The sequence below is a fragment of the Coptis chinensis genome, chromosome 8 (assembly GCF_015680905.1).
Source record: "Coptis chinensis isolate HL-2020 chromosome 8, ASM1568090v1, whole genome shotgun sequence".
NCBI lineage: Eukaryota > Viridiplantae > Streptophyta > Magnoliopsida > Ranunculales > Ranunculaceae > Coptis > Coptis chinensis.
The window spans coordinates 84543112-84615200 of record NC_141463.1 but is presented as its reverse complement, the minus strand read 5'-3'; the positions used below and the strand labels follow the sequence as shown (position 1 = coordinate 84615200).

General features: G+C 36.2%; 3 protein-coding genes, 4 long non-coding RNA genes and 2 pseudogenes across 8 annotated transcripts; 8 read left to right on the top strand and 1 right to left on the bottom strand.

Moving 5' to 3' along the window:
- Nucleotides 1-15213: 15213 nt before the first annotated feature.
- Nucleotides 15214-15796, top strand: LOC147483705 (uncharacterized). Its single transcript, XR_015205288.1, has 2 exons — nucleotides 15214-15262; nucleotides 15484-15796. It is a non-coding gene; the product is annotated as an uncharacterized LOC147483705 (long non-coding RNA).
- Nucleotides 15797-16658: 862 nt separating this feature from the next.
- On the top strand, nucleotides 16659-18927 carry LOC147483704 (labd-13Z-ene-9,15,16-triol synthase, chloroplastic-like). Its single transcript, XM_086579627.1, has 4 exons — nucleotides 16659-16909; nucleotides 17141-17213; nucleotides 18335-18506; nucleotides 18608-18927. Exons 1-4 carry the CDS (start codon nucleotides 16659-16661, stop codon nucleotides 18925-18927), a joined length of 816 nt encoding a protein of 271 aa, XP_086435753.1.
- A 2832-nt stretch (nucleotides 18928-21759) lies between these two features.
- LOC147483703 (uncharacterized) lies at nucleotides 21760-24868 on the top strand. Its single transcript, XR_015206707.1, has 4 exons — nucleotides 21760-22570; nucleotides 22675-22849; nucleotides 22954-23020; nucleotides 24599-24868. It is a non-coding gene; the product is annotated as an uncharacterized LOC147483703 (long non-coding RNA).
- Nucleotides 24869-32097: 7229 nt separating this feature from the next.
- LOC147483702 (F-box/kelch-repeat protein At1g30090 pseudogene) lies at nucleotides 32098-35930 on the top strand (annotated as a pseudogene). The gene is made up of 4 exons (XR_015205091.1): nucleotides 32098-32120; nucleotides 32261-32654; nucleotides 33075-33407; nucleotides 34153-35930. The product of XR_015205091.1 is annotated as an F-box/kelch-repeat protein At1g30090 pseudogene (transcript).
- Nucleotides 35931-44266: 8336 nt separating this feature from the next.
- LOC147483701 (uncharacterized) lies at nucleotides 44267-46410 on the top strand. The gene is made up of 4 exons (XR_015204237.1): nucleotides 44267-44433; nucleotides 45860-45940; nucleotides 46029-46099; nucleotides 46314-46410. It is a non-coding gene; the product is annotated as an uncharacterized LOC147483701 (long non-coding RNA).
- Nucleotides 46411-54531: 8121 nt separating this feature from the next.
- LOC147483700 (uncharacterized) lies at nucleotides 54532-56076 on the top strand. Its single transcript, XM_086579626.1, has one exon. It carries the CDS (start codon nucleotides 54532-54534, stop codon nucleotides 56074-56076), a length of 1545 nt encoding a protein of 514 aa, XP_086435752.1.
- A 7125-nt stretch (nucleotides 56077-63201) lies between these two features.
- LOC147483699 (uncharacterized) lies at nucleotides 63202-64891 on the top strand. The gene is made up of 2 exons (XR_015205092.1): nucleotides 63202-63424; nucleotides 64140-64891. It is a non-coding gene; the product is annotated as an uncharacterized LOC147483699 (long non-coding RNA).
- A 478-nt stretch (nucleotides 64892-65369) lies between these two features.
- On the top strand, nucleotides 65370-65853 carry LOC147483698 (putative alpha,alpha-trehalose-phosphate synthase [UDP-forming] 10 pseudogene; annotated as a pseudogene).
- A 4440-nt stretch (nucleotides 65854-70293) lies between these two features.
- LOC147483697 (F-box protein At2g26160-like) lies at nucleotides 70294-71748 on the bottom strand. Its single transcript, XM_086579625.1, has one exon. It carries the CDS (start codon nucleotides 71746-71748, stop codon nucleotides 70294-70296), a length of 1455 nt encoding a protein of 484 aa, XP_086435751.1.
- Between the last annotated feature and the right edge of the window lie 341 nt (nucleotides 71749-72089).

Here is a 72089-nt window from a genome sequence, read left to right as displayed (position 1 = left end):
TGTAGTTTTTCAGGTCACCCTTTTTCAGTTCATCTTTTTCTCAAATATTCCTAGTTAATATAAGTAACCAAACCTTAACAAAATTTAAGAGGAGAAATCCAGCACGCACAAGATAAGTGTATTAATATATACGAAATTATCCAACAGGAAACCAACGTGGAAATTACCTATTATATTTTAATTGTTAACCTTGACACCATATCAAACAACACTTGCATCATCCGTTCTAACCGATCTTTTGTCAAACCACAAGACATTAATAATTACGATAATATATCGTAGAAGCGAATATATATCAAAGAGAAATAAAAAGAAAATTCCACTCACTTGCGAATTGATTGGAAAAGCGGAAACCAACAAAAAGAAATGAAACCGAAAGTCACACCGTTGCGCGTATATGAAGGTTGTCTTCTTCCTTCGGCTTTTATATCTCTCACAACCGTAAGCTCTCTCTCTCTCTCTCTCTCTCTCTCTCTCAGAGGACATCTCTTCTCTTTTTGTTTTTTTTTTTTTTTTCCTTTAAAAAAACTCTCCCCCCAAAAACAAGAATGAGGGTTTGGTAAAAACCAAAACCCCCAAAACCCCACCCCTTATTTTTTGTAACTATGCTTATCCAACTTCCTAGTTTTTCTCTTTCTATATTTATCATTATCATTATCATTGCTTTATTTTTATTATTTTTTATTTTTTATTTTTTCTAAACACTAATAAATAGGAAGGAAAAATACAGGTGTTATAGAACTCCTAACATGTACTTGTTTCATTTGTTTGCCTCTTCGATCCTCATCACATAACATTTCCATCCAAGATAATCTTCTACCTACTTAGAGCATTTGCAATGCAAGTCATAACTTTCACCCCCTCTATCACCGCCACCTCCTCACTTTTCACCCCCTCTATCACCAACCCGGTGATAAACAAGGTGAAGCTGTGCAATGCAAAGGTGATAAAAACATCTCGGACGGGATGTTAGATTCCGTCTGGAGTTTTTTTATACGAGACGGAATGTAACATCCCGTCTGATATTTTATAACGAGACGGGATGTAACATCCCGTCTGATGGCTCAATACCAACAGATGCGAGCGGGCTCCATTTTCACTTCATTTCCAGCCAAAATTCGATTTTGTAGCCTCCATTCACAACCTTTGAACACAAATTTCCATTCATAATGACTTCTCCACCCCCAACCCATCCCCACCAACCTCACCACATCAAGAGCATTCCGATGGTTTGGAAATGTCAAAATTTCCAAAAAAAAAGGCAAAAGGATCGTCGTCGAGAAACGTAATGTGGGAGGGAGGACGAAAATGAACTTGGGTTTAATTTTCCACCGCGTTAATGAAATCGAGGACCACCCACCATTAAGCGTCAACATCGGTCCGACCGCGTAGCAAATCGAGTGGCGGAATCTCAAAAGTAAGTTTTGATTTTTTTAAGTTAATTATTATTATTTATGTTAGTTTATATCAAGTTTGTTGTTGTTTGAATTTGTTTGATTATTATTTTAGTTTGAATTTGTATTAGTTTATATTAGTTTATTTTAGTTTGAATTTGTCGTTATTATTTTAGTTTGAATTTGTATTAGTTTATATTAGTTTATTTTAGTTTGAATTTGTTTTATTATTTTAGTTTGAATTTGTATTAGTTTATATTAGTTTATTTTAGTTTGAATTTGTCATTATTATTTTAGTTTGAATTTGTATTAGTTTATATTAGTTTATTTTAGTTTGAATTTGTCGTATTATTTTTTAGTTTGAATTTGTATTAGTTTATATTAGTTTATTTTAGTTTGAATTTGTCGTTATTATTTTAGTTTGAATTTGTATTAGTTTATATTAGTTTATTTTAGTTTGAATTTGTCGTTATTATTTTTAGTTTGAATTTGTATTAGTTTATATTAGTTTATTTTAGTTTGAATTTGTCGATTATTTTAGTTTGAATTTGTATTAGTTTATATTAGTTTATTTTAGTTTGAATTATATCGTATTAGCGTGTTTGTTGAATGTAGGAAGTACACTTATGGAAAAAGTCGTTGTGCACTTTCAAATGTTAATGTCGTGGTGGCGTTGTATGAAATCAAAAAGCGGATCCTAATTTTGTCCGCGGTTACCGATATTATATCCGCCACACCATTTGGGAGTTTTTTAATTCTAATTTGGGACAAAATGATCGGTTGTTGTTGTTTGGGATAGTTGGCGGTGGTGGCCAACTACCCACACATTTCATTTCCCATGGGGTGAGCTTGGGATTACCCCTCTTGATTTCACAAATGCTCACGGGTATCCCAATTGGTTATGGAGATGCCGTTCCTTTTGATGAAACTTTAGAGGTTTTACTACTGTGATGAGTTTCTTTGAAGGTTTTGATTTGGTTGAAGATGATGAGCAAGGCGAGTTTTTGAGATTATCGGTGAAAGCAGTTTAAAGGGAGGAGCTATAAATATGAGTTGGTTTACTGGCGAGATATTTGAATAGACTCAAGGAGAAGCCGAAGACTATCATATTGGTGAGGAGTCGATCCACGAGTATGTATCGTGCCTTCCTCTTCTACTTTGTTGGTCGCGGTATTATTTGGATATCTTGATAGTTATTTACGTTATCGGGTGGATGGCCATTGTCTCGGGGCATTAGAGAGGATGTGGGATTATGGTGGGTCAATCCATCTTAGCATACCTACCTTTACCGCTAGACCTCATGATTGAGGCGAAAGCAGCTAAAAGGCAATTTGTGCGGCTTTGTTTGGATTATACCGGTAAGTCTTATTTATTAAGTTATTGTTTCATTTCATTTATTTATCTAATTATTAATGTTGACATGTTTATATATATATTGATATTGTATTTTATCTATTGATGACAGTATTGGTGGTACGAGCATTTTAGGTGTGATGCATCCCCGTGTTGAAGAGGTTGGAAGAGGATGAGACTCATGACCTGATTCCACGTATTCAAGCATGGGGGCTTCATCGTAGGCAGAGGGGGTATGGGGACCTATCACATAATATTCATAACACTCGTCAGCAGATTGAGCTTTTAGGAGCTAGTCGAATTGAGTGGCAACCCCTGGGCGAAGTCCTTCATCTTCGGACCCTTTATGCGGATATTCCGGATGTTCCGAGAACGTGAGTACCGTAGACTATCATATATGTGTCATAGAGCAAGGTTTCTTTCTCAAATGAATGATACTTATAGGGTCGATCATTGCATGGTACCTTGGGACCGGATGTTGGCGGCAAGTATCTGGAGAGATTGTTATACCTTACCCACCACCTATGGATATGACAGCCTCTGATATTCTTCCTGCTGTTCTTTCACACTATAGAGCAAACCCAAATGAGTGGCCAGACGCATCAGCTTTCAGTTTTACGGGCGACTATGACTTATATTGGAAGAGGGTTGGTCGAGGTCTCTTGCTAGGTCGTTATACCGGGCACCAATTTTGAAGGGGTTACTTCGGAGCATTGAGGCCCGACATTCATTTCCCAGGGAGGAGTGGAGTTACCCGATCCACAGACCCGTGGTGTTTCATGATATTCAGATGCCGCAAAGAACTCCACGGATATTTGATGATGATGACCTTTGGCATTGGAGCATGATTACTTCTCAGGGGCAAGATATGAGAATACCTATTCTACCAGTAGATGCCGCAGTGGTAGCAGATTTGTCGATGCATTTCGATTCGGCGATTAGCCGGTTTAGTATGATTTGAATTTATTTATGATTTGTTATTATTAGTATTCACTATAACCCCTAACTTGCATTTGTTTTGTTAAACAGGATGAAGTAAGGTCAGAGCTCCTTAACTACAGCTCTCTAAGTTATGCCATGCGTGAGTCCTTCATGGAGTCCTCTCGTCGCAGTTTTGAGTACTTACAAGAAGAACGTGATCGAACTTTGCAGCTTCAGAGACGTGTGCAAGAGTTGGAGAATGCTGGAAGTGGAGTACCTCAAGCTCAAGCTCAACCAGAGAGGCGACAACGACGTAGGGGGGAGAGCTCTTCGACCGGGCCTTCTCGTAGGGGGAGGAGGTCTCGATGGATATTTTTTGTAGTTTGTAATAACCGCGTGCGCCATTACTTGTCTTATGGCGTTTGGGATTGTTGTTTGTAATGAATTTTTGATTAGCGTGTTTTCTTTGATGAGTTTTGGATATGAATATGTCATTAAACAAAGGAGGTTATGTCCAATTTTTTAAGAAATTATAAGTTAGTTTTTTTTACCGAGTTTACGTGTTAGACTTGGGTGTTGTTCATGATTGTTGTTTGTCTTCTTTATTATTTTCAAAGTATATTAGCGTGGTTTTATATGAATATGTCAATAAAACAAATGAGGTTATGGCCAAAAAAAATTAAAAACTTATAAGTTCGTATGTTTCCAAAAATGGAACATTCGTTTCGCTCGTTTCACATTTGTTTCACTCATTTCCTGTCATTGTTGAAACAGCAAATTTTTAGTTTGGAATATCACTCATTTTGCAGGTGGTTTGGTTCTGACAGGTTCTGACAGGAATAGTGTATGGGGATACCGAGACGGAATGTAACATCCCGTCTGGTTTTTTAGACCGAGACGGAATGTAACATCCCGTCTGGTTTTTTAGACCGAGACGGAATGTAACATCCCGTCTGGTTTTTAAGCCCTCCTCACTGCACATTTTACTATTCCAAACAATGCAATTATGGATGGGGATGGTGGCCCATTTGGAATTATTGAGGGTACATGGATAGACATTTGGATACAATGTGTTGTCACTTGGAGAGTGAACAAAAATCTAATAAAATGTGTTGTCAATTGGTAAGTGGACCAAAATCAAAGTATCACATGTGACCTTATCATATGTGACCTTACCTTTCATATTTCGTTTTACTCTTCTATCTTTTATATCAAACAAACAACATAGCCATCTTCTTCCCCACAACCAAGCTAAAAATAGGAAAAATGTCTAGAGAAGAAAGAATTACATATAACCAAAGGTTATGGGGAGGATCTAGTAGTAATAGTTCGCCTTCCTCGGTTTCACCGGTCGCCTTTCCTCGGTACTTCAAAGATGACTACATGGAAAGAGTAAAGAGATGAGCATAATGATATGATGAGGCTAGGAGGAGGAGGAGGAGGTTGCGCTTATTATCCACCGGCGGGGCATTAATGACTCAAGCAGCCATTGAAATTGAAGATGTGGATACGCATAAACGCGGTGGATCTCGCGGCGGGCGCAGAGTACACGCTTAGAGATGGTGGTGATTTCAAGAAACAAAAGATAATGAGGGATTACTTCACAACACCTTGTAGGTGGCCTCCTCATAAGTTTAGACGAAGGTACAGGATGACAAGAGAGCTTTTATGTATATGTTGCATACCGTTGCATCATTCGACGATTACTTTAAAGACAAGGTGGATGGATTGGGTCGGCAAGCAATTTCTGGGTTACAAAAGGGACTAGCTGCGCAGTTGCACAATTAGCAACCGGTTGTTCTTCCGATTCAACGGATGAGTATTTACAAATTGGAGATTCCACAAAGAAATGTATCTATGAAGCGTTGGTGCAAGGCAATTATCACGGCGCTTTGAGGAAGAGTACTTGAGACGACCAAGTGAGGCGGAGCATTAATCGCTAGGATATTAGCTGAAAATGCAACAAGGGGTTTTCCAGGAATGCTTGGATCAATCGACTGTATGCACTGGGTGTGGAAGAATTGCCCAAGTGGATGGGCTGGAACACATGTAGGGTACAAGAAGGAACCAACTTTGATACTTGAAGCCGTTCTTGGACAAACATTGTTGGATCTCGGCATTGCTTCTTCGCCTACCAGTTCGCGATAATGACATTAACGTGCTTCATCGTTCTCATGTTTTTGATCATTAGAGCAAGGTGAGGCTCCCGCTGTTGCATTTAATGTGAATGGTAATGACTATGATATGGGATATTATCTTGCTTGATGGTATTTACCCAAAATGGGGCACATTTGTTCAAGCCATTCGTTATCCAAGAAATAAGCATGAAAAGATCTTTACTCAACGCCAAGAAGCCGCAAGAAAGGATGTTGAAAGGACGTTTGGAGTTTTGCAGGCACGATGGCATATTGTTAAGGCTTCTGCGCGTTGTCATAGTGTTGTTGTTCTTGGAGATATAATGAAGGCATGCATTATAATGCATAATATGATTGTTGAGAATGAACGTGAAAGTGGAGTTTGGAATTGGAAAGGTCGAGGAAAGAAACAATACCGCTCTTTCGGAAGATGATGGTTTTCATTTTGTCTATCAGATGATTGAAGCAAGAAATAAGATCAAAAATGAAGTTACACATACTAATCTTCAAAAGGACTTAGTTGAACATGTTTTTAATTGGACTGGCATTGAAGAAAACAAGGATCCGGTACCAATTTATGATCCAAATTGGTCGGATCCGGATGAGGGAGAAGGAGGCTTAAAATTAAAATGGAAATGAAAATGTATTTCCTATGTATTTCCTAACGTGAACTATTAAGTTCCAACGTATTTCCTATGTATTTCCTATGTATTTCCTAACGTGAACTATTAAGTTCCAACGTATTTCCTATGTATTTCCTATGTATTTCCTAACGTGAACTATTAAGTTCCAACGTATTTCCTATGTATTTCCTAATGTATTTCCTAATGTATTTCCTATGTAGTTCCAACGTATTTAATCAGTTGTATTTTAATGAACTATATTACAATGTATTTTAATTTGATTGGTAATTGCATTTCTATGAAAATAATTATATTGGACAGAACATACATAGTGCATTAATTAAAAAAAAACAGTTAGATAAAAATACATAGTTCATTAATTAAAAATACAATGAAATTAAAATACATAGTGCATTAATTAAAAAGACAAAGGAAATTAAAATACATAGTGCATTAATTAAAATACATAGTGCTTTAATTAAAATAAAATACTAGATAATTAAAATACATAAGCTTAGTTAGAGCTAGAACCACCTCTAGCCCTTCCCCATTCAGCACGTATTTCAGCTTGTTGTTGCTCGATTATAAAAGCGCATCGGGATGGAGGACACTTGTATCGGTCGCTAAAATCTTAGCTTCATATTGCATCTTTTGAAGCCGATTTTTTTCCAATTGAACCTGATTTTTTCTCGCTTGAATCGATTTTTTCTTCTCTTGCCATCACAGTTCTTTGACCATATGCAAGTTCCCTTTCCCTAAGTTCTAAGCATTTTTTGTGTTTCATTTGCATCCTGTGCAAATGTATCCTCTAAACGTAAAGTAACCCTCCAACATACCAAATGATTTTTCTTGGTTCCTTTTGGACTTGGCTTTCTTCGATCCAAGAGGACGCTCCATTTCTTTTGGGCGCTTCTATTTCTTGAGAACCCTCCAATTCAACTCCACCAACACTTGGTGAATTAGAAGTTGAATCTTCACCATCATTTTTTACGACCTTTTCCCTTTGTGGGCGGCTTGACCTTGCCTCAAAAACGCGTTACTCCACTTTGGATTATCCTTGAGTATAACGTAACAATGATCAAGTGAAAAAGCCGATTTTTCTTGTAGTTGGTACGTCATCCTTGCCTCGGACAACTAAAAAAAAATGGTGGTAATTAGACTAAAATAATCACTAGGACTAAGATAATTAAACTGCAATAATAATTAGACTAAGATAATAATTAGACTAAGACTAAAATGGAAATAATAAATACACTAAGATAATTAGACGAAGACGGAAATAATTAGACTAAGACTAAGATAATCAATAAATTCCAAATTGACAACGTTGTAATTACCCGGCTTTGTATTGTTGTACCACTTGCATGTCGAGCCTCCACCGCATTCACAATTGCAACAAATTTGTTCATCATTTTTAAATATATTTCCACCTTCCGCTAATTGAATCGAGACCTATCCGACCCACGTGCTTGATTGAACTTCGTTTGTTACACGATTCCAAAATCCTTTTGCATTTTGGAAAGCACCAACAATAGAGTCTTCACTAATTTTTATCCAAGCAAGACATAGAGCTTGATCATCGGACATGCTAAAGTGAGCTCTCGCTTTTGCTTGAGTGCTACCACTTGCTTGAGATGCTTGAGTTGATGCCATTTGATATTTGGTTTTTAAGAACTGATTTTAAAGAAGAAGAAATATGATATATGATTGTTGGAAGTGTGAGTTGAAATGAAACAAATGTTGTATATATACCAAAGTTTTTATTTTGACCGCTTTTTGACCGTTCGACTTTTTGACCGTTGGTAGCCAGTTAGGACTCGGACGGGATGTTGGATTCCGTCTGGTGAGTTTTATAATCCGACGAATCCAACATCCCGGCCCGAAGTTAACAAGTCGATGATAAACTCGGTGGTTGGTTTCACCTTGTTTTGAACTCGGAAAACTATCACCGAAGTTTATCACCCAAAGATTGCCAAAGACTTTTGGAGGAAACAAGGTGATAGTTATCACTTCCCCCCCTCTATCACCTGCATTGCAAATGCTCTTACTATTGTAGTATTGTCATTGACACGTACCGTTTTCACATTTTTGGACTAATATCGACTGCAGAATGACCACCAAATTTGCTTTCTAGAGGTGAGCCATTCTCGAGCGAAATTGCGCCCAAGGCAGTGGGAGTTGTTAGCCTCATTTAATTGGTTTAAACTTTAAAGAAGATAAAAAATGTCAAAACTAATATCGCCAATTATTTCCGTCAATAACTTCCGCTAATTATTTCAACCCATAATTTTTATTAATTATTTACGCCTCCTTTCACAAATAACTTCCGCCAATAATTTTCGCTAATTATTTCCGCTAATAATTTCTGCCAATAATTTCCGCTAATTGTTTTTCGTCTTTTGTCGCCAATAATTTTCGTCTCCTATCATCGCCTACTGTTGTCTTTGACAATGAGATTACGCACGCCAATACTTGGTAACATTTCTTTTCTTTTCTTTTCTTTTCTTTTAAATCGAAGTTATTCTATTTTTTTTTTCTATATTAACTTTTTTGCTACATGGGCTTTGCCCATCCACCAAAGAGAGTGCGATGTATAGACCCCCACTTTGTGGCTCATTAAGCCCACGGATCTAGCCCAAGGACTTAATCCTAGCTACACCCAATAATTGGTCTACTTTAAAATATGTTCAGGTTCATTATTGTAGAAATATAAGGATAAAAGTTCAAAGAGAACAATTCTTGTGACACAAACAAACACAGTCCTCTTAGGACTCAACCTCTTCAGTCATATAAAAACCATTTTTTCTCATAATGTGAACTACGTTGAAACTTGATCCCTAGATAATAGATCTTGGGTACGTAGGCAGTCATTATCTTGGCTCAGTTTCATCTCCCCCAACATCAATTTCCTCTGTTTCTTAGTGCATTCTTTATAATTTGCTCTCATTGTGTTGAATCAGGTCACTGCCGAAACAACTCCTTTTTAAAGTAATGAATTATCGTCCTCACCGGCATTGAAGGTGTATCACTTATAGAATCCATGATCAAACTCTTCACAAGATTACTAGTCATTGGAGGATTATTATAGTCTTTACTAGCAAACCCGCAAGTATGAATAGGGTTTATTCTCCTAATTGCAAATGCACCAAAATTATTCGAGGCATGAATTAACCATAAGCAATTTGTCTCCAATCGCTTCCCACAAATAGCTGTAACTCTACACTTGCCATTCTTAGTGAACTTATACTTATACCCAGTGGCAATAGAAAACTCGAGAACTTTCAAATGAAATTCAGCCGCACCTAATTCAAACCTCTGCCCAACACCACCATTGAAATTATACACCCAAGCAATTGTCTTATACTCACCATTCCCACAAGCACCAACCACCAATGAGTTTGAGCTACTAGATTCACCTGAAGCATAGCTACTATAAGCAAGAGTAAGAACACTACAACTAAGAGTAAGCACGTTACAAGCAACTTTAACCTCCACAGTTAACTCTTTCTTTGCAAAGCAATAACATGCCAAAGAATTAATGTATCTCTGCATCGGTCTTAATCATGTTGTCCTTGCCATTGCGAAAAAAAGACAAATTAAAGGTATTCGAACCCAAATCATACCACTTGTCACTCAATTCACGTTTAAGATCATCCAAACAAATTTCCAACCCATTACAAATGTGCAACGAACTGCCTTTATAACAAAAAACACCCACCACACTAAAGTCCATAGCACTGCAAAATCAAACAACCACACATGTGAAGTTGTGGTAAGTGTTGAGTGTTCAAAAGTTAATAAAGTGAGGTTCACCATAAATTATTTAGAGTTTGAATGGTTGGGAGTTGAAGAAAGGAAGGTAAAATCTTAGTTTAGGACTTGTATTGGTTAACTAGTTTAGGAAGAACATTGAAAAACTTAAGTTGTAAATGATTGCAAAAAAAAACACAAACTTGAAGAAATGAAATGAAAATATTGAACAAGAACAACAAAGAATGAAGATTGATTGATTGAATAACAATAACAAATAACAAGATTGAAAATGAAGAACAATAAAGTAAATAACTTTAATGAAAAAAAATATTAGAAATTAAATCCTACATGACACTAGAATAAGTCTAAGTGTGTTCTCTTTCCCTAACTTTTAGTTCTTATACCCCTATTTTATGCAAATGACTTATTTTCCCTTCTCCATTACATATGAGACACCTCACTATTTATTTTATGTTTTTGCTTTTTGCTTTTGCTTTTTGATTTCTTCTTGATCAAGATAGGTTTTAGAAAAAAACATCTTTTGTGTTAAGGACATCTATCTCTAGTCTTATGAGTTGAGGACTTTGACCTTTGACTTTGACTTTGATTTCTTCATAGCAGCTTCGGGTCTTCATAATAAGCGTAATTAAGACTCTTTTTGGTGCTAAGACGCAGCTTTTATGATAAGTAGTCTGAATTTCTCTGTAACATAAAAAAGACAATAAAAACTATGAGTTGTCTTTTCATTAAGTGTAAGAAGGACTATAATATAGTAATGTAAGAATAATAAAACGCACATTTGGGAACTGATCAACATGTATCATTAAAAAAAATATGGTATGCACAGTTGTCAGTGCATACTCAAAAAGGTAGATCCATGAAGAGATTTAAATACAGGAAGCAAACTTGGCGCAAATAAGCCACGTATATTAATAAGATAGTTTTAAAAAAAATAGTAAAAAAACCTTCCAATTCAACAAACAAATAAAATAAATCAAAACAAAAATCGAATCGAATCAATTTCGATTTGAATAATAAAGTTGAGACAAACTTTCAAATCGAATCGAATGAAATGTAGAATCTCTAGATTTAGCTTTAATCTTCAATTGAAAACGATCGATCTTGTGTTTCCTTTTTGCTTCGCTTCTCTCGATAGTTTCTCCAATTTTTATGTTTATAGTTCAAATGAATGACTTATATACGAAGCATATAAGAGTATAATTGGAACAAAAATAAAATAATAAGTCAAGTCAATATAGGCTTGTCATTTTGAATGATTAAAAACAAAAAACCAATTTTATTAGTGATTAACATGTCTAACTTGTCCTAACAAATTATTTGTAAATCCAGCTGGTTTTATTAGTGATAAAAACTCGAATTAGGGCCTTTTGGTTTATTTCTTGTAAATCTATCTATGTTGAAAATTAACTGAGTTGAATAGTTTCCAATTTAGCTTAAAGACCAATCCAAGGCTACCTTAATTAAGTTCACCAACCGTTTTGATTGGGCGGTTGTTTCAATGGAGGGTAGACACAGCCGCAAAAGAAAAGTTAAACAAGGCCCAAAATTTCGATATCGGTTAATATATCGGTGTACCCAAAAACCGAGATATATCGGATATCTCGGATATCTCGATTTTTTTGGTGACCAGTCCAAAATTTCTAAAATATCGGATATCTCACCGATATATCTCGAATATCTCGGATATCTCGCCGATATATCTCGGATATATCGGAAATTTCGAAAATTTCAATATTAAGTTATTAACAATTGGTCAAAAAGTCAACTGATATATATCGATTATCTCGGAAATATCGATTATATCGGCGATATAAACTTTCATATCGGAAATTCCGATATATCTCGGAAAAAAAGAGGTTTAATATTCGGTGGATATATGTCGGAAATATCGATATCGGTGTACCAATTTACCGAGATATATCGGCGAGATATCGGATATCTCGGCGATATTTTGGGCCATGAAGTTAAAAGTTGCAAAATGTCTTCGTATAGAGAGTGATGAGTTGACGGAATGCTTAGACAGTACTGAGTATAGAGTTTAGTTATCACTTATTAGCGTTGTTTGTGTGTTACGAAAAGAAAACATTGTAACCATAGGATACTCGAAGAAAAAAAAAACATTGTAATTTCGCCAAAGTTATAAAAGAGAAATGACTACTTTCTAAATCCGGTTAGTATAAACTTGGTTTCGACTGTTTCAACAAATTTGTTTATGATATGATAAACATTATTTTTTCAAACTTATTAGATACTATCTAATTTCCAATTTCAAACCAAAGTGTAGTCTAGTTTTGATTCAATTATATATCTCTGAGTCCAAAATTAAAACTCAATTCAATTAAATTATCTAACCAACACCCCAACTCAAATCAACCCAATCAACAACCTCGCACACCAGTTGAAAAAATGAAAACAAGCAGAGAGAATAAAAAAAGATTCATTATTGTTTTGATACTTTAATTGATTTGATGAATATTATTTACTGGGTTTTGTTGGATTTAATGTTAGATTGATGAACAATACGTTGATTTATTATAAGATAACCTTTGGATAGCGTTCAAAATTTTCGTGTTACTCTTTTAGCTTGATTATGGATTATAAAGTCTGAGGCTTTTTATCTGATTTTTCCATTTTCTGCTGTTGCCCATATAATTAACGTCTTGTTAATGCACGGTAAACAATAAGATTGACTGGATCCTATTGTTTGGTGAATGAAAATGGGAGATCTCATATTTAGATGGGATGCTTTGGTTGAGGCGTAGCCTATATATGTATGTTTGTACTTCTGGGCTACATCATCAAAATTAATGCACTGTATTGTTTTGCTGATCAAGAAAAAAATAATGATCCCAGGTTTTAGGTCTCGTTCTGTTTCAAAGAGGCCAACGAATGGGAGAAAACACAAAGAAAAGCTTTTGTTGGTTATTTGAATAACAAAATATTGCAGATTTCTTCCTATCATGTACTTCTTGTCCTTGTTAATACAATCCTGTGACCTGTGTTGTGTCGCATACTTGACCATAGGCGATAGTTTACTTATAACCTGGGGTTGTATGTTGCATTTATGTGTTTGCTTTGGAGGAACTCCTAATTTTGTGCAACCGTGATTTACTCCGACACATTAGTTCTGAGGACATGAACATCCTCATTATCCCACTTCAAGAGAATCTGACGGTTTACCTTTTGTTTTCTTCTCAAGTTACTGTAAGGAGGGACATAGCTATTAAGTGTCATCTTTCATTAGCCTTTTGCAGTCTATGCTAACAGTTACTCCTATCGGATGCAGGTACGTACAGAGCTACCAAGAGAAGGAGAAGTTGGAACACCGGTACTGAAGTAATGCATCATCTGCTTCACTTGAAATGGAAGAGGGATATTTTATTTTGTTTGGTTTCAAGGTTTTGGGCTTTAAGCGCAGCAGAACTGCAGTTTACATTTCTAGCCATGTTAATGCATTGAAAGTTTAAACATATTTTGTGTGTGTTATCCATTAGAATAAGCAGATATACTGTGTTACAAATTTGGGCCATCAATTTCCAGTTTAAATGATTTGTTCTGCACCTTCATTAGATTAGTGGTTTTTGCATGTGAGTGGTGGTGCTCATCTGCTCTAGATGGCTACAAGTGCTTGACATTAGAATAAACAGATGTACTATATTGTAGGATACATGACTAAGTTATTAGTTGGTTAGAATGGTATTTCAAGATACTGAATACACTGGAGTGCTGTAATAATATATGTACAATTATAGGTTTTTGCTCACGGGCCGTCCTGGTGAAGGGCTGTGTTGCTATCTAACGAACCGAGAGCTGTAGGCTGCAACTGTTATTTACACACTTACAGGTTTAGGTTAGTCGTGCTGACAGACCTGACAGACCTTCCTGATGAACTGCTGTGTTTGTCGTCTTGACTGGGAAGAACTGCCCAGTGCAATTGTTATATGATTATATTATCTTGGGATTGGTATGTTCAAGAAGTTTGTTGTCTGCAAATGGTTATTTTCTTGTGTTAGATAGGTGCTTGCTTGCTGATACCTTGATTTTTTTTCACTAGCCCAAGTTTAGAAATTGGAGCTCTCGATATGGATTAAACCCACACAAGTTCATTCGTTGAAGATGTAACCAGAATGCGTCAACTATTTTATACTAGCACTTCCTAATCTTTTTTAGTATTAACATAAACACTTGAGCAATACAACATTTACTCATTGACTGCAACTGGTTCTTTGCCTGTAAATACGTGTATATATTGGCCAATGGCCATGAAGTGATCACTTCCTTAAAGGTGCAAAGTTCCATATCCAACTGGCCGGGTACACGTTAAAGTTTTGTTGTTGTATTGGTTCTCAAGATTCTCCTCAAGAAAGAATTATTTGTTTGAAATGATGATATTTTATTGGAATACTAAGTAGTAATGTGATTTAATTAGGATACTAGGGACAGTATGAGGATATGTTATACCTTGCTTCATACATCAATAAAAGTTATGCTTATGTATCCTTCGTATGAGAATCTCCCTCATATGTGCACCATGTTATACCTTACTTCATACATCAATAAAAGTAATGTTTATCTAAAGAAAAAGAAAAAGAAATTGTTCCGATTGCCATTATTAAAGAAGATCTAGGTCCATTATTAAAGAAGAGCTAGGTCCATCCTAATAAAAGTAATGTTTATCTAAAAAAAGGAAAAAGAAAAAGAAATTGTTTCGATTGCCATTATTAAAGAAGAGCTAAGTCCATCCTTCACTCTTTCAGACTGTGAGACAACTGGTAAACAATGGAAAACCATGGTTGCATCAATGGAATTGTAGATGCTTCTAAATTCCCTTCACCTGTGCCTGTTATTGGTTTATACATAGCTGCAGCTTCTTTAGTGTGCATGCTATTGATGCTTTGTGATATCGTAGCTGGAATTCGTGCTAAAAAGCGATGGCTACCCTGCAAGCTATTCACACTCAATTCTGTTTCTCTAACTCTTCTTTCCATAGCAACTAAACTCCCCTCGCCGATCGACAACCTCAATGCCGAAAGTGCCCGGGATCAGTTTTCTAAACTCTGTGGTACTACCTTTATATGTGTCTGTATGGGTTTTCTCATGCCTTCTTTTGGAAATAATAGGGATGCTGATATTTTTTCAAATTTGATGTCCTTGAGCATTTTTGTCATATCCATAGTCGTAAACATCTGTATACAAATACATACTGGAATTATTGTTCTGTTCATCATAGAACATATCATAGTCTTGTGCTTTATGGTGATATTGCTCTCAATGTTTTGGCAGATTTATCCGATTATTAAAGAGGAAAATAGCTTCACCACTAGTAGCTATAATGAGCTTGTTAGAGAAGGGAGCAGCAGCATGTTTGGTCGATTGAAGGGATGTTACCTGTGCGCTTATTGCTATGATCCACAATTTACAATAAGCAGAAACCTAGCGTTTGCCGGTGTTGGCACAATCTGTCTATTGTGTTTAGTCATCTTAATACAAGCTTTAATAAGATCTCTCATTTTGAAGCAGGTGAAGTTTTGTTCTGGGATGTCTGATTATCACTGGTCGATGCCAATAATAGTTGTCACCCAGATTCTGACAGTCATAGTTGGAACTTTCCCAATTGTCTTTAGATGGCTAGCTAGCATTGTTTAGTCACATGGAATTCGTTCAAATTTATTGGAATTCACCTTATTATCAAGTCTTGAAAAAGAGGGTGACTGTCTATAGATTATACAAGTTCTGTGCATCTTTATTCAATAGAATAGTCTGGATAATGTCGGGGTTGATAGTGTTCCCAATAGCGCTAGTGCGTTACTTATTTGGTTCGTACATAAACGATGTACACTTCTATTTTCTCCATCGGCATGAAGTTGGAATTTTGGCTAGTGGGTATATTGTGCGAAAAAGTGTGGATGATATAATCAGATTTAGGGAGGTTTGCTGTAGTGAGCCACTTACTAATCTACTGCAACTCTTTCCAAAATACCCATACTACCGCTCTGATTTTGATATTGGAAGGGAATTTGGAAGGGGATTTCGAAGGGAATTTGGAATGGAATATACTCCTATGACTCTTCCAATGGTAGCCCTCGTGAAAATTGCACAAGTTTCCTTACCAGGTAATCTTGTTGGATCTCTAGTACTCGCATTCAAACAAGGCCAAGAAATCATTCTCTTCATTGAGCAAACACTAATGCCACCAACGGATCCGTTCGCAAAAGAATTCTTTTCATATGCAAAAGATTTGTGGAGAGATGGCGACTTTAGTGGTCTACTCCCTGAGGAGTATCGTCAACGTCAATCCGGTTTGCATCTGGATCTGAATCGCGGCTTTGTCGATCCTTTCAAAATTGAAGGAATCACCTCATGGGTTTTATCTTCGTCCCATTATTGATCGCATCCTTGCTGAAACCCCCTCAACGCTTGAAGATCTATATACGTCTATAGAGAAATTGTTTGTCGAGATGTTGCATTGGGTTTTAAGACGACTACCGATTGCTATATTCAAAAGTTTGAGTGAGAGCCCAACTGGGGAGTTCGAAGAAAGAGTACGACTTGCCATGAAATTCCTCTTTCAAATCGAAATTTTGGACGATCATATTCAATGGTCACTTCCTGAAGGTATCTCAGAGTTTCTAACAGAAACAGATGAAGCTTCTACAGAGTTTGAAGGTCCACTGGCACGAATGAATGAGATTGTTCGGAGGCCTGCAGGGTAAGGGGTGGAAACGAGACATAAGCTGTAAGGGTTTTTGAAGTGTAAAATCTAAAGTTTAATTAACTATCGATTTCATTTGTTTGGAATTGTCACTTGGCATGTATATTCACGTGTTGTATGCTGCATTTCTAAGCTGGAAATGGTTCCTCGATATTTTGATTGAAAATATTATCTGATTCTTCTAAGTTTATTATTTTTTCCTTTGGTCTTCGCATTTTTCTTTTGTAGCCAAGAGATGTATTTCGGGTGGCATTTTGGCGACCATTGTTTGTACAAAACTACCCAGCATTCTTCCCTCAAAGTAATTGTGTTCTCGGGTTTTCTACAATTGTATATCCTCACTTTTTTATGTAGTTTTGGTTTATCTTGAACAAGATGAAATCAGTGATGTAACATAAATCTAATGCATGTAATAACATAGTTGGGGTCCTATACAACTCAATTTTTTTTTCCTTTTCCTTTTTTTTTTTTTTGAAAATAAAACAAATTATAAGATTTACATAATAAATTAGTATATAAGACCTTCATTTTGAAAAAGGTCCTCATTCATTAGATCTTAAACAGGTTTTGTGACTAATAACTATAAAAAAAGTGACAATCTAGTTTCTAAGTAATTTAGATATTAGCTAGTTGGCTTAGAGCATCTCTAGGTGGTGGTAGCATACTCTTCATATTTAAAGAATGCGAATGAAGAAACTGGTCGCAAATTTCGACCAACTCTAGGTGGTCGCAAATTTCATTCTCAAATTTGGAATAGGGCTACGCGACATTCATACTGTCGCACGACATTACCAATGTCGCCCCCAAGTTGAAAAAAAAACTCACGCGACATTCCCACTGTCGCACCAAATTGAAAATGTAAAAAAAAATAACTCGCGTGACATTAGTAGTGGCTCGCGACAGTACTATTGGCGCGTGATGCTGGTCAAAGTCAAAAAAAATTGGGGCGACATTTGCAATGGCGCGCGACATTACCAATGTCGCTCCGCATCCGCATCCGCATCCGCATCCAAATTGCCAAATTTGCGAACAAGAATGCGAACAAGCAGGTGATGCAACCACGAATGCTACCACCTAGAGATGGAATTTCGGCAAATTTTGACGCATTCTTTCAAATTTGAAGGATGCGACTGAATTTACTACCACCTAGAGATGCTCTTAGTAAGAACCTTGTGTGTAACAAAACTCGCTTTCACCTACTTACGATTTATATACAACTATACATAATGAATCCTAGGAAAGAAAATAGAAACTAGAAAATGTTTGATCTTACTACATCTTCTCATTTTCTCTCTCATTTTTTTTGTTTTTGATTTTCAGACCATTAGATCACACATCCAACGGTTTGCGTACCCTCATCCCTATGAGGATAATCTCAGGGTAGCTGGAGCCTAATTTTTGTATCTTGAAAATGTGTCACAGGACATTGTTGTGGGTGCTACAGACTCGACAGCTACCACATTAAAGTGGGCAATAACAGAGATGATGCAAAATGCAGATATAATTAGGAAAGCCCAAGCAGAACTAGAAGCAGTTGTAGGACTGAACAATGTGGTAAAAGACTCATTTGTCCAAGTTGCACTACTTGGATGCTGTATTGAAGGAGACTTTCAGGTTGCATCATGCAGTGCCTCTTTTGGTTCCTCACAGCCCAAGTAAACAGTGTGCAGTTGGCGGTTATACTTGTCCCTAAAGGTGCAAGAGTATTTTTCAACGTATGGGCGATGCACAGAGACCCCGAAGCTTGGGAGAACCCCTTGGTGTTTGATCCTGAGAGATTCCTAGATGTTAGTAAAGGATGTAAATACAAGGGAAATGATTTTCATTATCTCCCATTTGGTTATGGGAGAAGGATATGTGCAGGGATTCCCTTAGCTGAAAGAATGTTAATATATGTATTGGCTTCACTCTTGCACTCATTTAATTGGAAGTTGCCAGAAGGGACTAAGCTGGATTTATCGAGAGAAGTTTGGGATTGTTTTAAAGAAAAGAATACCATTGGTTGCCATTCCTAGCTCAAGATTGTTAAATCATAAACTTTACAAGTAACTGTTAGCTGGTCAAGTGCGTTTGCAAGTGCGTGGTGCTGCTCTGTTTTTATTTTTTATGGTTGGGATCTTGGCTTAAGGGTCCCTCTCTATGGAGACATTATCTGTATTTTCTAAGATGAAAAAAACTAAAAATACAAGGTAACACCGTAATTGAAAACTATCTGATTTAATGGTTTAATTGAACATTACAATATTAAACCTCTAATGGGTAAATTGAACGTAACCATACTTGACTATAGGACACAACATTTAAGTTTTTACTGATTTTAGAGAAATGCATTTAAGGATACAAATGCTCAATTTCTTTTGAATATTGACTTTTGACTCAAGAATGTACATATATTCAAGTAGACTTTCGGCTATTGAATTGTTAGCTATCAATATAGCATGCCCGGCCAACAAAATCATAATCTCCAATTTACATCTAATTTGGAATCAAGATTTATTTAAGTATTTTTCACTTTCTTTGGTATCGACTATAAATTAGCATATCGAGTTGGGATTAGAATATCACTATACTATCTATTTTAATATTTTTTTTCAATAATTAATTGAATATTTGAATTTAATATCAATTGCACCTATGACTTTTGAAGTATTCTGATTGGCATACATTGATCAAACAACCACATTGGTAGATTTATAGGTTCAAAGCTATCTAACATATTTCCACTTTCGTAATTTCAGAAATATCAACTTCTAATCATTACGTGTTATGCATATGGAGGAATTATTGTGCATTTGTCAAATGAATATAATTCGGTTATCGCTTTAACATATGGTATGTTTTGAGTACCTGTTATATTCCTTGATTGTTGTGTTATATTTTGATATAATTTATATAGGTGAGGATGATAAGAATTGTTATCTAGGACAATAATAACCCAAAAATAGAAATAAAACCCTTTGTCTAAACCCTTAAAAAAAAATTAGAAAAATATAAACCATTCAAATAAAGTATGGAATGAATCATTAGCTATCAATATACATATATAGCAAGATGGCCGGGCTAAATGGCTAGTACATCAATAAAAGTTATGCTTTTGTATCCTTCGTATGAGAATCTCCCTCATATGTGCAGTGTGCACTATGTTATACCTTGCTTCGAATATCGAAAAAAAAAAAGAGTTATACCTTGCTTCATACATCAATAAAAGTAATGCTTATCTAAAAAAAAGGAAAAAGAAAAAAAAACTTGTTCCGATTGCCATTATTAAAGGAGAGCTAGGTTCATGTTTCACTCCTTCAGACTGTGAGACAACAGAGAAACAATGGCAAACCATGGTTGCATCAATGGAACTGTAGATGGTTCTAAGTTCCCTTCACCTCTGCCTGTTATTGGTTTATACATAGCTGCAGCTTCTTTGGTGTGCATGTTATTAATGTTTTGTGATATCGTAGGTCGAATTGCGTGCTAAAAGCGATGGCTACCCCGCAAGCTATTCACACTCAATTCTGTTTCTCTAACTCTTCTTTCCATATCAACTAAACTCCCCCGTCGATCCGACAACCTCAATGCCAAGTGCCCGGGATCGGTTTTCTAAACTATGTGGAACTACCTTTATATGTGTCCGTATGGTTTTTCATGCCTTCTTTTGGAAATAACAGGATGCCGATATTTTTCAAATTTGGTGTCCTTGAGCATTTTCGTCATATCTATAGTCGTAAAACATCCGTCTACAAATACATACTTGGACTTATTGTTCGTTCATCATAGAACATATCATAGTCTTGTGCTTTATGGTGCTATTGCTCTCAATGTTCTCGCAGATTTATCCATCCATTAAAAAGGATAATAGCTTCACCACCCATCGAACTATAATAAGGTTCTTAGAAAAGGGAGCAAAGAGTATGTTTGGTCGATTGAGAGGATGTTACCCGTGCACTTATTGCTATGATCCACAATTTACAATAAGCACAAACCTAGCGTCTGCTGGTGTTGGCAATATCTGCCTGTTTGTGTTTAGTCATCTTAATACAAGCTTTAATAAAATTGAAGTGGGTGAAGTTTTGTTCTCGATGTCCGATTATCACCGGTCGATGCCAATAATAGTTGTCATCCGTATTCTCGACCGTCATAATTGAACTTTTCCAATTGTCTTTAGATGGCTAGCATTGTTTAGTCATGAAATTCCAAATATATCCGAATCGTTTCACCTCATTATCGAAACTTGTTGAAAAAGGAGGTGACTGCCTATAGATTATACAAGTTCTGTGCATGTTTATTCAATAGAATAGTCTGGATAGTGTCGAGGTTGATAGTGTTCCCAATAGGGCTAGTCGTTACTTATTTATTAGTCGGTACATAAAGGATACAGCCCTCTATTATCTCCATGGAACATATGAAGTTGGAATTGTGGCTAGTGAGTATCTTGTGCGAAAAAGTGTGGATGATATAATCAGATTTAGGGAGGTTTGCTGCAGTGAGCCACTTTACCAATCTACTGCAACTCTTTCGAAAATACCCAGACGCATCACTCGATTTTGATCTTAGAAGGGAATTTCAATAGAATGTCCCGTGATTCTTCCAATGGTACTCCTTGTGAAAACTGCACAAGTTTCCTTACCGGTAATCTTGTTGGATCTCTAGTACACGATTCGCACAAGGCCAAGAAATCATTCTCTTCATTGAGCAAACACTAATGCCACCAGCGGGCCGGTTCGCAAAAAGATTTCTTTTCAGTTGCAAAAGATTTGTGGAGATATGGCGACTTTTAGTTGTCTGCTCCCGAGGAGTATCGTCAACGCCAATCCGGTTTGCATCTGGATCTGAATCGTGCTCGTCGATCCTTTTAAATTGAAGGAATCAATGTATCTCGACATTAATTATCAAGTTCTTCTTCATCCCATTATTGATCGCATCCTTGCTGAAACCCCCTCAACGCTTGAAGATCTATATACATCTATAGAGCAATTGTTTGTCGAGATGTTGCATTGTGTTTTTAGACAACTACCGATTGCAATATTCAAAAGCTTGAGTGAGAGCCCAACTGAGGAGTTCCAAGAAAGAGTACGACTTGCCATGAAATTCCTCTTTCAAATCGAATCGTTGGACGATCATATTCAATGGTCACTTCCCGAAGGATCTGGTATCTCAGAGTTTCTAACGGATGAAGCTTCGACAAGGTTTGAAGGTCCACTGGCACGGCTCAATGAGATTGTTCGGAGGCCTGCAGGGGAAAGGGAAGTTTAAGCGCCATTTTTTATTATTTTTTATCTGAAGTGTAAAAGCTGAAGTTTAATTAACTATTCGATTTCATTTGTTTGGAATTGTCACTTGAGGAACTTATGTTTGGAATTGTCACTTATGTAATCGTGGTATTCATTTCTTGAGGAACTTATGTAATCTAGTATGTTTTTAGATCCCTTTTAACACAGTTGATGCAAGAAGCTTTACTGAAAATAATCTTCATCATGAATTCTTACTAATTTCTCCCTGCACTTTAGTGCAAGAGCCGCTGATGAATATGAAACAGCGCGGATAAAGGTGTCTCGTTTCATTAATGCATTAGAGTCTACTGAGATTGTTTTTACATGAAATGCGACAGAGGCTATGAATCTTGTAGCCTACTCTTGGGGCCTATTGAATTTAAGACCAGGGGATGAGGTAAATCCTTGTACTTGGTTCTTTATTTTTCACTGGTTACCCAAGCATTTCAGCTTATGGCACTTTGCTTGTCTCCTTTAAAATCTTCTTTTGCTTTCATGCAGATCATACTTACGATTGCTGAACATCATAGTGCCATAGTTCCTTTTCAAATTGTGGCTCAAAAGACTGGTGCGACATGAAATTAAGTAATAAACATGTCTCAGATGTGTGGGCCTACAGGCGCTGGATTCCTATATGGCAAAAGTAAGCTCTTGTCTGACATGCCTCCTTTCCTAGGTAATCTTGGACTGAAAGGGTTTTCTTAGTAAGAGATTTTAGCTGATATTCAAGTTTTAAGACTGGTTCTACCACAATTTGTAACTTGCTTTTTTATGTTTCAGGCGGTGGCGAAATGATTTCTGATGTATTCTTAGATCATTCCACATATGCAGAACGACCTCCTTCCAGGTTAGTGAATTTGTTTGGAGCCTAACATACACTAAACTACAAATTGAACGGCTAGAATTGTGCACTACAAATTGAATGACTAGAATTGTGTTTGAAGTTAGAACCCATTATTTGATGAGTCCCATAATTTACTTTGTAAAAGAGCACTGATATATATCTCTGAGAAGATTGATATGGCCTAGGTTTCTGTCTAGAAAGTCATTTGCCTGGTCATTTAATGGCTTGTTAACTATTCCTTTTCCCTTTTGCTTTCACACACCTATTGTCTTTCATTTTGGGTTAGGTTATTGACACCAAGTCTATGGTTTAATCACCTGCAGACTGTTGTTGCTCATCTGCCTACCCCATATTGGACAAATGGTCTGTCTGTATACATATTCATGTATTTATTTGATTGCTTAAATTCCTGCTGTAAGGAGGGACATATTTTTTTTGACCATTCTGACAACGTTGAGATATCCCAATGAGCAGTTTTTTCTAGGGAAGGATCATAATGGTGAGTAGATCGTACTTCACTAGAATTATGCCTCTGGTACACTGTATCGGTCCACATGTTGTCAGGAGCCCTTCCCAATTGGCGCCTTTAGGCACCTTGGCTGCTCCTTACGAACACCTTTGACAACAAATCCCAACCATTTTCACTAATCTCAGCCTTGGAGGGACCGACTGCTTAGCTACGCCTTTGACAACATAGATTTATATAGATGGCTGAAGTTATTGACGAATTGTGTGTTTGATGGAAGAAATTTGTAGATTCTAGTACACGTCGTCTGAATTACTGATGAAATTACTGGCCTTAGGTTAAGACTTCAGAATTTATTTGTTCAGATGGGTAGTTTGCGTGGACGTATTGGTGACTGATTACCTTTGGATAACGTTAATTTTTTTTGCATTACTCTTTTAGCTTGTTTTTGGATAATATTGGTGATTCATAAAGTGTGTGGCTTTTTATCTGATTTTCCATTTTCTGTTGTTGCCCATATAGTTAACATTACCCTCTCAAGTATTTGAATGGACGGTAAACAATAAGATAGAATGGATCCTATTGTTGGTGTGAAGATTTCATGTTTTCTCTAAATAGAAAAAGAGGGTGAAGAAATCAAGCTAGAATTAGGAGTTACCTCAGATCATGAGATTCTATTTTATGTGATTTAAACAGTGTTCTAAAAAACGGCCTAGGCGCTAGGCGGTGCCTAGCCGAACTGTTTAGGCCTATAATCGGTGGTCCAATTAGACGGACCAGGCAGGCTGATTAATTGGCCTAGGAGGGTTTTTTTTTTTTCAATTTAAGAGGTCTGTCCAACCATGATTTACTTTGACAGATTTGTCTTGAACTTACATGGGACTTGCCTTTTTTATTTATTTGTATCTTATTCGTGTGTACATGACCATCCTCATGAGCCCACTTCAAGAGAATTGGTCATCCTCATGAGCCCACTTCAAGAGAATCTGACGGTTTACCATTTGTTTCCTGCTTGAGTTGCTGTAAGGAGGGACATAGCAGGACCAGTTTCCGTATGGCCCATCTTTCATTATCCTTTTGCAGTCTATGCTAACAGTTTCTCCTATCGGATGCAGGTATGTCCAGAGTTACCAAGAGAAGGAGAAGTTGGAACACCGGTACTGAAGTAATGCATCATCTGCTTCACGTGAAATGGAAGTTTGATATTTTTCTTGTTAGGTTTCAAGGTTGCTCTAAGCGCAGTAGAGCTGCAGTTTTACATTTCTTGCCTTGTTAATGTATTGAAAGTTTAAACATATTTTGTGTGTGTTTTCCAGTAGAATAAGCAGATATATACTGTATTACAAATTTGGGACATCAATTTCTAGTTCAAACGATTTGTGGTTTTTGCATGTGTGGTGGTATTCTAAGTTGTTGACATTAGAATAAGCAGATGTACTGTATTGCAGGATACATGACTAAGTTATTAGTTGGTTAGAATGGTATTTCGAGATACTGAATACACTGGAGTGCCTTATTAATATACGTACAATGGATTAAGGTCACTAAACCCACACAAGTTCATTTGTTGTACGTGTAGTCAAAATGCTTCAACCATTTTATACCAGCACTTCCTAATCTTTTTAGGTATTAACATAAACGCTTGAGCAGTCCACATTTGAAAGGATTTACATGTAGCCAAAATTTCTTGAGGGTTCTTCTGAATTAGATCGGTGAGCAATTGATTACCCGTTGTTATGTTGGCTCATCATTAGTCATTTGTGCATATTATTATAAACTAGCAATTGTTCTGTTTCCATTTACTTGTTCCAGTTGAGTAATGTAAAGACATACAATATATTATTAATTTAATCTGGGGTTAGGACTCAAAATGTATCGAAGTCCTAACTGTTTATTGACTTAGGCTGTTTATTAGGGACCGAACTGTTTATTGACTATTAGGGGCCAACTGTTTATTAGTGTGGGGCTCAAGGAACTTGCCATCTTCTACATACTCTACGTGAGTACCTCTTGTGTGTGTAAATTATGGCGTTCATCGGTACTTGATGTTCTGTTTCCCATTCCATGGATGCTCGATTTGAAAAAACTTGATACCATATCTCCATGTTTCCGCAAACTCTACCTGGTCTTTTTAAAAAATTTAATCGACACTCGTCCCAAAACTCAATGGAAAACACTTACCACCCCCGTCTCTTATTGGACTCAAGGGCCATGCCATCCATTACATTGCTGAAAGGTAATCCATGTACCGATCGATCTGGTTTTTCTTACATTAATCAATTAACATGCTTTACTTTTTCACAAAATTCAGACATACATGCAACAATTCATAGCAGCACCTGTTGGAGTTATCCCTCACATGAGGAGAGAAACGGAGCTGATTATGCGTGAATATGTCAGAGCGCACCTGCGTTCAGAGGAGGCGACTTTTCCGTCGTGCGAAATCATTCCAGTGTTTTGGGCGACACTGCTTTCGAGGGAGGCGCGGCGCTCTTTTGCCGTGGAAGCATTACAGTGTTTTGGGGCGACTGCGCCCGAAAGTAAAGCGCACCTACGCCGTTCCGATTTTAAGTGGCCTCGCTTACAAGAATCGTGGAAATTTGGTTTTGATATAAAAACAAAATCAAGGTTTTGGAAAACCTAAGACTAAGAACCGGACAAAACAAAGAGAGAAACCAATCTTGAAAGCTATCAAGATTGACGGATAACCTTTCTGAGATACAACCCGGTAAAGAGATAAGAGTGATCTAGTAAGGTGAGAGACCGAAAAGAGAGATTGTAATCTTCCTTCCCACTTTATAAAGAACCGACTCTGTGGAAGTAGGCATCATTGGCGAACCACGGTAAATCTTTGTGTTGTGGTTTGCCTTTTACCGCTTTGCATTATTATTTGTTGTTGATAGTTGTTTAGCGAGTTGGGCATGTTAGTATAGAGCGTAGTTGATATTTAGATTTTGTCCGGAGTTGAATTGTTTCCATATACGAAGTTATCCGTGTAGTGGGGAATCGATTGGTATTGGTATAATCCCCAACAAGTGGTATCGAGCCTTGGTTAGAATAGCCTGGGGTGTTATCCGAATCTTGGTCGGGCGGTGTTTGGCGAAATTCCCCGAGAGAAGATTTGAGGTTAAATAACTTGTAGAGATGGACCATTCCGTGAACACTTTCATGATGAGTCGAATAGGAAGAACTACACCATCCGAAAGCCAAGATGGAAGACTTGCTATAATGCAGGACTTGTCACTTCCCATTGAGAATGAGGGAGTAAAACCGTAAAAGATCATGAGGCCGAGTGGAAAAAGCTTGACGTAAAAGCGATTGGATACATTCGACAGTGGATTGACGACAGTGTCTTTCACCATGTGTCCCAAGAGACTACAACTTTCAGTCTGTGGAAGAAACTCGAAGACCTTTATGAGAGGAAGTCGGGTGGAAACAAAGTGCTAGTCGTTAAGAAGTTTGCAGACACGAAGTACCAAGAAGGTTCTTCAATGTTTGAGCATCTTAATGAAGTACAGAATATCATCAATCAGATGCATTTGATGAAGATCAATTTGGGAGACGAAGTTGATGCTTTGTTTCTATTAGGCTCTCTACCCGAAAGTTGGGAGACATTAGCAGTTTCTCTACATGGAGCAGCCAAGGATGGAATTGTTACCATGGAGATGGCTACCACGTCTTTGTTGAATGAGGCCGGGAGACTAGAAGAAGTGCAAGAAGCAGCTCCTCTCACTCAAAGATCCTTTTCACAGAGAAACGGGGGAGAGGTCTAAACAGAAAACCATCTCGTTCTAGAGGTGATGACAGAAGTAAATCTAGGGGTGAAGCTAGAACTCCTAAGGCGAGAGGGCAATGTTACTATTGTGCCACCAAAGGCCACTTCCGGATATGAGTCGCGAGAACAATCGAAGAAGGATGAGAAGAATAACCGCGTGTACATGAAGACATGGTGCGGAGGAACGGAAACACAGGTAGAGATACTACCGCACTAGTCGACGACCTAGTGGGAATTGTGTCAAATTGTGGTGTGTGCTGTCTTAGTACCTCAAGTCAGGATATAGAGTGGGTGATAGATATAGGAGCATCCTATCACGTCACACCGCACAGGGGATTCTTCACTACCTACAACTGTGGTGAATATGGTGAAGTAAGGATGGGTAACAGTGGAGTCTCGAAGATTATAGGCATTGGAGATGTTCATGTAGAAACCAATGCCGTCGGCTACACCTTGACACTCGGATGTAAGACATGTCCCCGACATACGGTTAAGCCTAATTTTGGCTGGGAAATTAGATGACGATGGCTTTGTAAACTCGTTTGGTAACGGGTATGGAACCGAGCGAGAGGTTCCATTGTAGCGTACCGGTGAGGAAAGAAAAAACTTGCTCTCTTTACAAAACATAGGCTAGTTTTGTGTAAAGCTAGCGTAGAAGCAAATCTTGGCGTAAAGAAGAATCTTCATCCGAATCGCGGGCACAAGAGATCGTGTCACATGGGCATAAAAGGGATGGAAGTTCTTGCTAAGCAAAAGGACGTGCGAGACATTAAAGGTACACATTTAAATACATGTACTCACTGTTTGGTAGGAAAGCAACACAGGGTGTCGTTCCAAAGATTCCCGTCACAGAAAGGACACTGTCCTTGAACTAGTGCACACAGACTTATGTGGTCCTATGAGAGTAAAGTCCCACCAGGGAACTTCGTACTTCTTGACATTCATTGATGATGCGTCAAGAAAGATATGGGCCTATAGTTTGAAGACCAAGGATGAAGTACTTGGCGTGTTTGAGAAATTCCACAGCATGGTGGAAAGAGAGACTGGGAAGTTGTTGAAGTGTATTCACTCAGATAATGAGGGTGAGTACATTGGGCCATTTGAAGAGTATTGCCAGAGTCATGGGATTCGTCATGAGTAGACCGTTCCCAAGACACCACAATAGAATGGAATAGCAGAGAGAATGAACCGTACCATTGTAGAGAGGATGAGATGCATGCTATCTCACTCTAAGCTACCTTGAAGCTACTGGGTAGAAGCAATGCGTACAACCTTGCATGTGATCAACCTGTCGCCGGCAAAGCCTCTGAATAGTAATTATCCAGAGAGAGTATGGTCAGGCAGAGATATTGATTATGGATACTTGAGGGTATTTGGGTGCACGGCATTTGTGCATATTCCGAAGGATGAGAGATCCAAGCTTGATGACAAAGCCAAGCGATTGCATTTTTCCGGTTATGGAGATGAAAAGTTTGGTTACAAACTCTATGATCCGATTAACAAGAAGGTAATCCGTCGAGATGTTGTGTTCTTAGAAGACCAAACCATATCGGACTTTGAGGAGGGTGAAAGCTTCTGAGGCTTTCACTAATGATCTTGTTAATTAAGAACCGTAAGTTCCTACCGTGGAACGTCACGGCATTGAGAATCATGAGAGAACCATGAGTTTGAAGCTCATGATGAGAATCCTATTGCTCATGATGGGATAGAACCTATTGGTATAGAAGATGCGAGATGAGATGCATGAACCACCACCGAGCAAGCAGAGTGCAGTCATCCTCACGAGGCACCGGCCAGATGGGGAGCAAGGAGGTTTTGATGAGGAGACTAGCTACAACCGGTATCCACCACATGCGTGCGTGCTACTATTGGATGGTGGAGAACCTATGTACTATCAAGAGGCACTTGAAGGTACAGGACAAAAGAAAAGTGGTTGAAGGCCATGCATGACGAGATGGATTCTTTGCATAAGAATCACACTTATGAAGTTAGTTGAAAACCCACAGGGAGAAAAAAGTTCTCAAGAATAAGTGGATATATAAAGTCAAGCATGAGGAGAACAATCCTCACCCAAGGCACAAAGCTTCGCCTTGTTGTGAAGGGATTCGGTCAAAGAAAGAGATTGACTTTGATGAGATTTTCTCTCTCTGTAGTGAAGATGACTTCTATCCGGGTGGTATTGGGTATGGCCGCAAGTATGAACCTAGAGGTTGAAAGCGACTAGATGTTAAGACGGCTTTTCTTCATGGAGACCTTGAAGAAGATGTCTACATGGACCAACCGGAGGGAGGGTTTGAGGTCAAAGGCAAGGAGCACCTAGTATGCAAGGCGATAAAGAGCTTGTATGGGTTGAAAACAAGCACCGAGAGGCGATTGGTACATAAAGTTTGACTCCTTTATGGCGAAGCAAGGATACAAGAAGTCCGCTTCCATCATTGTGCATTTGTTCAAAGATTTCGGATGGGGATTTCATAGTGCTATTGTTGTATATGGATGATATGTTGATAGTTGGCCCAAACATCAACAAGATATCCAAAAAGAAAAAGACTTGAGTAAGTCCTTTTGAGATGAAGGATTTGGGTCAAGCAAAGCGAGATACTTGGGATCGCGGATCACTCGTGACGAAAAGAGTGGGAAGTTGTGGCTTTCTCAAAAAGCTACATTGAGGTAGGTGTTGAAGAGATTCAACATGGATCAAAAGCGAAACCCGATCGGTTAATCCGCTTGGTGGCAAGTTCGTATGACCAAAGAGATGTGTCCAAAGGGTGAGCATGAAGCGAGTCGGATGGAAAAGATTCCTTATGCATCCGCAGATGGGCAAACCTTTTAATGTATGCCATGGTGTGTACAAGACCGGATATTGCTTTCGCCGTTGGTGTTGTAAAGTCGATTTACATCAAATCCGGGTTAGGAGCATTGGGAAGGTGTTAAGTGGATATTGAGATATCTCAAAGGCACTTTCAAATCGTGTTTGTGCTTTGGTGGAAGTAAGCCCTTACTTGAAGGCTACACCGATCACGGACATGGCGGTGATGTTGACTTCGATGAAGTCCACCTCCGGTTATCCGGTTACTTTTTGCGGGGGCGGTTTCTTGACAATCTAAGTTGCAAAAGTGTGTTGCCCTCTCCACCACTCTGGTAGGTATATATTCGCGACCATTGAGTGTTGCAAAGAGATGCTATGGATGAAGAGGTTCTTCGATGAACTAGGGCTAAAAGCGAGAAACAGTTGTAGTTCTATGTGGATGGTCGAGGCGCCATCTACTTGAGCAAGAATCCAAATTTTCATTCTAGATCCAAGCACATACACGTGCGTTATCATTGGATTAGAGAAGTACTCGAAGACAAGCATTTGTGTATCGAGAAGATCCATACCGACAAGAACTGGTCGGATATGATGACCAAAGTCTTACCGAAAGGTAAGTTTGATATTTGTTGTGCTACCGCCGGAATGGTAGCAGACTCCTCCTGTTGATTTGGAAATTGCATGGAGGTATTCCCACCCCAATGTTCGGGAGGGGGAGATTGTTGGAGTTATCCCTCACATGAGGAGAGAAACGGAGTTGATTTTGCGTGAATATGTCAGAGCGCACCTGCGCTCGTGCCGTGAAATCATTCCAGTGTTTTGGGCACGACTTGCGCTCAGAGGAGGCGCACCTGCGCTCTTGCCGTGGAAGCATTACAGTGTTTTGAAGCACTGCAAGGCCCGAGTAAGCGCTTGCCGCTCGTGTCCGATTTTCATGGGCCTCATTTCTGATGTCGTGAAATTTGGTTTTTTGATATAAAAACAAAATCAAGGTTTTAGAAAACCTAAGACTAAGAACCAGACAAAAACAAAGAGAGAGAAACCAATCTTGAAAGCTATCAAGATTGAGAGATAACCTTTATAGAGATACAACCCTGTAAAGAGATAAGAGTGATCTAATAAGGTGAGATACTGAAAGGAGAGATTGTAATCTTCCTTCCCACTTTATAAAGAACTGGCTCTTGTGGAAGTAGGCATCATTGGCCGAACCACGGTAAATCTTTGTGTTGTGGTTTGCCTTTACTGCTTTGCATTATTATTTGTTGTTGATAGTTGTTTAACGAGTTGGGCATGTTAGTATAGGCTGTAGTTGATATTTAGATTTTGTTCGGAGTTGAATTGTTTCCATATACGAGTTATCTGTGTAGTGGGGGAATCGATTGGTATTGGTATAATCCCCAACAACACCTTGTGTTGTATTTAGGCAAATATTCTGATATGAGGTATTGGTATGATGGACATTTCAGGACACCTTCTTTGGAGTTTGGAGTATCTACATGTGAACAATGCAGTCCAGCTTGGATTCTACCGGGAGGCATTATCTTACTGGAAGAATTTGAAAGGATTCACTTGTGATATTCGTCTGTTGGAAATCAGTAGTCTAGCGAGTGAACTTCGCCGTTGTTGCAAGGATATCAGGTATCTTTGCATACGTGGAAAACTTGGTGCCAAGGAAGCAATTGCTATCGTTAACAGTCTTCCTGAACTAAGGTGTTTCTCCCTCGAAAGGTCATCTTTAACCATAGGTGCACTCTTGATATTTGATGGCCATAAAAAACTTGTGACACTGGATCTCCAGCACTCCATTTTTGTTGGTGAAAAATATCTCCCAAGTTTTTGTCATAGAGAACCTGGCCAAGTACAGCTTCCTTTGTGTCAGGGTATAAAAGCTAAGAAGTGGAATGAAGATATTCGTGAAAAGGTTTCTGGGCGGAAAACATATCTGCGTTGTGAAGAGAAGCTGTGTCCTAAATGTTGCTGGGGATGTTAGTTAGGGGTAGCCCCCCCCCCCCGGATTTTCAAAAATGGTTACGTTGTTGGTATCACGTTTGCTAAGGTAATCAACTTAATTTATTATGTATAAGTCAGCAATAGTAATAGAAAATACTTAATGTTTAAAATTGATTAAAAAAATAATCATGAGAATATATATGTCTTCCAATGTCTTCAGCTTTGACATTATTATCTCCTTTTCAGGTGTAGACGTCAAGGGCTGTATCCATTTCAGAATACTACTCCAATGGTAACTTGTGCTATAATTATGACTGAAGGAGACTCTGCTGGCCCAAGTAGAATAATTTTGGTCCATAGCTTGGGTGAAATAAAAAAAGTTTGGAAAACCTTACCTCAGCCAGTCAGGAGTTTTCCTTGGCCAGAAGCCCTGGTGAACTTCCTTGAACTCATACTTGGCCTTGTCTATGTTGTTGCCAAATACTTGTCTGTGCCGTTACTTGCACTTACCTCATTGAGTGAGTTGTCATACTGTGCACATGAAAGGAAAATGTGACTTGTACCCATTCTCCTGCTTATTGGGATCGTCGTCACTGGGATTTTCAAGGATGCAACCCTAGAACTGTATCGACAACTCAAGGTTTGTGAACATACTTTTTATGATTGGGAATATATATATATATATATATATATATATATATATATATATATATATAGTTGGTAGCTGCTAGGGCAAATCTCTTACTATTTGGCGATCGAAACTAGGATATCCAATATTAAATCATTTCAATAAATTTGAGGCATCGTTACGTGTAAATTGTTCCGGGATCATTCACCATACTAAAATGAACTGTTAAAAAAGTTGGTTTCGTTACCTTACTAGCTTACTGGTTTGGTTAGGAGGAAACTAACCTATTGTTCCACCACTACTTGTCAGTAAAAGCGTATAGCCACTTGTCCCAATTTTTAATTAAAAAAGGTGTAGATGGAATTTGTGCATTTCATTTATTTATAATATTGTGTTAAACTCACAGTTTACTTTGCATTATGTGATGATCAGGAAGGAGAGTTCCCTTGGCATCTAGTTTCTGTTGCATTTTTCCTCATATTGGTCAAACTCCCAGGTCCATATTACACGTACTGGGGGCGTATATTTATCCCACATTTTGCAAATGGTGGATTGCTGAGGGCCTAATGGTCTGCTATTATGTGGTATAAAAAGCCCCATGTCGCACCAGAAACAACCTTGCCGCAGACTTCAACACCTAATCATCAGTGTTAGTGAACACTGATAACGCTGTCTGGGAGGCTCGTGAAGGCATTGCTTTATCTCAGTGCGTGTATTCTGTTTTGCAGCAAGGTGTAAGCTTCGTCAGAGTTGTAGTTTATGGAGGTACGGTGGTATTTAATACTATAGAGTTAGGAAAAAAATTAATTTCTGTACTGATTTTTGCGAGAGTTTTTTGCTGAACATAGTTTAAGTAGGAAAAATATTAGCCCTTGTGTTGTTTCTTAATTTGGATTTTTTGTATATCAGATGTTGTTTCCTAAAGAATGGTGTTTGTTGAGCTATTTTATGGTTGTTCTGTAGAACTTGGGCTGTTTAGTAAAGGAAGAAAGTTCATCTTTGTTCTGAATTTGAGCTCTATAGGGAAGGAAAGTTCTAGTCTCTTGTTGTTGGATTGGGTATGTGAGTTTTGTGTAGAAAAAAATATGAGGGGAATTGTAGAGTGCTTGTTTAAAGTTTTGAATATGAGCTGTATGGAGAAGATTGATGATTCATTTCTATGGTTTTCCTTAAAATTGGTTTTTTATGTTTTGTATGAAAGAAGATTTAAGGAAAGAATAATGTATTTTAGGGGGGGAAAGTAAGGTCCAGAGAAGAAACAAAGCACATTTTGGTTTGAGTTTTTGTTTGCATTAGTATTTTGATTGAGAAAGCAATGAAATATATATAGCTAACCTGAAATCTTTATATGTTCTTTTTTATTGATTCTATGTTGTTTGGATTTCTCTTTGACTTTTTGTACATTTCTTGTAGTGTAAGAAATAGATGCCAGTTTTAATATATGAAAAGTTCTAATAAAAATATTGATGGAGGAAATCTATTTATATCACCTTATATTTTTTAATCTCAGATTTGGTCTTTGGTCGACAAAGATTGATACACAGATTCAGGGATAGATTTGCAAAATCTGCTTTTCTTGTTGAACTTGTTGACTGATCTGTTTTGTTGGGATTCTAGACCGTGTTGGATGAAGCAACAATTTAGACAGTGAAAGGCAGTGCACATCTCTTACTCTTTGAAGCAGGTGGAACTGTTAACTTGTTAAGCTATCAGAAAAGGATAAGTATCTGGATTTCCCTTCATAAGAGGAAGATGCAACTCGTTCGATTTTCATGCCACCAGGCTCCAGTGCAAAAGTTAGGAGATTCAAAGATGACACTATCACCTAAATTTAGAGTTGCTTCAATCCAATCATCATCCATTTTACAACTGAGTATTGAATGCCAATTAATAGCTGGAGGAGGACCCCTAATTCCAGGTCTTCCCGATGATGTTGCACTTGACTGCCTCCTTCGACTTCCAGTTGAGAGCCATCCATCCTGCCGAGTTGTGTGCAAACGCTGGCATCTGCTGCTAGGCACTAAGGAAAGGTTTTTTAGCCGAAGGAAGGAGTTAGGCTATCAAGATCCCTGGCTCTTCATCTGTACCTACCAAAAATGCACCTCAAAGATTCAGTGGCAGGTCCTTGACCTAACTAATTTGTCTTGTCACACCATTTCACTGATGCCATGCAAGGAACGGATCTGCCCCCATGGTTTTAGGTGTATTTCCACACCCCGGGAAGGAACCCTCTTTGTCTTTTGTGGCATGGTATCTAATCTGGATACTCCCCTTAATATGGTACTAAAGTATGAGATTCATAAAAACCGTTGGAGTGTGATGAATAAGATGACCACTGCAAGCTCATTCTTTGCATGTGGTATAATTGATGGGCCGGGATGGTTTATGTCGCAGGAGGTAACAGTTCAGACCTTTTTGAGCTTGAATCAGCTGATGTTTTAGACCCCATCAAAGGAAGTTGGCATCCTATTGCAAGCATGGGTGTTAATATGGCGTCCTATGATGCAGCAGTACACAATGGCAAACTTCTTGTGACTCAGGTTTATGACCCAAGATTGAACTATTGGGAGACTATGTCTGCCAACCTGAGAGAAGGATGGACAGGATTAAGTGCGGTAGTTGATGGTCACTTGTTTGTGGTCTCTGAGCATGAAAGGATGAAATTGAAAGTTTATGATGTGAAAACTGATTCCTGGGAAGTAGTTGTAGGTTCCCCTGTACCTGAGTAGATACGCAAACCATTCTCTGTGAACTCTAATGATAGCGGGATCTTTGTTGTAGGTTGCAACCTTCATGTTGCTATTGGTCACATGAGGAAGCTACATCTGAAATGTACCTCGGGAAAGGAATGGTGCTTCTTTTTTTAATTGAAAATAGTGAATGCACCAAAGACTTTATGCGGATGGTCACCTGCTAGCTCTCAGGTTCTGTTTGGCTAGTCATGTATTTTTCATTTTTATGTACTTTACTAATGGTTATGATTTGTTAGCATGTAAAACCATGGTGTTTATAAAGTCTGTGAGTGGTGATGCCACAGACTCTGATTCAGTACGTCATGAAAAGAAAAGAGGAAAGAGAAAAAGTAGCTAATTTCATTGATCATTGATCATAAGAACGGATATTGTATGCCAAATTGCTGTATATCAAATTATTTATAGTTTTACATAAAACCCTTACCCATGATATTGTGAGAATCTTTTCAGTTATCTTTACTTCTTACTGAAAGTGCCAACACTTCTCTCTCCCAGGTGGGTCGTTCTTCATTGAAATTTCCCGTACTTCACCTCTTTTTCTCTCTCTATCTCTTATTCCATTTAAAAATTTTAAGTTATAACCACTTCAGTTGGATTTTGTTTTTCAAAGATAAATCTTGATAACTTGGGGATCAGATTTTGTAAGTTGGTTGGAATATAAACTGGTATTAGAGTATCAACTAAACAGATAGATTATAAGAACATATTAGTTTTAGGTTTTGTGCTAATAGTGCCTAGTTTCAACAATTCAGAGCTTTTTTTTTGATGTGTTAGGCACACGACATCCTTGTTGATTTTCCATGCTTTTGGAACGTCATGGAAAGAAGGGCTTGTTGAAGGGAAGCTTTTAGAGGGAACTGTTGATCCCGGGAACCCAACAATTTTTGTTATCAGTGCATCTGCTATAAGATCTTTGTGCTTCTCAGGTTCCCTTGCATTCATAATGTCTAAGTTATTCTGAATTATAGATTAATAACATTCACGTTTTTTTCCCCTACAAATAGTTGAAAAGTTTCATTTATTGATCTATGCTAGGGGTTTGCGATCGTTAACAGTAGACTGTCGTGCTGCAAAGCTCTTTGCGAAACATATGAAAGTTGAGGATCAGGTAATTGTGAACAATTTTACTCATGCAGTGCATCAGAAGTTTGTTTTATCCTCTTACTATAATTGTATTTCATTTAGGTCTTTTTAGTTTATCAGAGATAATCTTTAGTCAGTACTCAAAAAGAGCATTGTCTATACCAGAGAGTAGGGCTTGAAACCTTCCTATTTCAACGAAATACAGGCTACATAAGCATATGACAGTTGGTGCTTCCTAGATACATGGGAAGTCACTCAGTTATAGAAAATATGGAAAACATGTTGATAAATGTCGGAGCTTCAGACCCTTCTGCCTAGTATAGATGATTTGTATCTGTAATTAAAACACATTCCTATGGTATTAGTGTATCACACCATTCACATAGAATCATTGAAACCCATTTCAGGGGAAGCTAAGTCAGCATTTCTTGCATTTTTTCTATTACTTATCTTCCTTTATGCTATTTGTAGTCATTTATTAGAAGACATTTCAGCCTTATCTCATCATTTACTAATACAGTGTTTATTACATCAATGTTGACTCTTTGTAATGTTTTTGTTATACGAACATGCGCCTTCACATTATCAGGAAGAAATGCATGACCAGGAGGGTAATAAGGATGTCTATTGCTAATCAACTATGCTACTTTTTATGGTTTCTGCACATAGGTCACACATCTAAATGAATATCATATTCACTTAGTGTACGTACTTGAAGCGTGTAATTGAATAGAAAACTCCTGTACTATGTTGTTATGTTTGTTAACGTCTAATTCTGCAACTTAAATACCAAATCACCTTCCTTACCCTTTCTCCTTTGGTGCAAAATGTACTTATCTTGGATCGGTAATATTTACGTAATCTTGTTCTGTTTTGGATGATGTAGGTCTCCATGCTCAAGAGCCGTGTAAATATTGCTAGTGGTACACCAAACAGGTAAGGAATGTAAACTTTTGACTATTTCTGCAAATTGTAGCACTTGGATCAAACCTTAAAAGGAATATTTCCTCTTAAGCACTAAGGTTTTAGCAAGATAGTGTTGAGAAGACAATTAATTAATAATCAACATCATTGCAACTACAATGTGGCTCTTTTATAGTACTCTTTTTTTTTTGAAGAACCAACTTACATATTGGAAATTGTAGAGTTGGATAGAAAATCAATTGCTAATATAATGGAATGTTATCTCACCTCTATAATCCCGAATAATAAGAAACAGTAGCTGCTTAGCTGAAAAGCTTGGTAGGTAGTTTTTGTTCTCATCATCCGCAGTTCTTTTCTTCCAGATGCTCTGGAAGCAATTCTGAAGGGGAAAGTCTCTATCTAGCATATGTAGCAGAAGGACTGGGGAAGTCACAAAATTGGAAGGACATATGGAAACATCAGAGGAAGAATGGGTCACTGTTTACTCACCGTCTACCACTGCAGCTGCTCTAGCTAAGCTTCGATACATTAATTGCCTCAATTACTTGAGATGACTCTTAGAAAAGAGTGGCAACGCAGGTACTATCTTTTTACACTATCTATGTCCTAAAGGTCTACTACGTTACTACATTGTCGTTTCACCTTTTTTTAATTAATTTTTTCATCCCTGCAATTGCTGTCGGTTGCTCAGTTCTGGCTGCTTATCCTCAGGATATATACCGAACTCTGTATGGTAGATAGATAGTCTTGAGAGGTTGGGAATAGATCGCCATTTTAAGAATGAAATTAGAAATGTTTTGGAAAGAACATACAGGTAATGGAGCCGAATTATTGGGTTTGTGTTCTAGTTAATTCAACACCTTAAAGAAATTTGACATTTACGAATTAACAGCTGCTGGCTAATGAAGGATGAAGAAATTTTCTATGAAATTTCCACATGCTCCATGGCATTTCGAATCTTACGTATGCATGGATATGACGTCTCTTCAGATATTAGTAAAATCTATGATCATCTGCTTTTGTCTCCAACATAAAGTTAAATTCAGTGTACACTTTTGATGTAGATGAGTTAATTCAATTCAATGAAGAAGAGGGGTTCTTGAATACTCTTGAAGGATATCAAAAGGACACAGGTGCTATTCTAGAGTTATACCAAGCTTCACACATTGCACTCCCAGATGAGCTGTTTCTGGAAAAACTAAAATCCTTGTCCCATCAATATCTGAAACAGGAATTGTCTTATGGCTCAATGCATGCTCATAGGTTGCGTGAGAGCATTAGCAAAGAGGTAACTGGTTTTAGATTACAAACATGTTGGGGATTTGATCGTTATTCACTCTTCTTTTGCAAATACTTTTTTTCATGGGCCTATTAGTGTTGACAACAAAGATTTCCTAGAATTGGCTGTGGAAAGACTTCAATCTTTGTCAATCAATACAGCGCAAAGAACTCAAACAGCTTGAAAGGTACGTAAGGTTATGGTCTCGAGAAGAAAGTCTTTTTATTGCTTGGGTAACCATGTTTAACACCTTTATTTTTGCATTTGTAAATGCCTGCTAAATCTTGGACTGGTTTGTTGTAAACTTCCAAAGTTTCTGAAGAAAACAAAAATCATTTTTAAGGCAGATGTTTTTGAGTGCCTTTGTCCAGTAGTATAGATAGTATAATCGTGTAGATAGATCTATTTTGTTTTGTTTTTTAGGATGATCACTTTCTGATATAGTTCAGTGGTGTTATCATTGAAACACCATGTTCCTGCATGATTAGCTACGCGCCACCACTCTCCATATGGCGTTCAGTTTCCATGTTATTCTCAATACTTAATTTTCATCCTTAATCTCCTGCAAACTGTATAAATAGCATATTAACAGGGCAGAAATGGCAATGGTTTGCCTCCCTCAATCTCTAAGATTTGATTCTGAACTGTTACCGTCCCTATTAGAATATGATGTCAGAAGAGCTCAATAGGTTAACTTTCCTACTAACTGAATTATTCTCAAGGCCATATTATCGTTGGTGACTTGAAGTGCAAACTTACTCCTTACAAGCTGCTAGAATTCTGAATGCCTAGCTGAGCACATTAGGAGTCTATCTAAGTTTTTTTCTGTCGTCTAATGGGGACCAATGGCATCCCTCCCAATGCGTTCAGTTATACCGTCTTGATTCAGGGGCTCTGTAAAGGCAGAAATTTGGTGGACGTTGCTAACTTTTGTGTTGAGATGTTGGAGGCTGGTCATTTCCAAGAAGCAGAGAGCACTGATTTAAGATATGATGCTTAGTTTTTCGAGAACTTGCAAAGCAAACAGCTATGTAAGATACAACATTCTGACATATACATGCAGTTAAACGGCTAAATGCATATGAGAATTCAACTAAGAAAAGATAATTTATTCATATTTAAAACAAAGTAACTAATATTCAGAATAATAAGTTTTCAATCGGATTGCAGTTCTACTCGATTGAGTCTTTTTCTAGGTGAGAGTCTGGGCAATATCATTAGCTGTTGCGATCATTGGAGTCTTTTATAATGTTGACTATTTCCGCATATTTTGTACCAGCTTTCTTCAAATCGATGTTATGTTTCTCCAAATCAATTAATTGTTGTTGAACGCCAATGTGGTGAACTTGAAGAGATTGTAGTAGTACACTTAGATAATGATTTGTCTCTTCAAGATTGTTTATCTGGATTGTTGCTTCTTCAACTTGACTACGTCTCATTAATAATTCTTTGAAATTGAAGTCTCTGATTTTGAATTCATTGATATGATACAAATAACCAAGTGCTTCTTCAGCTGCTGCATTTTCTGATTTCAACTGTGCTACTTTGGGAGTTCCTATGAAAGTTTCAGTCATTTCTTCATTTGTGCCTAAAACTTGTACTTGTATAGTCACATTTGAAGTAAATTTGTCTCCATATAAAATGGTGTTGCATATAGGTTCTTCATAAATACCGAGTGATAGTAGTACGATATTTAGTATTTGTTCTTCTTGAAGCTTGAATAACTCTGGCGTAATCCATTTCTCTGCAATAAATAATTTTATCAAGATTAGGAATACGTCTTAGTTTAGAATGTTTATAGTAGAATCAACATCAGCTAAGTGTGCAAGGAGGCACTTTTTTTAAATGATTAGGGATTTGATGTTGTTGTTTGAAAATTAGGTGGTTGAGGTGAGTGCTGAAAAGCGACAGAAGATTTTATAAATTAAATGTCCATGGAGGAGCCATTGACGCATATAATAAGCTTTTCTCATGGTTGCTAATAAAAGATATCATAATTTCCAAAATCAAGAGTCTTATAATTGGCTTTCAGTGGTACAAAGCTTTCTACAATTGTTCATATCATCCACTTGGCAAGATATGAACAATTTTCAGGCTCATTGGGGTTGTACACGTAAGCAGGGGGATTAAGAAAAAATATGAGAAAAAAAATAGTAAGTAAGAGTCCCAATTAATTATGTTTCCTTTATATACTAAATCTCTTTTCAAGAGTCCTAATTAATTATGTTTCCTGTTTCCTAATCTATACACATCCAAACAAAGAATAATAAGGATTACAGGAGAGACTCTATTATTCAAGAGTCTTAATTATTTATGTTTCCTGTTCCTAATCTATACACATCCAAACAAAGAATAATAAAGATTATAGGAGAGACTCTATTCAAATAGGGAGAAAAAAAATTGCTGATAAAAAAGCTAAAGAAACAAGCTGCGAGAAAAAAACTAAATAGGAACTAAAAGTCCCAATTTTTGAACTTCTAAGTATCCCATATTCTTGAGTTCTTCAATTTACAACTATTGTGTTAATTTCAAAAGTCTTCTTTCTACAAGTCTATTTTCTCTACCTCCCCAGTATGTGTTGATTTCAAAAGCCTTATTTCTTTTGATTTGTATTTACCATAAAGTTTGGAGTGTTAAGAGAGAAGGTAATGCAGGTCTAACATTAGTACGTTTGACTGTGACTTCCGAGATTGACAAACCATACATTTTACGTATATATACCAACCTTATCTGTTTATCAACTCAGTCTACTTCCCCATCTAAGGAGAAGGTTAATTTATTTATTTTAGTCGTCACTATCTATATACTATCCACATATTTTAGTATGTTCTATAAGAACGTTAGTAAGTGGATCTAAAGCTTTAAACCTTACATGTATAGTTTCGGAGCTTTGAACTTCTCTTTCATATGAGCAATTCTTGATCAATAAAAATTTTCAAGTAACTATTTTCACTCACTTAATCCTCATCTACTAGCTGTGTTTTATATAATGTGTTTAAGACTTATATTTTCTTTTTCTGTAGTTATCAGCATGCCCCATCCATGCTAACGGATAAATTTCTTTTGACATAATAATAAGATTTCAGTGCATCCTAAATATGTAAATGTAGTTACTTATTGATGGATCTGATAACCAAGTGTTTTTTTCCCCATATTCTATATTGTTTTTATTTGTTTCAATATGTGGTTGTTATTTTTTATTCTTCACTCTTAATTTCCTAAGAGCATTTCTATACCAATTCATGCATGGGTAGACATCAATGATTCTATCCATAATATCTTTAGAAGTTGAAGTAATCCAAACTTACTTTCATAGTTGTTATTTGGTTATATTTGTATAATCTGATAAGTTCATGATCGTTGTTTAAATTTTAAATGGGGTTCTTGGTGTTAGTAGTGTACTCAAGTGGGAATGAATTACTTTGTACATGTTTGTGCGTTAGTAGTTTGCATGCCGATGACATTTTAGAGTAGATAAATTTCTCAGGGAGTGTCAGTGGCGCTGCCAGAAATAGGAGATTCTTCAACAGAAGGTGAGTTAGTAGACTAAATGAGGTTTTCTTATTTTTTTTAGGGTATGTTTTGCTGTATATAGTCCACTATTAGCTCTCAATTCATATTGTAAGTCCACTATTATAAGTGGAGTAACTTTGGAGTCACTATAAGGTGGAGTTCATATATATATATATAGTGTTCATTTTTGTGAGCATGTTCTAAGGTTAGATTTCTTTGAATGAGATGAATTTTTGTGAGCATGTTCTCCATGGTGGGGAGATTATATCTACAAAAATTCAGCATTTAATTCAACTTTTAAATCCATGATTTTGCTTAGATTAATTTACAATGTGGCTAGAATGTGGCTACAGTGAATGTGCCTCTATCCTTCCCCTATATATATATAATATATATATATATAATAAAAAATATATTATTTATATATTTATATATTTCTTTTTTATTATTTATAGTTTTTTTATAATTTTCAAATATATATAATAAATAATATAATATATTATTTATATATTTCTTTATTTTTTATATAATTATTTTATTATTATTTTATTATTTTTTATATATTTATTAATTCAAAAAAATTATTTAATTTATTTTTAAGTCATTTAAAAAAAAAAAAACGAAAATGCTGAGTTGGCAATGCTGAGGTGGAAATGCTGAGTTGGTAGAAAATGCTGATGTGGCATGCCAAGTGGAAAGCACAAATAAAACAAAATTGAAAAAATAATGACACATCATCACTTAACTGACGGAGCTTAACAGATTGTTATTTTTATTAAATCAGGCATAGTACATTGATACGTTTGTGAAAAAAAATTATATATTGATACAAGTGTTAATAGGACCTAAGTACGTTGCATATTTCTGTATTTAAACCTTTTCTAAAATAAGGAATAACATAACCTCCATTTTGGTGGACAGAAATTCCCTCACAATATAGCTGATAACCCTTCGATGCATCTTAGCTAACAGAGTAAGTTTGTTTTGCAGCATCCCATATTTTCTTGGTCGTAGATAAGCGAAGAAAAATTGACCTGATGTCCTTGGTCATTGCATCAAGAAGCCAAGACTTGACCAGACAGTTTTCGTCCTCCCAAGCTTCATATTCCTCAAAATTTATGTTTGTTGGAGTAGCCTTAGTACCAGAGATAAAGCCCCAACGTTTTCTGCCCCTGATCTTGTTCTACGCATTCAATGACCACTCGATGTAATTAGTACCATCAAGTCATTCTGGAGTAATTAGTGAGGACATTTATTTCATATAAAGATTAGACATGACCGCGGAATCGTTATTGGAATGCACAACAACGGAATCATTATTGGTTGCTAAGTCTGTCATTATGATATAAAACACAAATAATGAACTAGATCAAAAAAGACAAGAACGATAAGTAGGAGAGGGTAATAAATAGTATGATATGACCAGAAAAAGAAACCAAACACAAAAAAAAAGGCTTTGATTCCTATAGTAATGGGGTAGTAGAAAGGAAATCGGAGTTAGCTCTTGATACCATGTCAAAGATGTTTTAATAGATATTTCTGATGATGTTTATTGATGTTTATAGTAGTATATATACATGAATACAGAGATCTCCCAGATCCACATATCTAGGAAAAGATAATACACTTACTAAGATTATAAGATACTTGCTAATACTAAACATAGTAACAAATTGTTACTCTAACAAATATGGTACGCTCTCTGTTTCTCCACCACCACAAAACTATGGTACGCTCTCTGTTTCTCTCTCTATTAATGTTTAAATCTTAAATTTAGGTTTTGGTTTTGGGTTAATCATCCACCACCACTGGCAAAGCTTCAACTTTGGGGTTTTGGGGCTTAATTAGTTTTGGGTCAATATGTGTTTTAGGTCTTGAGTTGTTGGATTTTGGCTTGACTAGTATTGGTTTGGCTTGGCATCGATGTGGTTGGTTCTTTGCATTGATTCATATTTTCACCGATTCAAGTAAGTTTGTAAATTTTATTCCATTGATTTGGAATTGAAGTCTACGGTATGATAATGTTTTCTCTAAAACATGTTTCAGGTCCTCAAATCACAATTACACAACAAGGAAATAGGTTGCAATTCATGTTTCAATATTGGTTCTTCTGAAAAATGTTACAGCGGCTTCAAGGAGTCTTGGGTGTCGGCATATGTTTGCCATGTACCAAGAGGGCAGCTATTACTAGTCTTGGACCCATTTATAAATCCTTTGGATAAATCTGTGTGGAAGAAAGGTTCTTTCTTTGTTCCTCTAGGTTTTTAAATCAATAAGTTTTGATTCCTTGCTTTTAATTTCATTGTTGACACTTACTTATACGTCTGCTGGTGACTGAAATTATATATATATGGACGGTTTCATGTATTGACGACTCCTTTTAAGGCTAAGAAGTTTTAAATATTGTATGCATGGATTCTGGATTTGATGTGCCTTGGGGATTCTGTACTTTTTTTTTAACCTTAGTGGTTTGGTGTTTCTAGATTAGAAATGGAACAACAAATCTCTCGAGTAGAACCATTATTTATCTCTGTGTGGTCAGATTGGTGACGGTTAGTTGCTGGTGCTTTAAAACATCTTGATGGAATGGCCAATAGACTATACTACCATGTTTAGCAAGGCATGTGCAGCTTTATTTATTTATTATTCTTCTCTACTTTGGAGTTTGTATAAGCCTTTCTAAGTGCTCACTTTGTTTATCAGGTCTGCCATTTGCAAGGCTTATTAGTTTTTTTGTAGCTGAATACGGGATGGTTTTAGATTAAATACTTGGTAGCGATCAAAGTCTTTATGTGGTTATTGCTTAATTTAATGATGCATTCTAGATTCTGTAGTGGATTCAGATTTTACAGTATATTATTAGAAGGTTTTCATTCATGTTTAACTTGCTTTTTTGTGAGTCTTTTTTTATGGCTTTGGTATATATAACGAAAGTAGTAAATAATAAGTCTTAGGGCTTGTCTAAGATGGAAAATAGTTAACTTGGCTTTTGTAACTGTATTATCCTTAACTCCATATAACTTCTTATTTTGTTCTACTAATGCCTTTCTCCAATAGTCCAAAGACCAAAGGTTGTTAGAAATTTGCCACTGGAGTAGAGTGTACTATATGTGGAAGAGGGAGTAGGGAAGCAAGGAAAGGTAGGGAGATGAATAGGTAAAGGTTGGGAGTGGGGAAGCAAATAGCATTAGAAATCTGAATATATAATTTTCTTCTCTATCATCAGGTCATCTAGGGGGTATCAGAATTCAAACCAACTCCTACTGAAAACCGTGAATGTTTCAAGAATTCCTACAATGTCTCTCATACATTACTGGTACTTGGAATGATTAATCGTCTCTTAGATATTTTCTGAAGTAATAAGGTATTTTGTGGTTATAATCTCCCTTTATCATGTTGCTCCCTTTTAGAAGGTTGGTATTGTTGATCTAATTAAGAGCAGGACCGATAACATGACATAGGCAATTAGTTATGGTTTGTTATATGGTTTTGCTTCATTCACTGGCAGTGAGCATTGGAATTATCAGCGTGTTGGTTATTTAGTTTTGTACAACTTCTATCATAATGTTGTGTACATTTTAGGTTTTACAACCCTAACTAGTGGTAACTAGTGCCTTATCTGGTTTTATTTTTACTGACTCTTTGCTATTTTATTGGATGTTCAGAAGAGGTGGTCAAAAGTTTTCAAGGGTTGATTCAAATTGGTACACAGTTTTCATATTCCTGGTCTCGAGCTAAGTTGCTTTGTATGTTGCCTCCATTGACCATTCCATTCTAGTGCAGTCATTTTTTGTTCTAAGACTTATTGTAGTCTCTATGCCTGACTTGTTGCAGCATAGTGAACAAGTAGTAGTCCTGAACAAGCAACATGAGATTAAGATCGACTTGTCTCTAACGCCATGGGGGTATGACTTTTGTCTATTTTTGGAAGGAAAATGGGTTGTGAATTTTGATTGTCCCCCTTCAAGTAGAAAATATTGCTTTCAGTAGTTACCCTGTTAGACATTCTATGGACGATATCATGTTTAGAAACACAATTAAAAATTTGTTTCTCATTAGAACATGAAAAATACTGCAGATTATTGTTTCTCATTACAACTATTTAAATGTTTTTTTTAGGCAGATACAAGTTTTAGATTACTCCGCTAGTGATGCAGGAAAAAGGACAACATCATTTTTGTTTTAACTCAACCTCCAACCAGCTTTTGGCACAAGGTTGGACATGATCTTGAACACAAGTAACTTTCTTTTGTAGAACTTTTTTTGTCATTCAGGTACTATATTATGCGGATGTTCCGTCTATTTATTTTCCTTTTATAAAATTTACATTTATTTTCTAGTACAATGTTTCATACTGCAGGAAAAAAAATAGAGTGATTTGTTAGGCTGTGATAGGCTATTGGATTAAATTGATTGCATCAAGCTAGGCTGTGATAGGTTTTTGGTTGGGTGATTGTGGTTTTCTTTGGCTCATTTCGGTACTACAGATTAGATTTTGTTGGTATATGTTGGCTCGTTACAATTTTTTGTATATAGTGTAATATTTGTAATTGAAGATGATATTTGTGTGATGAATGTGATTTTAAGATACATTTCATCTTTATTTGATGATAAATAATGATAAGGAAAATGGTATTATATTGGGATGATATTGGCAATTTTGTTTTTTATTATTATATTTATTATTATTTTGATAAATGGGACATCACTTTTAAAGTGATTTATAGAATTATTTCACATCACTTTACAAGTAATTTGGAATCTGAATGAAACGTCACTTCCTAAGTGATGTTAATCGGCCTTATTGATTTCACTTAAAAGTGATGTTAAAAGTTATAACATCACTTGTGGACATCGATTAAAAAGTGATGCAAAGTTATAACATCACTTGTGGACATCAATTAAAAAGTGATGTGAAGTAACATCACTTGTGCACATCGTTTAAAAAGTGATGTGGAAAACCCTGACTTTTCACGTCGCCACCATTCACATCACTCTCAAAAGTGATGTCTTATACTTTTGACATCACTTTATAAGTGATGGGAAATGCCATTTATGTTGTAGTGTGGAAAGAATGTCAATCATATATGAAGTGTCAGGTTCTTCGTTTTAGCATCCTCTCACCTATTATAGATTTTGTATCATACTATAGTGATAAGTCATGGGTTGTAACTTAGCTTGGGATTGGTTTATGAAAGAAAGATAAAAAGGATTCAAAGGGTTTATGAATAACACTAAGGGTTCAACATTTTTCTTGGAAGATGTCTTCGATTTATGTACTGCAGATAAAATTCTTCCTTTGTATTGGCTAGCTTCTCCATCAATTCTGCTCAACTTCTTCTTTTTCTTTTTCTTTTTTCTATTTTTTTTTCTCTTGCTCAGTGGTATATCCTTGATTAGTACTGGATATATTTGTTTTCCACTCACTTCTTTCTTTTAGAACAGAATGATGGTCTTCATTGTATCTTTATGATATTTCCTTGTAATCTTCCTTTTGGGCCATTTCTTCCTCCTTATGCCCTTCGCATTCTCAAAAACATATAGGTATGGCTGATAAAGGTTTTTCGGTTATACTCATTGTTTAATTTGGAGTTGGGTTTTATGAAGGAAAATGTTCGATGTATGGCTCAAAAGGGTTTAACATGATGGTCATATTAGGTGAGGCTGAATGGGTTCACTACTTTGACTTATCAGTATAATACTCTGTTTTGAATAGACTACAAGACCTAATTACTATCTCCCCAATTGATGTCACTTCGTGACTAACCAAATCAATGAATAATGAGACTATATTACAACAAAATAAATAACTGAAAGAAGTTGAGTCACGAATACTCGGATTTTTCGTAAAAACTTTCCAAAGAATGGGTATAAAGCTAAGTCTCACGGGTCAAGTCTAAAAAATTTACTTCCAGTTTACTAGGGTTTTAAATCTCTCTTCTAGCAAAAGTACACAAAATTGACCAAGTACTATGGTAGTGCCTTGATAAAGAATTCTATCAGCAAGAACTATGTCTGAGCATAATAAATAGTCTAACCGATAATGAAATCAACAATACTAACTATTCATTAAACTCAACACTAAGTGATATATAATATGTTTCCCAGACTCATCATTAAAATTCATCTTTCTCATGCTAATGATATAAAAGAAAACAAAAAGATTTTTGTTTTGAAAACCAATTTTCAAAATTCATTTCTCAAGTACAAACCCCACACACACACACACACACACACACACACTTAACACATGTGTTATCCTCAATGTATAGAAATTAAGTACATAAAAGGAATGAGAAAAAAGGAAGATGTTACCATTGATGTCGAATATCAATGCATAAATCTTTCTCTGTCAAATTATGGTTAGGGGTCGTTTCTTTTTCTGAGCCTCTGAATGCTGAATGCTGGATGCTAAATGGCCCATCCTCTAAATGCTGAATGTTGATGGCTGAACTCTGAAAAACATGTTTTAACTTGGCTCTGAATGCATAATATAAATCATTCAGACAATTTTACCCATGCTATACATTTTAAACACTAACTTGATTTCTTGTAAAACATAATATATATTAGATTTGAGGAGGGGAGATGGATTATCGAAGAAAGAAAATGATAAATAAACTTATTTTAAAATATGTTTTCACAAATATATTTTAACGGTTTATTTTCATATTTTGTTTACTTTCAATATATATATATATATATAACAAAGTGGATATCATTCACCCTAAAAACATGAAAAACCTATGACGCCAGCATCAAATTTTGAAGAACCCATTTTGAAGCCATAAAGTCAAGGTAAGAAAGTAGATGGGTTCTTGAGATTGGGTTCTTAAGAAAAGGCAAAAAGGGACTTCCTTGTTTCAAGTATTAGAATTCAGCAATAAGGAAGAACTTTGGTGCGGAATGCTAAATGCTGAAACTATCACTGAATGCTTAAAATACTTTTAAAAAAAAACAAACAAGTTTTTGAGCCTCTGAATGATTAAAACTTAAGTTTAAGAGGTTCTGAATGCTGAATCCAAAAAAAAAAAAAAAAAAAAAAAAACAACCCCTTAAGCTCATAAATATAGAGAAAATCATGTATAATTAGTCCAAATCAAAATTAATCCTCATAATCAACATTTTTTTTATGTCTTTTTAAGTCAGATCCCTAAGACTATATCATACCATGCATTATCAATTTGGAGTGAGGAGATCAGATTTTCTTACCCAAATCTGACGAATGTTTGGCGGACGGGGAGGTCTTACCTTGTGGGTCGTCAAAAATACTTCTGGATATGCTGGAAAGATTCTTGATGAAGTTGTTTCTCTGCCTTGAACTGTGTCAATTCTAAAGAGTGTGTGGTGGACCCTGTGGTTGTTGAATGTAGAAGATGGATGAAAATCCTTCCTTCTAACATGACAATAGTATTTGATGTGCCCTTTAACACCATAATAATAACAATGGATGTCCGGCTGACTGCGTTCAAGTTGGGCGGCAGACTGGTTCACACACGGCTCTCGTTCAGGCAATGATGGTGTAGGAGAAGTTTCAACAGAGCAATGCATATTTTCAACTTGAACCACTTTCTACTTTATGAGACACATTTCAGTTTCTAGAATATGTTGTTTTTTCTAAAACTTCTTTAAGTTGATTCTCTAGCAATTGGTTTTTCTGGGAATTAGACTGTTGTTCATCCTAAAGTGTAGAGTTCATATTCTCAAGATATGACACTATCTCTGTTAATTTTCCATTCTGCTCACTTAAATTCTGAATTTTCTTCAAAGATTCCGTTAATTTTTACTATCTCCCAGCATAATCAATGAGTATTTGGAGCAATGAAATTAGCAATGGAGAGCCGTCTAGCAAAGAATTTTCTTCATAGATTCCAGGAAATTGATGCCTATGCCTAGTAATTTATGTGAGCACACTAGCATTTGCAATTGGTCTTTACACTTAGGGGGTACTCGTGTTGGTAATAAGAAGTTTGCCACTTATTTTAACTTGTAACAAGTGGACTATATATTTTCCTTTTGGGAAAGTAGGCGTTGTTGATGCATAACAGTATAGCACATAAAGATGGGTGGCAAGTGGTATTACAGAATACAGATACATGGGTTCTCTCACTGTTCCCCCTTGAACTGAAGGTGTTATTTGGACCATGTATAGAAGGGTATGCCCTGTCCCTTAAATCTTAATTACATTTACACTACAATTATTTCGATAATTTCTTTAACGTTACAGACGCAATATCTGCATTGATAAACACTTTCAAAATTTCCAGGCTAGGAGCATTTCAAATGAATAAGTCCAGTTATTACAAAAAACCGTTCATGATGTATGTATCTAACGTTGTGGTGGAACTAGTTTTCTTTTCTTTTTGATGACAATAGTTACATTTTTTGCAGCATGCAGAGGCAAATTCAAGACCACTGCAACCGGAGAACGAACGTGAGATCCACCTAATCGGCCCCACCACTTCGCTAGCCTGATCTAGAATCAAGATAACATAGCAGACTTTTTGAGAATTATCACAAAATGGACTAGTGTTGGAGCTCCTGCACGTAGATAGAAGGAAATAGGCCCAAGATAGGAACCGATCTTAATTATTAGTGGGCTTTAGAAATTGGATTTCGGTTAAAAAGTTATGTTCCGTCAAATAGGCCTGAATGCCCAAAGCCCCCAATAGCCCAGTGAAAACTGAAGCATATATCGACATTCTACACTATATGAACCCCCTCTCCACTATAGGAGTATCAGGTAGGCAATTTGTAATCTCCCGATTTGTTCAATTTAGAAACACCTCCATCACAAAAATTAAAACAAATTCCTTCTTCCCTTTATTAATAATTTAGAAAAATCTCTCTAATGTCACTTAAATTATATAATTATCCTTCATTTCCCTTACTGAAATTAAAACAATCCCTCTTTTACTGATAATTTAGAAAAACCTCCTTAATGTCACTTAAATAACATAATTATATTATCCCCTATTAAAAAAAAAAAGAAAAATAGATGAGCCTCTGCATTCCCTATATAATTACAATTACCAATTACAATTAGAATCCGAAGAAACCATGTATAACTATTGATCTCGAATGACGGGTTTTAAGACTTTAGAAGAAAAAGAAAACAAACAAACAAACAAACAAACAAACCAAACCAAACCAAACTGATGTGTAGCAGGGTTTGCATACTTGTATATCTATTCAACTTTACAACTCTCGTTAAGAACACAAGGTTATCTCGTGGAATGGGGATAATAATTAGTTAAAGCTAACCTCATGTAGTCCTGTTGGCCTTCTTTCCATCAAATGTCATACGTCGAATCAACTATGTAACATGGCGTTCAAAGGATATAATAATTTGACTTATAGTATACTAGATTTAACTACTCATATTATTAGTGCACTTACATTAAAAATCTTATCCTAGCTAGTGTAAGTAGGAATACTTGGTTTAGGATTTACAAAGTTCAGAGCTAACAATGCTCTTGAAGCAGAATATCTTGGTGCAGAATTATCATGCAAGCTAGTGATGAAGTTAAGCTTATCCCCAGAAGGGATTGTTGTCAATGGTGATAACAATCAACAAAGTTGTCACAGGAAGTTTAGAAAAGGAGCTGGAACCTACTGATTGGAGCTGCTTTCCCATTCTGCATAACATCAGTGCTTTAAAATCTTCTTTTGATTTCCTTGTAATTTTTAACTGGAGTTGTCGAACCTTAAATGGGGAGGCCCACTCATTAGCCTAATGGGCTATGAGGTTTTCTGGGGCCTCCACCAATCTATCTGTTACATGATATATATATATATTGGGTCGGGCCGGCTACGTGACATACTATTCTAACATACTATCTTGACATACCCAGCCGACCTTCAGATCAAACAAAATCTAATGGCCAGATCTATTTTTAGAAAACCAAACAAATAAAAGAAAATGGGCCACAAATAACGGGGGCGAAAATGTCATTTTCTTTTAGAAAAAAATAAAAACCCTTTCTTCTTCTTCATTCAACAACAAATAAATATCAAGTTCCAGTCGTTTCTTTCTCTGCTACCAGCCCTTCTGTCTCAAGTAGTCAAATTCCATATTTCGTGCGTATGACCCAAATCGACACTTCCCAGTTAAAAGCTATTGCTTCCATCATTTCATCCTTTGGATGGAAGGAGGTTATTTTCATTTATGAAGAATCAGATTATGGAAATGTAATTTGTGCCTTATTTGATTGATGTCCTCCAAGCTAGTAACATTAGTGTTCCTTACAAGAGTGTTGTTCCTCTTTTAGCTATGGAAGATCAAATTCTTGAAAAGCTCCGCAACTTGTTGACAATGCAAACAAGGGTATTCCTAGTGCACATGTCATTTGCCCTTGGTGCGAAATTTTTTCTCAAGGTAAATGAGGTTGGACTGATGAGTGAAGGTAATGTGTGGATTGTCACAGATGGACTCACAGATCTGTTGGGTTCCATGGATTTTTCTATGATTGAATCGATGCAAAGCCTCTTGGGTTTAAAGCCATATATTCTAAGGTCAAGAAATCTTAATAAACTCAGGGTTAAAATGATTAGGAAAATTGCCCATGAGAGTTCAACTTTGGATGATGTGAACATATTCTGTTTGCGTGCCTATGATACCATATGGGCGCTTGCAAATGCTGCTGAAAGAGTAGGTACAAATCACATCTTTCGGGAACCAATAAAGTTAGAAAATTCTAGCCACTTACCAGAGCTTAGGAAATCTGAAATAGGTCCTGAACTTTTGAAGGAAATTGTAAGATCCAAATTTATGGTGTGCTTGTTAAATTTTAACTCATGGAAAGGAAAGGAAATAAAATGGGTGGTCCACTATGGAATGGAATGGAATGGAAAGGAAATAATTTTAAATGGTATGTGTTTGGTAAACTAGGAAAAGGAAAGTAAAAATTGTGGAAAGGAATAATCATGTTTGTTTGCAAAAGCTATGGAAAGGAATAATTGTATTGTTGGGTGTGCTAATAGTAAGTCCCTAGCTATCTATTTCCTTTCCTTTTCACAAAATTTTTAGGGGTTAGCTAAGGACACAAAACCTTTTCCATTTCCATAATTTTGTTTCCATATGGAAAAGCCTATTTCCTTTCCATGGGCAGTGGCGGAGCCACGTTGTAGTGACATGGGGCACGTGCCCCAGGTGAAATTGTCCAAAAAAAAATATATATTATGCATCGCAAAAACAAAACACCCAAGGCCCAATCCCAACCGATTGAACAAAACATACCACTTTCTCACCTCCTCGTACTCGTACAGATAAAAAAAATGGGGAATTCACTTTTCAATATTTTGATTCAAACCAGGTGCTGCTAGCCTGTTACTGCCTACTGCTACACTTATTCAAAGCTTATTCTCTTCAACTTTCATTCTTCATTATTGATTTTCTACGGTGGTATATATATATATATATATATATATATGTCAGTAGACATTTGTTTCTTTTTTTTATTTCAATAATGAAAAATCAGAGAATCAATAGTTTGTTTCAAAAAAGAAATCGTGAAGATGTGTCTAATCCGGTGGCTCCTATTCAGAATATTCATAACAATGAGGAAGTGGAGATGGAGCCTAGATTGAAAAAGATAAGTCTAGCTAACTTGTATTGAGGTTGATGTGTCGAATCTTGAATCCGATCCTGGTTTACGACCTAAACTTTCTGATTATCATCCAAAGGATCAAGAAGCTGTTAGAAGGGCATATTTGCTAAGAGGGCCTCGTCAACCATTTCTAGCTCACTATCCACCAACACAAGATGGAAATAAGGTTCGGCGTTTCAAGAAAGACTTTTTCACTATGTATGGAAATTGGTTGGAGTATAGCATTCACATGGATGCTGTTTTTTGCTTACATTGTTACTTGTCGAGGAGAGAGTCTGGAGATAATAGGGATGCTTTCATCAATGGTGGGTTTAGGAGTTGGAAAAATTGCAGAAGGATTGAAGATTATGTTGGGAACCATAATAGTGCTCATAACGAAGCGTGTATGAAGAGTGAGAATCTAATGAAGCAAGACCAACACATCAAGAACTTAATTGTCAAGCATTCGGACCAAGAACGGATTAACTATCGACTTTGTTTAACTGCTTCTCTTGATGTTATCCGATTTCTTTTGCGCCAAGGATTAGCTTTTCGTGGTCACGATGAATCTAAAATCTCTAAAAACAAGGGAAACTTCCTTGATCTTTTAATATTCTTAGCTCTTCACAATAAAGTTGTTGACAGTGTCGCTCTTAACAATGCTCTGAAAAATCTCAAATTGACATCACCTGATATTCATAAGGCCGGCTTTAGTAAATGCAGCTGCTGTTGAAATTGTTAATGCTATTATGAAAGACCTTGGAGAAGAATTATTTGTCGTTTTGATTGACGAAGCTCGTGATACTTCGATTAAAGAGCAAATGGCTATTTGTTTGCGATATGTTGACAACAAAGGTTGTGTGATAGAGCGGTTTGTAGGCATGATGCATGTCCCTGATACTACATTAGCTTCACTCAAGACATCACTTGAAAAATTCTTCGGCATACATGGATTGAGTTTCTTGAGACTGCGTGGTCAAGGGTATGATGGGGCTAGTAATATGCAAGGGCAGTTCAATGGGCTAAAAGCGCTCATTTTGAATGAGAACAAGTCTGCAATCTATGTACATTGTTTTGCACATCAACTTCAGTTGGCGCTTGTCCATGTCACAAAAGATATCAAAGAGACTGCTTCATTTTTCACCTCTATTAGCAATGTGGTGAATGTTGTTGGGGTCTCTTGCAAGCGTAGGGACAACCTTCGAAAGAAAGAAGCTGCTAGAGTGTTTGAGCAACTTAGAAATGGTGAACTATCAAGCGGTAAAGGACTAAATCAAGAGCTTGGTGTTAAAAGACCTAGCAACACACGTTGGGGCTCACATTATGGTACGTTAGTTAATTTCATTGTTATATTTCCCTCCGTGGTTGAAGTTCTTGATGAGGTGATGGAAAAGAGCTCAAGTTCAGATAAAAAAGGAGAAGCACACGATTTATTAGATTTGATGCACTCGTTTGAGTTCATTTTCATCTTGTATTTGATGAATAATCTATTGGGAATCACTAATGATCTTTCAAAAGCATTGCAACGAAAAGATCAAGATATAGTGAATGCTTTAGCTTTAGTAAAAGTATGCAAGGAACGTTTGCAGAAAATGAGGGAATGCGGTTGGGATTTGCTACTAGACGAGGTTTCTGCATTTTGTACAAAACATAGTATAAACATGCTTCAAATGGATGCTAAGTTTGTTCATCGAGGAAGATCCCGAAGAAAAGCAGAAGAGGCAACTAATTTACATTATTATCAGGTTGGATTCTTTTATGGCTGTATCGATAAGCAACGTGTTGAGCTTGATAACCGTTTTGATAAGGTGAATACGGAGTTGCTTCTTTGTATGGCTTGCTTAAACCCCAATGATTTGTTTGATGCGTTTGATACAAACAAGTTGATTCGTCTTGCTGAATTTTATCCTGATGATTTCTCCGAGCAAGAGCATATAGTCCTTCAAAATCAACTAGAGATTTATGAGATTGATATGAAATCCAATGATGCCTTTAGAACACTTAAAGGAATTAGTAGTTTGGCTAGAAAAATGGTTGAGTTGGGAAAAAATATTATTTATAACTTGGTTTATAGGCTTATAAAGTTCTCACTGATACTACCGGTTTCTACTGCTACAGTTGAGAGATCATTTTCAGTTATGGGCATAGTGAAGAATTGTCTAAGGAATCGAATGGCAGACGAGTGGTTGAATGATTGTCTGGTGACATACATAGAAAAAGATATTTTTGATAACATCAGCAATGAGACAATCTTGCAGCGTTTCCAGGATGTGGATCTTAAAGGGAATTTATAACTTTCATTTTTAGAATTGTTAGAGTTCAAAAGAGCAAAGTGTATTTTGACAACTTTAGCTTTTTTATTGTATACTATAATGGTAGTCTTTTTGCGAAATAAAATTGTGTGTTGACGTGTACACTAGTACTTGCTTAAAATTATAAAATTATTAGCATATGAGTCACTGAGTGCCCCAGGTGAGGTAAATTCCTGGCTCCGCCACTGTCCATGGGTAAACAAACGCCTTAAAAACTATGGAAAAGGTGGACTACTCTTATTTTCCTTTCCTTTCCATAGTGTTTCCATCATAACAAACATACTCTTAAAGGTCTAAGTGGAGAAATACACCTTGTTGAAGGCCAACTGCAACCACAAATATTTCAAATAATAAATGTTTTTCACAAAAGTAACGTGAACGAAGAAGAAGAAAGGGTTTTTATTTTTTTTCTAAAAGAAAATGACATTTTAGCCCCCGTTATTTGTGGTCCATTTTCTTTTATTTGTTTGGTTTTCTAGAAATAGATTTGGCCATTAGATTTTGTTTGATCTGAGGGTCGGCTGGGTATGTCAAGATAGTATGTCGACGTAGCCGGCCCGTATATATATATTCTATAGAAAAATGTGGTGGTTGAGGAATAATAATTTTGGTGTATGTCCTCTGGGTATTTTGGTAATTTCACTGCCTATTGTGGGGGTATTTTAGTCTTTTCACATCTGTAGGTGTCTCGATTTCTTGAATATTCATCACTTGGAATTTCTTACACCTGTAGGTGTCTCGATTTCTTGAATATTCCTCACTTGGAATTTCTCACTGTTCACCTTTCCTGCAATTTCTCATTGTTCGTCTCCCGCTACTATTCACACGTACATGAATAGTAATTGATTTCTCAATCTCGAGAGGATGGGCTAAGAAGGAACTAATTCCGTGGGATTTGTTTGTTGAGTGGAATCCAAATACAACTATACCGATATATTGTCACACTAGGTATAACCCGTGTCTACGACACGGTTTGTTATGAGGTGATTATCATGTTGTTTGTGGGCATTAATTTTGGTACACCCTAGCATTTTCAAGTGTGTGGCCTATGTGGGAATGTGTAGACAGTTTATTTTGAAGTGGTTGTTTATTTTGTGGATGCCAGTATGTGGTGGTGTCTCAGACCAAAACATTGTGCCCTTTGATAGTTGGAGCCTTTGAGGTATTTACAATAAAAAGTGGATATGGTTATACAATTTCACTTTTTCAAAATGCATCTACTCTTTCACATTTGGTTTCAAAGTTAAATTGTAATGAACTAAAAATATGAATATTGATATATGCAAAATAATTTGGTTACTCAGACATGAATGATAGTTGGGTACATAAATTGTACCTAATCAATATTATAGTATATCCATAAGTTACTGGAAAAAAAAAATAAACAAAAACAACTGAAAGTCAATTCAGGAAAAAATTGACATGGACGTTGTCCTCTACCACACCTTCAACACTTTTTTGTGACCTTGTTCATTACTTCATATATAGTCATATGAAACATTGTCCAGTACATGAATCATGGAAAAATGTTACATAATCACCCCTGCTTTCAAGATAATCTTCTAATTTTCAAAATAAAATTACACTGAGTAGTCTGAGCATATTGTGAACCATATTCTCAAGTAAAATGACACTCACATAATCAAACAATATATATGAATAAACTACTTGATTATTAAGGCAAAACCTTAGGACTATAAAAGGAAGTTTGTTTAGTTGTTTTCAAGGCTATCCTAGACCTCATTGAAATCTATTAATTGCAGCTTTGTCTTCGTAGCCTGGACCTCATTGAAATATTGAATTAGCGGAACCAGTTCTTTACTATTTGCATGTGTTCAAATATGTTTACTCAAAGTAAAATACTACATACCATAATAATGTTGCAAACATACAAAATAATAATAATAAAAAAACATTCCTAAATTGACCATTGATAAAAAATAATTATGAAGATTCATCATGTCTTAACTTTCTTTGGTAACTGAGATAACAAAGCCACATCGCCAAACTGAGCAAACGCTTCAACAAAAACAGACTACGGTGGCATCGAACACATGAGTGTACTTCTCAAGTTAGTTATCATGCAAAACCTTTGTTAGATATATCTACTGAAGTTTTTACCCAAAACCCTGAAAATTCAACCCCAAAATTAATAACATTACAAAGTCATTCCACCATTATTAATAGGTTAATCCCCATTGAAACACCTCTACTTTTACAGAAAAACATGACTAAAATATTATGTAAAGTTGGTATTTCTTCAGCACCACCACAAATCTGGCATGATGTCCACTGGCTCACATAGGACTGGAGCACAGGTCACGACTGTTACACCCTCTCTTTTATAAATGAAACAATTTCACCCAAGAAAAGATCAAAATTAAGTAGCTTGAGTAACAAATAGTATGTGAAAAGTGAGCTGGGAACACTTTCCAACATATTTACCTTTTAATTTCTAGTTGTTAATTTCAAAAGTCAATTAGGAAGTCCAATGAGGTCAAGTCCACACAGTCCTTCACACCACTCCTTATAAGCATCATTTGCACCTGGAGAAGGTGGCATTTGGCGTTGCACATACACTCAAAAAACTATCCATGTCCAGTGAATTTGAAGTAGCTAAAAAGCTAAACTTAATTGTCAATTTTTCCAATATAATCGCAACCGAGTATATTTAACACCTCGGTGACCCTTGGTTTATAAAAGTAAGATGGAGCACATAGTTTGCATCATCAGTTCTCAATATTGTACTGACAATCGAGAACACCACGAAAACAAAATATATATGGAAACCTTGATTCCTATAATGGTCTTTATGAAATGTACGTAAGCAGAAAACAAAAAACAATCTGCATAAGTTCATTAGTTATCCAAGTTGAACGATGCAATCTAAAATCATTTCACAACCTGAAATAAGGCTTGCACAATTTCATTCAAACTAAAATAGCTGTAATCAAAATGAAAAAAATTAATGGAAATGAAAACTTACCAAACGCTGATCGAATTTGTTGAACTTGTTCAATTGTAGAAATCAGAAAATAGAAAACCTGCCAAGTGAATTGGAATTGTATCGTTAATAAAAAGAAAAAGAAATTTCTAAGTCTTTGTTCTATTAGCAAAAGTTTAGTGTGCATATTGGTTTGCCAATGGCAATCGATATGATGTTCCATTGTGATTCTAAATGTAACCTAAGGCTCCATCACTCCCAAACAAATACTTTTGTAGAACTATTATGTGCATATACCCATGAATGGCAATTGACATTGTTTTTCTTAGCTTCTAGACAATTATAAATTTTAAATTGGATCCTACCCGAAAAATCAAATAATCTTCTGGCAATTATTGAGCTGACAATGCCTTACAAAACTTTTGATATTCAATTCAGACAAATGAGACAAATTTTCTACCAATTTCAATTTGCCTTTGGCATGCATTCAACCTATTAGCGAATGCTCCTTCGACAATTTAATATTTAGAGTGAGTAGATCAATTAAGCAAAATTCAAAGAAATTAAAACTTTCCAAGATTAAAAGCACAAGGAACCTGAGATAGGTGGATTTTTCTCAAATATAATTGTCGATACCTGATTCCCATAACAATTACAATCCAATCAGAGACATCTCACATTTCGTACAATCATTTGAAATTAAAACACAAAAAAGTTAAGAAATATTTTAACAATAACATAATTGGCTTCAACCCATTGATGTGAGGTCTTCAGAACTGAAACCAAAGTACTATATAAAGCAAAACACACATGCATACACAAATTAAAACGTTCTCTGTAATAGTACTATATAAAGCAAAACACACATGCATACACAAATTAAAACTTTCTCTGTAATAGTGGCAAGAATTCATTATGTTGGAGCTTGCAAGACTGCATGAGGACTCCCAAGCAATAGTGGTGGTTTGCTTACCTAGGTATAACCCATGGCTTCAGCATAGATGTCACAATGTTATTCATTTTACTACCCCTCAAGATTGTTCAGTGTTTCTTGACCAAAAAAAAAAACATACTCACTATAACTTGTACAATTTAGTGCAGAACCTGTTCGATATTGAGTGATTAGGAATGCATGGTGGCAGGAATGTACGTACATCCCTGTGACCTGACACCCCATATGCATCTAAACAAATTCGTACATTTGGCCATCCCCATTGAACTGAGGTGATGTTGGTTCCATTGAGTTGACCAATGAATAACCATTAGCTAGATTTTTCATTTATCGATAGATTAACGTAAATAGTAGTTAATCATGCCTTTATCAATATGCATTCACAAACCCCTGATAACATGCATAGGGAACATGAATAGGAATGAAACCTACTTGTTAAAGTAGTACATGCAGATGAAGCAAAATTATGATTCGTTACCTTGAGATATATGTCGATTGACAATTGCCACATAAAGGCCATCGTCTAATGGCCTCCCATAGTCAGGTACAACTGCGGCCAACAACAAATTTTGGTTGTTTCAAGTTAATGTCAGAGGTAGCTTTTGCAAGGTTGCCATTAATAATCTTATTTGCTACCATTGTGATTGTAGTGAGAGATGGTGAGTTGATCAAGTTGGTCATCATCTGCACATCACAGAGAGGCCCCACTAGTCACATGGCTTGAAAGATCACTTCTCATTGTGTAGCCAAATATCATTTTGTATGGCAACCTTTCCATCTCCTCTGTAGTCAGTATCCATAGGTTGGTTGCCATCTGGCCCCAGTATAGTTGGTACCCTTTGAATTCTTTGTTGTAGCGCCTGTATCATCAAAAATAAGATAAGGTAAGGTATAATTAAAGCAAGAAGCGGTTCACTTCAAGTTCCTAATAGCTAGAGCTAAAACAAATCACTTCTACTCTCAACCTATTGAACCCTTCTTTCAGTTTACTTTGCAACTCTTACAACCTTGAGAGATGTACTCACTTGTCATTCTCTTCCTTCCTTAGGAAAATAATTGAAGCAGTCCATTTGCTACAAAGAGCCAAAATAACTCCACTTATGATATTGCCAATTTTTATGAAGATAAAATGAGATGAGAAAATGAAGACATTTCAAAAGATCCTCCTATGTTTCCATAAACATAATAATGCATAAACAGTGACATCAAGAAGAAAATTGAATGATGCCAAAAATCCGTAAAAGTGAACGATGCATGAAGAAGAAAAGAAATCAAGAGTACAACAAACCCACAAACCCTTAAATTTCATAACTTGGTTTTTTCAAGATTCAAAAACATGCATTGAATAGCGTTAGAAGCCCCATTCAATCTACAATGCTCCCTCTATGACTGTTTTTATATGTACACTCATTTCCTAATTAATAAAAATAATACATTTTGCGCTAAAATAAAGAAGATGTAGATATAAAAAATAGAGATCGAGACAAAGCACATACCAAAAGGAATCTTGGAATGGACCATTTAAAAGGCTTGGTTATATCTGGGAAGTGGGAGCTACACCTCATTTAATTATGAGCCTTTATCCAAGCAATTTTGATGGTGAGAGATGAATACATGTGTTTTAGGTACCTGCATCAAAATGACAACGGGAAAGACAATAAATGTAACTATCAAAATTACAATGGGAACTTGGTATGATGAACTGTACCTTGACCATACAAATCACATTATACAATTTGAGTCTAAGAATCTAGGTTCATATAACAAAATTGAGAAAATATAGTTCCTTATCAATGACCTGTAAGAAAAATAGCAAAAAATGTAGAGCATGAACATTCATATACTAAACAAAAGGAGAAGTTAAATCCACCCATTGAACATGAACACAGAAATTTCCTTTGACCTTTTGAGTATCAAAAAGCTATACTTTGAGCTACAACAAAAATAAATTAATAAGCAAAAGTGTCAAAAACTATTGTACCAGGCATTTAGGTTTAAGCTTGGTCAGTAAAATTTGTTGCAATTAGAGAAGTTCAATAAGACCAGATTTTTGCTAGCTGGCAAATCCAAAAAGGTTCATACCTTGCTTGAGTGATCTTCATTCTTTGCATAATTAGTTAGTCAGAAGCAAGTTCTTCCGGAAAGAACCTCCTCCATTCAATTTTTGTCATCGTTGACGATTAAACAATCAATGTTTTTCCAATTATTCCTTCTTTAAAAACTCACTGATGAAAATCTATCCTTCCAACATCAAACATAACCAATTAAAAAAAAATTGATTTAAAACGATCAAATTGCAACCAAATTTTCAAGATTTTATTTCACCAAATCAAACCGAACGAAAATCGAATCTATTTGAGCTTAAATCGGATCTGAAATTACCTAAGAGCTGCGTGAGGATGTGAGAGGCGAAATTCAGTTTCACTCATGTCCTTTTGTAAAATGAAGAATTGTGTGAAAGCTTTCTTTAAATTCTTTAAATTTTTCTGTTTAAGTAGAGAGAGGAAGACGTGAATTGAGTGGAGTTACATATACTCTTGTAAATCAGAAATGTTTTTTCGACTATTTTATAGTAAAGCCCCACGGCTGAAGCCTTTTGGAAACGCCTTAATTACCGTACTTAATTTTATTCATTATTATCAAACTGAAACCTGGCCTCCTCTCCCGTCATTTTTCTTTTATTGATACGTTACTCTTTTGATTGGTTTTCATAAGTGATTGGCCAAATATTTAGAATATCCTTTTAAGAGGAGACTTTAAAAGTTCTTAGGAAACGTATATCACCCATATAAACCGTAGCCCATCTAGGCCTAAAGCCCTGTTTTTTTTTTAACCTTTTTAGGAATTAAATGAATTAATGTTAGTAATTTAATGCTTTTAGGAATTAATGATTTTAGTGATGTAGAAATTAACTCACGTGTCCCCCCAGCACCATCCAACTATGATTTTAAAGTGATTTTAAATGTGTATTAAATTGATCTGTTTAAATGTGTGTATGAATTGAATAAAAATTATGATTTTTTTAGCCCATTATATTTTTATTAATTGAAATATTAAATACATTAGGCATCCAATGTGTGCAATGAATTGTATTAAAAAAACCCTCTCATTAAAAAGGTCTACACAAATCCCTATGCACATCTAACTCAGATCCCAAGACGATCCCGACGATCCTTTGTCTTCCCATTTTGTTTTATTATAATAGATATAATTGAACTAGGTGAGATAGGACCGTTTGATATATCCACACCCTAACTTAGTCTTCAAAGGAAATCCACAAGTCCCGACCCCATCTTTCTCTCTGTTTTTCCATTCAAGAAAATAAGAATTAAAAGCTAGAGAACCAATAACCCTTTTTGGATGCAAGCGGGAGGTCTTGATTTCATGTCAGTAGCTATCCATAAGCTTATTAGGTGGAATCCATTTCAGGTAAGGTGAGACATCTCTTTTATCTCTTTTTTAAAGCATGAGGTAGTGTATAATCTCTGATAGTATTTAATCCATTCCGAAAATAGTAAAAACAGTCTTCTGTCTTCAAAAGAATGTGAAGGCTAATCCTTTAGAATGCACCAGCTATCTTATGGATTAACACCCTAACTAATTATCTAAAACTCAAACTTTTAATCTAGCTTCCTCTGTACGGTCCACTTTACCTCTCATGTGATAAAGAGTATAGAACAACTAAATTAATCAATTAATAGCAGCCGCCATCAGACTATACATCCTCATATACTAATCTCAATTAAAAACTCACCAAGAGAGGCAAGAGAGCATTAGCAATTGCATTAGTCTTTTGGAGCAAATAAAAGATTTGCAGTCTCTATGGTTCACGATTTCTTGCCGCGTTCTCTCTGTGTGTCTTCTATGTGATTGTTATCCTAACGAATGAGCACTACTATTCCATTATACACGAGTTTCCAGCATATATCTTAAGAATCTTTCATTTTCTATAGACCACTTTCTATATATTTCTATATATAGACCAACTCCCAGCCTTCTGTTATATATTTGAGGAAACAATATGTTTTACGAGTTTAGTATTGTTTATATTAACTTATTTTTTTGGTAGTTAGTTTGGTTTTAATTTTAGTGGTGTTTGTATTTAATGAGGCGATTTGTGTGTGTTCTTTTGGCCACCATATAATTCAGTTGCACTCAATGGAGAGCTCTGCCCAAGAGAACTCATTAGTACTTAATGACGATACAATTCATGATCATCGAGAGCGGCAGCGTCAGAGAAAGAGAAACCGAAGTTTTGTGCTTGACGGAGGCAGTTCCAAGTTTCATTAATTACATTGATCAGTCTCCGTTTCCAACTATTAATTACATTGATTAGTCTCTGTAGAAGTCATAAAACGGAATTATGGTCCTGAGGTTGATGTATGGAGTGCTGGACTAGTCCTGTACATCCTACTTTTTGGGATTCCACTTTTTTGGACATGTTAATTGGTATTCTCTAAACTATACATTTTCACATTATATATGGTGTTTTGTGACTTGGGAAAGTACAGTTAGCCCCTATAGATCCGATAATCTATGTTGAAAGGTCCTAATATGATTATATATTGAAAACGCCCAATATGTTCGAATGGGCAAAACAATGCACATATACTAGCAATTAATATTATGCTGCAGTTGCCAAATTCGGCTTAGTTCTTTTGCTGCTGCTTGACCCCTAAATTAATCAATAGATAATTTCATCTCTAACACATTCAAAGGTTTACATAAACTAAAAAAGGAGTTACACAGGCTATCATCCATTGTGTCAGAGATTTTAAAAGAAATCCTTGGCGTAAAGTTTCCGAGCCTGCTAGGACAATTAATTGACATGCAATTTAAACTATCTACAGATATAAGATCTGCGACAATTAAACGAAAGAGAAACAAGTCAGCACTTTTTGGCGGAATTATATACTTTTTACTGTACAACTATTTGGATTGGACAGTGTGGGTGGAAATCTTATGTTACGTTGCGAGAAACTGCAGGACCAATATTCATGCGTGCCCAACAACTTAAAAGAACAAGGGAGCTTCTCACATTTTTTTGGTTACTAGCTAATAGCTCATTTAGGTTTGATTATTTTTATTTATTTTATTTTTGTTGTTGTTGTTGAAAAAAAGTCGATCCGAGTAAAAACATTTTGAATGAAGAAAAAAAGTTGTTGTCCATTGTTGCACATCCCCAAGTCAATTTTAATTAAGCGTGAAAATGCGTCTCCTACTCTCTTCTTAGATTCAATAGGAAAAGAATTGCGGAGCCTGAGCCTAAGCCTGTGATGAGATTATATACAGAGACAATTGATGGATCTTTCATAAAATCCAAGGAGAGTGCATTAGTACCATCAGGATGTAGATCCAGAATCTGGGTCCTGTCAGGCCATGGAGCTATTGGACTATTTGGAAAGTGTACTTGCTAATGAACCTGTTGTTGTTAAGAAAGGGGCAACATATTGTCGAAGTTAAGCCACAGGTCTTCTTATATAAAAGTGTTATTCTTTCTCATTTAGTTGCTAAGTGTTTGTTGTAAAAATTGTTTGTTGGTTTGCAGGAAATCAGTATAACTTTAGTTGCAAAGAAAATTCTCTTTACATTAATTAGCAGTGGGAATGCATTTGATTTTCTTATGTGCATTGGAGATGACAGATCTGATGAGGACATATTTGAAGCTATATCAAGTGCAACTTTTAATCGAGCAGTTCCAGAAATCTTTGCATGTACAGTTGGGCAGGAGCCGAGCAAGGCTAGATACTATTTAAATGATATTACTGAAGATGTGAGGATACTTCAAGGACTTGTATCTACTTCCTGTCAGAAGCCAAGATATAGTTCTCATACTCAATTTGCTTTTGAGAGTGTTGCATGAAATACACCCGAATCATAAACTTTTTGTTCTTGAGTTGCATACAAGTGCGATGATGTCGATATAGTATGGATTAGACCACATGCCCGATAGTATACCTTAGATTGTGTACTTGCATGTCCTAGGGGAAATGTGTTGTGCGAAAACGTAAGAGTAAGGTTGTTGTTGATAGTAACTTAATTGGATACTTTATGAGGTGTTGTTGGTACAATTTTGCTACAGTGGTTATTTTGGAACTGTTTTGGCTGAGTTTAACAAAGACTGCCTGGTTTTCATAATGCAATGTCATTTGAAGCAGATCATTTTGGCCGCTCATATTGGTTGGTACTTAGTGTGGGTCAACAAGTGGATGTTGTAGGCACTAAGCAGCAGTTCAATTTAGATTTTATAGCAAAGAACAGGTTGCAACACCACTCTGCATAACCCACTCATCGAGCGTGCATGTTTGCTAGTATATATATAAGCTCATGCATATTCTCTCTTCTCGCCATATAGCTATATTTTCCAAACTGAGCAATATTAGAGACTCCTAAAAAAAAAGGTTAATAATTAGTAACACCTCCCTACATTTGTTTAATTCTCCCTCTACTATTCTTATATTATTATGATCTCCCCAAATTCTAATTTTATAAACAAATAATAATGAAATATAGCAAAACAAAATAACCAAAAAAGTTGGATATGTTTTTTTTAATTAGAATTTCTTGGTTTTGTATTCCTTCACTTAATTTTAGAGTTCCGAATTATTTTGCTGCACCCAATTGATTTGCTACATGTTTGATTTTTTATTTGACTTTGTGTTTGAAAATTTGAAGTTCTAAAATCTAATTACTTCTACTAATAAATTAGTTTGACGGTTAATAGCTGCGTCGGAGCTTTAAATTTTGTGTAGTAAAAAAACCCATAGATAATCGTGTGGTTAGTATCTTTGGCCAAAAGATTTTGATCATACTGTTGTCTGTTTGAGTACTGATTAGTTGCCCATCGATGCTACAAAACATATATTGAGTTTGGATTTGGTCTTTATTCTATTATGTTTCATTGTTATTTTTTAAACTTTTGCATTTTTTACTAGTGATTTGTGAGGAATAGGTGCTTCACATGTACGGCATGGACTTGATTGATTATTTGACATTACCTGTGCAACAACTTCTCTCGGCTGTTCAATAAGACGTTTGGGATCCAATTGATTGAAACAACAGTGAAGGTACTCTTATCAGTTTTTTGTTGTTTACCCTATATTGGTTAAGATTAGTTGGAACTTTTTTAGTGATAAAGATGTAATATTGGTACCTCAACCGTGCTATATATCCAAACCATTTTATAACGAGAAAAATATATAAAAACCCAAGTTTAGCCATTTGCAAATAAATGTTCAATAGATTTGCTTTTCGTTTTTCATTCAGTAGATAACAACAGATGGTTGCAATGGAAATCAAAGACTTTGGTAGCGAAAGACACGCATTTACTTAATATCAACTTTGTAGGTATGAGCAATGTTACAAATTTGTATGTTGATTGTTGATTTTGCCTTAATTTATGTTTTGATGCAAAACGAAGTTGGTATGCGCATTTGGTTTGGTGGGGTTGAGATAAATTACCTAATATCATGTTTCTTTTTTTTGTTGACTCCCCCATCCTCTTCATCAGCAATTCTTATTTTTCGAAGTCTCACATTTAGTTCAAAGTTTGTTCAGCAACCTTGAGCCATTTCTTATTTTCCCCTCTTTTAATATATTTGTTTCGGCATTTTTTATGGTTTTCTGAAATATTTTCACGGGGTTTTGAGTTCTCTGAGAGTGCATGATTTGGGGATTTCTTTGCAATTTTAAGAGCCAAGTTCTGTGTTTTTTTGACACTTTCGATCTTCTTTATGATATTGAGTTTTTAGGAATTGCAATGGGAATTTGTGTTGTTCAATGTACGACTAAAGGTAAACAAAAACACACCATCTACATTCTCTTCTTTTAACGTTAATATAGCTTAGTGTTAACGATAAGGTAGGTTACTGTCGTAAATCCCATATATTGTCTAATGTATAAAAAAAAAATGGCTATGATGAAGACCTTTAAACAATATTATATTGGATTTACAGTTAAATTATTCATTTTGGATAACTCAATAAGTTGTTTGTGTAGAGAAAAAAGACGTTTTTCTCTCTCTGGTGTGAAAGGCGCGACCCGCGCTCTATTTATGCCTGGACAAGGCGCGACCACCGCTCATGCCTTTGGCGACCTCCAGTCCTTAAAACGACCCAATCACCGATTTCAGCATGAAAAGACTGTTTCGGAAGTTTTTTCTGTAACAGTATAAATATAGGTTTTTTCTGTAAAAACCTAACTTAACCAAAACCAAGAAAGAGAGAGATTATAAGAGAGCAATTCTTTGTGAGTTGAGTGTTGATTCTTTGTGAGTGAATTGAGAGAATTTGTAATCTGTTACTCTGGACATCTAGTAAGGCTTGGAACTCGCAGTGTGGACGTAGGCAAATTGCCGAACCATGATATATCTCGTCTTGTGGTTTGTTCTTTTTTTACATTAATTGTTTTACTTTAGATACTTGCTTATTTGATATTGAGAAGTGTTGGGATTACTTTGGAGGGTGTTAAAGTCTTGTCTAGTAAGAAGGATCAATCTTTGTGTAGGATTGATCTATTTGTTGTGGATAATATTGTTTCCGCATTGTCCAATTCACAACAGTTTGAGTGGTAAATGAATACACTCATTTCCACTTTTGCTTTGCATTTGTTTGATAGGCCACTTCTATTAATTAGTTGCACTGATTATATTGAAGAAAAACATAATTGATAACAAGATTTGGGATAAAATTGTCAATTAGAAAATAATGTTGTATCTGTTCTCAAATTTAAACGTAGTAATTAATGAATAGAAACTCTTTTTGAGGTTTCGTCGGGATTTGTTATATGCCAGTGGAGTTCCAAATGCAGGTAGTTGTATGAAGTAAAAGTTTACCACACTAATCGATTTAATATATTTATGAGACAGTTCGTACTTCTTAGGCCTGGGATTTCATTAATGGATGTGAAGAAGTAGGATGTAACATTCATTTTCCAGCAGCTAAAAACATATTGGTAAATATAGGGGCAATTTGCAAAAGGACGCAAGACGTAACTATTCTTCTTAATTATGACTTATGAAGATTGACTATACTTGAAATTAAACAATATATATCTTCCACCTTTGCATTTTTACGCCAGCTCTCTGGGAGGTGCTGCAATGTTTATGGTAGTCAATAAAATGGGAATTGAGATCAAAGTAGTGAGGTTGCATGAACATAGGTGTCGTTTAACTCACGTACATACACCTAATATGGTACTACTTTCGTTTTTGTCCATATTTTCAGCTAATTTGTTATGATTATACATTTTTTCTTAATTTGTTCATGACATACTATTTTCAAGTATTTTTTTCATCTATACAAGATGTTGTCAACAAAATTTGAACCAGTTAAAAAAACTTTACATGAAAAACGCGGTTTAGCATAATTGGGATTTCGGTTCTTAGGATGGGTTTAGTATAAGTTAGATTCAAATTAAATGGTATGTTTTCTAACTGATCCTGCATGATTTAAATTATATGAAACTCCTATTGATCTATCAAATAAATCAAGATCCAAGGTAATAACAAAATCAATCAGAGGCATAAGAGACGAAGCACTGACATCACGATCATCACAGATAAGGACAATTTTCCTATTGTCTCACTATCAGTTTGGTTTCTCCTATTCCTTTTTGTCAGCATTTACTCATTTGTAATTTTTATATGAAACAACTATTAATATATGTAGGCTTGCAACTTTTGCTATGGTAGTTGTCTGTATATAGCATCATAACAAAAGAATGATCAATATATCACTTTGCAATCTTTGTGTCGTCTGTCGAAACAATGTGTCTCAATAGCAATTCATAGAAAACTAGGGCTAAATCAGAAATAGTTTGTAGTTCTATGTGATAGTCAGAGCGCCATCCAATTGAAGCAAGAATCCGAAGTTTTCATTCTAGATCCAAGCATATACATGTACATTATCATTGGATTAGAGAAGTTCTCGAAGACAAGTAATTGTGCATTGAGAAAATCCACATACATGTACATTATCATTGGATTAGAAAAGTTCTCGAAGATAGACAATTGTGCATTGAGAAGATCCATATCGTAAAGAACGGATCGGATATGATGACCAAAATCTTATCTAAAAGTAAGTTAGATGAACCAACTGTACAATACAAATTTCTTAGTAGTACCGTACCGCAATCAAAATCAAAAACACTTTTATTGTGACCCATATTGATAACAAGCACATCATTATCAAAGAAGTAGATACAATTCCCTTGGCATCCAGGAAAAATCGAATGCAATTACAGATAAAGAGCTATTGGGGACCAAGAGCATTTCACGGTTGCCTAGATTTTAATGTTCACCCACTTATGCTCTGCCCCAAAACCTAGTTTGAAAACCCTGAAACAGATTGTAAGCTAGACGATACCATTCTCTTGCTGTGTTGGATAAAATCCTCATACAATGTCTCGAAAGTCCTTCGGCTAAACAAGGCTTTGAGTAGTATGAATTCGCTGAAAACCATAAGGGGCGAGGACAAACAGTAATGGAATTAATTGTACAAATTTTCTCAATATTACCAGAACCAAGATCGAAAACACCTTTATCATGACCCATGTTGATCATTTGCATATCGTCATCACAGAAGTAGATACAATTCCCCCGGCATCCAGGATAATCAGATGCAATCACGGACAAAGAGTTATTAGGGCCCAAAAACAATGCACGATCGCCTAGATTTTTAACCTCCACCCACTTATGCTCGGCAAAGTCTAGTTTGGAAACCCTGAAACTGATTGTGAGACGATAATATTCTCCTTCTTTGTGTTGGATATATGCACCATAGTTCCTCTCTATCTGCAAAAGGTCAGTTGAAGACTCCACGAGATAATTGCGTCCGCCGCTGCCGCCGCCATAATACATTCTCGTGGACATTTCCCGGTTGGGTTTTATAAATAATGACTTAGTGGGAGAAGGACCATCGAGGCCCTTCACTAAATCAACCTCTCCTCTACACCTCAAAGCATACAAGTCACCTTTGTAAAATGTAATGTCGGAGTAAACGGGACGTCGTTGTCGTGATCCTCCTTTGACGTAGCCACCTCGTATTTTCTTCCAAATAAATGGGTCGTCGTTGTCCTCTCCAGGCTTATAGAAAAGCAACATGGCGTGTTGGTAGGGAATAGCTATGACAATTGGAGATTCAGCATTAGGGGATGTAATAGCCTTATATATGTACCGATTGCGCATGCGGTTTGTGTCCCATACCATGTCAGGGAAGACCCTAAACCAGTCTTTAACAATATAAACTAGGGAATTGTGTTTTTCTTCCGAAATTCCAACATGGGGGAACGTGGTGAGTGGAGGAAGGTTGACTACTTTCCCAGTGAAGGGACGCAGGAGTTGAAACTCTGAATTCCCATGAACGGTAATTAGCCATCCAAAAGAAGAGCCACAGATTCGACGTCCCTGTAACTCTGGTATATCCACTTTATGAATTGCTCCATCCAGAATACTAAAAAAGCCCAAGACAGGGTCGGGACAATAGTTATCCCTAGTGTTGGCTGGAGGGGCTTGGCCGACAACATCATAGTAGGGAACAATTAGCCATGGTAGACGGCCACCCTTGTGGTGGAGGTGGATGCCAACTGAAGCAAGAGATCTCCAGGAAGAGCAGACTGATCCGAACCTCGCAAAATCAGGAAACCCAAGATGTTTAACGATCAGTTTTAACATATCATCAGGAAGTTTGTTCCAGTCAACAACCACTTTATGAAGGCTCTTATTACTTGTTGGTGAAGATTTGTTTGCAGAGAGACACATCTGGTAAGCAGTAGGGAAAGGCAGGTGTACAAAACCGCAGAGGAATACTTTGATGACGATATGATCTCTATGAACTCTAATTCCGGATTTAATTAAGGTAGAAAGATGCGTTTGCTTTTCAATTCTGAAAGAAAAAGACACGGGCGGCCAGTGGACTTTTCATTCAATGAGGACACTTAGGGCAGGGATCGGGTCGGATATAGCTATATCCGAATCCGAATAATTTCACATTATCCGAATCCGAATCCGACCCGAACCCGACTAACCCGATCAAATAACACTAAAAATTAAAAAAAACCCAAAAATTATATCCGAATCCGAACCCGAATACATAAATGGAT

Bases quoted from the DNA above. Each gene is read 5' to 3' on its own strand.
- LOC147483704 (XM_086579627.1), top strand. From the start codon at position 16,659: ATGTTGCATTGGGTTTTAAGACGACTACCGATTGCTATATTCAAAAGT. The intron at 16,910-17,140 runs GTAAGGGGTGGA...TTTCTTTTGTAG, and splicing joins ATTGTTCGGAGGCCTGCAGG to CCAAGAGATGTATTTCGGGT. The intron at 17,214-18,334 runs GTAATTGTGTTC...AATGTGTCACAG, and splicing joins CCCAGCATTCTTCCCTCAAA to GACATTGTTGTGGGTGCTAC.
- LOC147483700 (XM_086579626.1), top strand. From the start codon at position 54,532: ATGAAAGACCTTGGAGAAGAATTATTTGTCGTTTTGATTGACGAAGCT.
- LOC147483697 (XM_086579625.1), bottom strand. From the start codon at position 71,748: ATGTGTCTCTCTGCAAACAAATCTTCACCAACAAGTAATAAGAGCCTT.